Source organism: Carassius carassius, chromosome 1, assembly GCF_963082965.1.
Source record: "Carassius carassius chromosome 1, fCarCar2.1, whole genome shotgun sequence".
Lineage (NCBI taxonomy): Eukaryota > Metazoa > Chordata > Actinopteri > Cypriniformes > Cyprinidae > Carassius > Carassius carassius.
The window spans coordinates 32,977,437-33,049,525 of NC_081755.1; the positions used below are offsets into that span (position 1 = coordinate 32,977,437).

Genomic DNA, 72,089 nt, shown 5'->3' on the forward strand with positions numbered 1-72,089 from the left:
ATACATTGACATAAAGAAGGAATTAAATTACATATCTTTAAAATGCTCATATTCTGATACACAAGCTTAAACATGTTGTATAACACTTGGATGCTACTTTTCACCAGAATAAAGACTGGTAGATCTACAAAACAAGAGAATTTCACTTCATTGTTTTTTTCTTTTCTTGCAAGTTAGTTACTTGGCAGAATAAATATTGACCTACAAATGCAAGCATGTTGTGTTTTTAATTGCTTAAGAGCAGTATTGTCTGTGAAAGCATTAGAATTAGTAAGCATTCACTACTCACTCTTCAGGTATGCCAGGTGACAAGAGAGACATGTCGGAGCTCGGGGGTGAAATGGCGGGCCGTGGAGGTGAAATGACGTATAGTGGGGGAGAAATGGCGGGCCGTGGAGGTGAAATGACGTATAGTGGGGGAGAAATGGCGGGGCGTGGAGGTGAAATGGTGGGGCGTGGGGGTGAAATGGTGGGGCGTGGGGGTGAAATGACGTATAGTGGAGGAGAAATGGCGGGGCGTGGAGGTGAAATGGCGGGGCATGGGGGTGAAATGATGTACCGTGGAGGTGAAATGGCGGGGCGTGGAGGTGAAATGGTGGGGCGTGGGGGTGAAATGATGTACCGTGGAGGTGAAATGGCGGGGCGTGGAGGTGAAATGGCGGGGCGTGGAGGTGAAATGGCGGGGCGTGGGGGTGAAATGATGTACCGTGGAGGTGAAATGGCGGGGCGTGGAGGTGAAATGGTGGGGCGTGGGGGTGAAATGATGTACCGTGGAGGTGAAATGGCGGGGCGTGGAGGTGAAATGGCGGGGCGTGGGGGTGAAATGATGTACCGTGGAGGTGAAATGGCGGGGCGTGGAGGTGAAATGGTGGGGCGTGGGGGTGAAATGATGTACCGTGGAGGTGAAATGGTGGGGCGTGGGGGTGAAATGATGTACCGTGGAGGTGAAATGGCGGGGCGTGGAGGTGAAATGGCGGGGCGTGGAGGTGAAATGGCGGGGCGTGGGGGTGAAATGATGTACCGTGGAGGTGAAATGGCGGGGCGTGGAGGTGAAATGGTGGGGCGTGGGGGTGAAATGATGTACCGTGGAGGTGAAATGGCGGGGCGTGGAGGTGAAATGGCGGGGCGTGGGGGTGAAATGATGTACCGTGGAGGTGAAATGGCGGGGCGTGGAGGTGAAATGGTGGGGCGTGGGGGTGAAATGATGTACCGTGGAGGTGAAATGGCGGGTCGTGGGGTTGAAATGATGGACTGTGGGGTTGAAATGGTGGGGCGTGGGGTTGAAATGGCGGACTGTGGGGTTGAAATGGTGGGGCGTGGGGTTGAAATGGCGGGTCGTGGGGTTGAAATGATGGACTGTGGGGTTGAAATGGTGGGGCGTGGGGTTGAAATGGCGGACTGTGGGGTTGAAATGGTGGGGCGTGGGGTTGAAATGGCGGACTGTGGGGTTGAAATGGCGGACCGTGGAGGTGAAATGGTGGGGTGTGGGGTTGAAATGGCGGACTGTGGGGTTGAAATGGTGGGGCGTGGGGTTGAAATGGTGGGGCGTGGGGTTGAAATGGTGGGGCGTGGGGTTGAAATGGCGGACCGTGGGGGTGAAATGGCGGGTGAAAATCCAGTCGATGAGATGTCTGTATTTGTAAGCAATTCCTGAAATGATAACACATTCATCACATATATTGTACACTTATACATATATATACTTATACAATATTATATATATATATATAGTTGAGGGAGTGAAACCTGCCAATGAATGAAAAATATCTGTAGTTATTCAATAAAGAAAATAATAATGATAATGCACAGATAATTACTATTTGTAGTAATCACATAATAACACACATGTATCACATGTTCTTACCTGTACCTCATTCGAAGATAACCACAACACATAAAGAGTGGAAGGCCCATCTATGCCATGATCTTCTAGGGTACCTACTAGATTGCTATATAACGGAGTTGGTGAGAGTGGCAACTGCACTGAGAACACTTCACTTGCCATGTCATCAACACCAGCAAATGCAACCAGGTCCTGTCAGAAGCAAAATAAATTATCAGTAATTGAAACAACTTTCTTCAACAAATTAAAAAGTAGATAATAAAATAGCAATTAACCTGAAATGACTGAGAGACATTGAATCCCCTCTTCAGGATTCTCCCATCTGGGTATTTAAATTGTATCATAAGACCATCGGCCGGCTCAGGAATTGCTGATATATGCCTCCGGCGATCATCTATTGCCTTTTTAAAAAGTTAAACATTTTTAGTTACATACACAGAAAAAAATATTGTGGCCAAATTTTTGACGACATCATATTTGAATATACCTTTCTGCGTCGCCTTTCACACTCTTCCATCTGTCTCCTTCTTATCTCCTGTTACATTTGAAAATGTACAAACACAAAATAACATATTTTGAAGAACAGTTTCTTGTCGACATTGACTTCCATAGTATTTATTTTCCACTGTGGAAGTCAATAGCTACAACCAAGTGTCTGGTCACCAACATTCACAAAATATCTTATTTTGTGTTCAACAGATTTTTTTTTCATACAGGCACCAAACAACTAGTATTATTTGTATTATTATAGGCCTACTTACCCTTGCTCTGTCAATTTCCAGGGAGTTTTTGTACTCTATATCTTGTTGTTGCCTTAGGGCCCTCCATGCCCTTAAATCCTGCACAGATCCATATAAACACATGCTTATTTAAGAAAAAATAATATAAATGTTGATTTTGAGGTAGTAGTGCAGCATATAACACAATAAGAAATACTACTCAATTCTGTTTGTAAATAGAATGAATCCATGAATAATGAATGGAACTGATCTAGCGAACAACAGTTTGGTGTAACTCTGGTCTATTAACCTACTAATTGTAGTGAAACACTTTTTCATTTACATTTTTCCCCAATCACATTTTCAATCATAAAAAATTAGGTCACTCAAAAGCTTAAACACTCAAATTTCATCCTGTGAAAATCGCCAGAAGCTGTTCTTAGAAAAGAGTTTACAGTACACAAATATTACTTGCTGAACAAAAGTTTCCTTTTAATATCTTAAACAAATTGTTACATTGTCATCTTGCACTATAGCTTCATCCTCAGCTGGCTCCAAAACCTGAAAAAGATCAAAAAGCTGTTCTTAGAAAAAAACATATCCCTTGCTGTAAACTGCCACACATGTTAATCATGTATTGCTTTCAATATCTTAAAATTAAAAAATTGTTACATTGTCATCTTGCACTATAGCTTCATCCTCAGCTGGCTCCAAAACCTGAAAAAGATCAAAAAGCTGTTCTTAGAAAAAACCCATATCCCTTGCTGTAAACTGTCACACATGTTAATCATGGATTGCTTTACATTTTAACAATTGATAAATTTACATTGTCATCTTGCACTAAATCTTCATCTCCAGCTCGCTCCAGAACCTAAAAAAAATATATATATATTCTATCAAAACAAATTACTAGCTGAAGAAGTGTCATTTAATCACATAAATGATCTACTACAGTTTTTCTTCACTGCTTTTGAGCATTTCTCAGATCAGATAGGAAATTCTCAAAACTGATTGGTCAGATGCCACATCACGTTGACACTTGTGCAAAATGCACATAAAAGGAGCTGAGCTGAAAAAACATTTAGATAGAATCATACCCTTGGTCTAATGTACACAGCAGAACGTGAGTTCCTGAGTTCTTGGCAGGACTTTATGGTAGCGGGGCAAACTGTGGGGAGGATTAATGGGATAATCTGCCTGTGCCGATTTAATCGGCAGAGTGTGAATTCACACTGCTGCACTTCAGGAAATTCCTCCCTTATTTTTGCCACAAATTCCCTCTCAGAAATGGAATGTGGGACAACCAATAGTTTTTGTGTTGTTCCAGCTGTAAAGAGGGGTAAAAAAAGGTTTAGGCAGAGCATGAGAAAGAACAATTTGATTGGTTACAAGATCCACTTTTAACAGCTGTTTTCAGAAATAGCTTACTGCACATTTAAAGGCCCCATATTGTTCACCTTTCTAAAGTTTTATTTTAGGTTTTGATGTCCTTAAGAATATATATTTGCTGTATAAGCACCAAAAAGCATCTCAATATTTATTTTACAGCTCCTTTCTCAGGAGCTCTGCCAAGAACAAGTCGATTTTGGTCTGTCTACTTAATATTCATGAGCCTCTCTTCTGATTGGCCCGTTGTTTTCTGAGTGAGCCACCATTGGTAGGGGTGGAGACTGAAGGCGGAGACTGAGTAGTTCTGACATCACATTTATACAGAAGTCACAATGGCTCCTGAAATGGCACAGCTATTTTAAAACAGTCGTCTGTGGATCGACTGTTTTGAAACTTATATTTTAGTTTTACAGACCCTAGAGCTCTGTTATCATGAAGAAAGCCAAGGGATTTCAGTTTTGACAATATGGGACCTTTAAAATAATCTTGTCATGTACAAGTTATGTGAAATTTTACTTTACACTGTAAAAAATTTGTAACCCTCCCAAATCAAAAATTTCAATTGACCGATGACATCTAAATTTTTCAATTGGCCCAAGTGAAAATCTGTACATTTAATTTTAGAATTTACAGAATTTCACTTGGTCCAATTGAAAAATTTAGATGTTATCGGTCAATTGAAATTTTTGATTTGGGAGGGTTACAAATTTTTTACAGTGTAATAGTTACATATTTTAGCATAAAATATGCACTTACGCCTTGGCATATATATTGTGTCATTCCCATTTTGAATCAAACCCATTCTTATTCTTGCCAGGCGCACTCTCGGTGGTCGTTGTGTCGCAGATGTTCCCTGTCCCCTTTGGAACATCCTCAGTCTTATTCAACACAAAATACAGAACACATTACTTAAAAAATGAACAGGTATAACTTATCAAGAGCCCAACTAAAGCAGTCACTAATCACCATCATGGTAACTAAAACAATAAATCAACAACATCTAAACCTCTGTTAATTCTCAAACAGAACTGTAGCAGAACAGAAGTTAAGTCAGTCTGGTTAGTAATAAGTGAAGCTGGTAATGCTGTTTGTGAGTGTTGTTTAATCCTCCTTTGCTGAGATCTTGAGGGATTTTATGTTTTTTATGTTAATTTGATTTCATCAAGGCTGTGTCTGAAGTAAGATGTAGTTATTGTGTTTCTGCTCGTCGCTTCTCTCTTCTTTCTGTTCTTGTTATTTCTCTAAATTGACATTCCCAAAATTCCCTGCGTGAGACTTCACATTTAATGTTATTTCATTTAAATAATTATGTTTCTTCTTAGTTTTTGTTTTCAGTTATGTACATTTGGGGTTTATATTACATATAATTTGTTTAATTAATGTCTATGGCATTATTTGGAGTCATGCGTGTCACTATGATGTTGTTTTGCATTTGTAGACTGTACACCATCTTTACATTATCATGTACAATCAACTTATGGAAAACGAATGGTGGTGATCTTTGAATCATCACAATCTATTAAAGTTACTGCATTGTTATAGGCAGAGAAAGTTTGGGGTTTTTTTCTTGGAGTGTGCGGGTTTTAAGTATAGCAGAGGTTTTAAGGTGGAAATCATCAATATAGACTAGGCCTATTTATTAGCCTATTTAAATTATTGTTCATCCATAGGTAATTTTGATCAACGGCGAAGGTTTTACTGCAAATAATGTGGTAAAACCATGGTTAATTTTCATAAGGGTACAAATTACTAGTCACATTGGATAAAAGAATCTGATAAATGCAATGCAAATGTATCTGGGTCATTATACGAAAACGTGCCATTTCCCACTTTTAATGTTTGATTTTCAAAGTACTGTTTTGAAAATCTTTAAGCCCCTTTTTGGATGGAGTAGATCCTGCTTTTCTGATGTATCAAATACTTATGTCATGCAATAAAATGCAAATTAATTACTTAAAAAATCATACAATGTTATTTTCTGGATTTTTGTTTTAGATTCCGTCACTCACAGTTGAAGAGTACCTATGATAAAAATGACAGACTTCTACATGCTTTGTAAGTGGGAAAACCTGCAAAATCGGCAGTGTATCAAATACTTTTTCTCCCCACTGTATATTATGTAAATACTATTAGTAAGAGAAGTACGTCTGTGAAAATTCTCAGTCACCCAGGTCATAGTTATCCAAGAAGGGTTGGCTCAGGGGTGACAACCCCACAGAGGTTAAATACCTGGCACTCCCCATCAGTCATTTAGAACTGAAGAAACCCCTTGGATGAGAGGCAAAGCAAAGTCCAGTTGCCCTTGATTTAACCCTTCTTGGGTTTACAACATGGGTAAGACACACAAAAGCATACTTTCGTCAACCCTGTTACCCTGGAATGATAACAGGGTTGACGGTAACAGGGTTGACGAAAAATGTTATTGGCTGCCATTACTAGCCATGAGGTATAGGTAATGACACCACATTATGTGCCTTATTGAGAGGCTTAAATGTTGTAATATATGTACATTTTTAAATATGTACAAATAACTTTTTAACCTATGCTTTTCTGGTAACAGGGCTGACACAATGAGCGTGTCCCTGTCTTTCAGACATTACATAAACATAAAGAAAATTCATTAAAAGAAGATAACACTTACTTGTTTTCTACCATCAACATCATGAAAGGCAGATGATGTCACTTCCTGGAACTGATGCAACTTTTGGAACAGTCTATTATCTTTAAAGAGGTGTTTTCATAAAAAGTAACAGGGTTGACGAGAACCTAGGGACCCGACTAAATTGTGTTTTTTTTCTAAATTTGACACATGTTAAGAATAAAATCCATTCATGACTAATGAACTGACACTTAATGCTTTATACAAGTATATGGTTTTTTATGATATTTTGACTTTTTTGGCCTCAATAGCAAGTAGAAGTAGAAAAATCATACTGAGGGACAGGCCATTTTCAACATTTCTGCAAGATGCTTTGCACAAAAATGTGATTAAAATCCTTTAAAAACAAAAGAAACAGAAATTAATTTATTCTTATATTATGAGACATATTATGGAAACTAAATTATAAAATATTTTATTTGTTTTATGGTTTATTAAGATTTACAGAGCTTTTTTTTCTGAGGGACACAAAATGGCACGTTTTCGTATAATGACCCATCTATTTCATCTGTTAACTGAAAATTAATGTAATAAAAATAAATTTGCAACTGCCATTGAGATTGGTGTACATTGCTTTTTTTTTTTATCCATTATAGTGAATTTTGGTTAGCATGAGTAACTGATTATAAATCGTGGACCGACCGTGGTCCGCCAGAAAACACTTATTATAAACCAGCGGCACGATAGCGGACCACCGTCGGGAAAGCGTCGGTGATCCGCCGGTGGGCCGCCACTGGCCCGCTGGACTCATGTTAGCTGGGTAGGCTTTTTAGAACGTATGCATAATAATAATAACAACAATAATAATAATACCGTAATAAGAAAAAGAAGAATAAGAACCCATTCTACCATGCGAACCTACAAGTTAAGCAAGCATTACTAGGCTTACCTGTCGATTAGTCCTTCTCCTGCAGAATTTTCTCCGTCTTCTGCCAGTCTGTTTTGAATCAAAGAACTGAACCTATCTGCCAGAGAATTCAGCCTTCTGTGTCGCTCCATCAGCTCTCAAAGTCTCAATATCTTGATTGTCGAAAACGAAGACCTCAAATCACAAAATGGAGTTTAAATAATGCGCGGGCAGATTCCTAACCAATGGACGGCGGCGGCGTTTCTTAGTGCGAAATTTTGAATTCGAATTCTACCCATAATTCTTCTCAACGGGGCTATATGGCCTATTATTATTAATAATATTAATACTAATTGTTATTAATAATAATATTAATACTAATTGTTATTAATAATAATATTAATACTAATTGTTATTAATAATAATAATAATAATACAGGGCTTTTCTTGGGTCAAATTATAGTCTTCGGTGGTGGTCTTTTTTTAAGATGTGATTTTACCACTGGATTTCATAGCTTTTCATAGCTTTTCTATTTTGTTGACCTGATAATTATGTTGGTATATAATCATTAATATTAAAAAAGTAGATGGAAAAGAAGCAATGAAAAAGTTTATTTTGTAATTTAACTTTTTTTATTGTTCAACAGTCAAAACTTGGAGTCCTCACCATTATTCAGCAATCATCTTTGCAATTACACATTCAGCCAGTAGGCTAGCCACCATCAGTCAAACAAAACAAAAGCACATAAGAAATAGCCTAGTTAAGGGACCCGCACTTCACAATTAAATTTTCAGAGCCTAATGCAAATGCAAAAATTAAAAATTAAAACCAGACATACTTTTTCTTGTTTTTCCAGTATCAATGGATAGTTGCCTTTTCTCCCCCTTTTTAAATTAATTGTGCTAAATTGTGACTTCAGAAACAAACATTTGAATAAATGAAATATAACAGATTTTCTATTTTTTCGTATTAAATTTGCGCCGTGCACTAACTTTATCATTTCATTGATGCAACGGCTTTATTTACACTGCATGCACGTTGAGAAGTTTGAAAGACGGAACACAGGACGACATTTTTTACCCAAAGTAGCAGTTTTTATTGTTAATAACTGCACTGTTAAGTGTTAACCCTTGCGGTAGCCTAAATAAAGGCCATATTCTGACAATATCATTTTCCATTAAAACAGTGTTGCCAGTATTTTACTGTAAAAAAAAAAAATGGTAAGGTCTAACAGTCTGTGCTAACAAAACATTGAATAAGCTTGGTTGAGATAATCTAACATAGCCAACAACAACTAGGCTATGCGGAAAAATAATTCGTATTCGTAAAGCATAACAAAACAAACATAACATAGAACAAAGACGCTGCTTCTCTGTCTGGAACGCATCTCTCTCTCGTTTCTTCTCCTCATTGCCGTCAACCTATGAGAAAGAGAGCTGCGCGCTCATAGAGGCAGAGCGACACAGAAGGGAAACAGAAAGAAACATAACATAAGACATGGACTATAACCACCGACCGTAATAGCCTATATCATAACCTATAACAAGAATATCGTTGTATGGGTCTAAAGACAAAACCTCAATAGCTAATAGCCTATATGACATAACAAAAATGACATTTACAGTCTAATGATCAGATGCCGTTCATAATTCCGGTAGTTAGTGTAGTTAGATGTTCCAAACATATTTTCATACATAGCCTATTATCCTTTCCACTCAATTGCCAAAATGGGGACATGCAGAATGCTTCTTTTTTTTCTTTTTTTGTAGTTTTTATTATCCTAATGTTTTTAATTATATATTTAAAATTTGTAGTTAGCTTAATGGACATTAGGCTTAATAATAAAATGTATTTTAGAGTTATTTTTTCATGCAATTTTATTGCTGTTTTATTTTATTTTATTCCTGGGGACAGAAGAAAAGACATTCCCTTTCGGTGGAATGACTCATAGGCTATAGGCCTATAGGCCATCTGCGCATCTATACTTTACAGCTATTATATGGAGATAAATTTGCTGCCAACACTGATTAAGAATACACTATTAATAAACAATTAAAATGCTATGTAATTTTTTCAGACACATTTATTATCATTAGCCCACTTTTGCCGGTGCTTTGCGGCAATATGCATGCGCTTTGCACTCAGGATTGAATATAAACATGCGATTAGTCCGTGCTTAAATGAATGACCCTAGGAAAAATATTTAGTCTATGGCAACTCTAATCAATAGCCCATTAAATAGCTGACATGATTTAATTAGTAGCCTAATTAGTTCCCAGCTCTTACATTAAACTGAGTTAGCATAATTAGTTAATTAACTAATAAAATCACAAAATAAATTTTCATAAGATGCTAACATATAGCATTGCTTATTCCACCACACAAATGACTGTTTATAAGGTGACAATCCGTTATACGATTGTAGGCTGTATCTTGAAGATTTTTGTATTTTATTGTATCTTCGATCTGTTATAAACACGAAGATTGACATTTCGTTAATAAAATAAATAATAACACAATGTTGTAAAAAAATAAACAACTCTAAGTTCTGGCTATTGTCACAACGCGCTGAGTGGAAGACAGACTAGAACAGGATGATGAAGAAAGTTTCTTTAATACTCAAAATAATTTACAGAACAGAGAGATACTCACACACATGTAGCCAGGGCCGTTTCTAGGCATAGGCAAACTAGGCAGTTGCTTAGGGCGCAAACAGCCAGGGGCGCCAGTAAGAGCCCTAGTCACACCAAGAGATTTTTTTCTCGCCCAAGCAAGTGGAAGAATTTTTTTTTTACATTTCCAATAACAGACAGTATATTTGCACAAAATTCCTGTGTTTATGACAAAAAGACACCTGCCACTAAATATCTACAGTGGGTAGGTCGTTGGGCGCGAGGTGATTGAAAGTAGCTTTTTTTACACATTATAATGTATAATGTGCAAAGTGTGTGTTGATATATATACGATATATATCAATCAGATTCACAAGGCTTAATGTGTTATCAGAAGGGGTAACACAGTTTCACACGTTTTGGCCCTTTGGCCTTCCATACGTCTCGCTGCAGCTTGCGGTGGACATCCAACCCCGCCCACATCCAAGTGTGACGTCAGACGCCACGCCTATGCCATACGTAAAAATACGTCATCGGGTGATGCCAGGTGACAACTCATGTGTTGTGCGCATGTGCAAAAATGGCGGAAGTATGTTTTTTTTTTTTTTTTTATTAACATTTTGTCAAAGTACAATTTTAAGACGTAAACAAAATTGAATCAATTTTATCGGAAGTATATTGTTTCGGGGATCAAATTAAATAATGTTATCTTTCGTTTTACTAATACAGGTTAAATAACTTGTATTAAATAAATTTAAATAGTACAAATTAAACCTAGGCCACATCTCTAATGTATGGAAGTAAATTCATCCAAACAGCCGGTAAAACGCCTGCATTGGTTGATTATACTTAGGTAAATTAATATAATATTTATACCTTCCGCTGTTCGATTATGTAAATGACAAATTCACATATTTTATGATCGATTGTAACATACCTTAGACAATATGAAAGTTAAGTAGACAATTTTGTTTAAGGCATTTTTATTTATCTAATTCTCTAAAAATATGTTTCACTTATAAGGTAGGAATGTTAGTGATCATATCACTATTTTAAGGATAAATATGGGTGTTATGCAATAACTGGAATCCTCCCCTCTTTGCTTTTTTTTAAATGTGTTTATTTTTCAAATTTCTTTCATTTTAAATAAAAAAAAAATGTTGCTGAAATTGGCAAATTTATATACTTCATTTGGTTTTAAGTATTTTTGTTTTCCTTTTAATTATATACAAGAACAATTATGATCTACACACTAATATTTTTTATAGCATGGAAAAAAAAAATGTATCACCTCGCAAAAAAGAGCAACTACATTTGCATGATAGGATTGACGGTTCTCTATATAGACTAAGCTACACATACATAGGCTTAAGTCATTGGTTGCTTTGATAGATTATGTAAGTAACATGGCATTGACTTTTGGGCCTTTTTCCATCAACACAAATATATATAAAAATGTGTCCAAGTCCTACGGATGCATAAAGATCAATAAAAAGACATCCCTTGGGTATTGCTATATTTATTTCACAAAACAATAATATTCAACAATGTAGAGTAAATAAATTATTATAAATTAAATAACTCCCAGAAACATTTTATTGACTTTCAGCCCCTGTTCATCAACACATTTTAATAAGAACGTTTCCATATCCTCACGATTGTCAAAGACAAACACACAGGCATCCCTTGCTTTCTCAGTCTCTCTTTTCAGGTAGTCTTTGATTATATTAGACTGTTTTTCTTCGTCCATCTGGAGAAATTCAGGCTCTGTCACCTCTCCATGGAACAGCTCACAGTGGCTCTGAACCCAGCACCATGCTACACCAATGTCCCTTATGAACTTCCTCTTCAGTTCCTCTTCGATCTTCTGTTGAAAGTAAAAAATAAACTGTGTTTGTGGGGTAAATCTAAAATTACTATAATTATTTTCACAAAAAAAAAAAATGTTTTTACCTCATCACTGTCATCTTGACCCATCACAGTTTCCGTACTAGCTGGCTGTTTGGTGATGGTGGACTCTGACAACCTAAAGACAGACTCAAAGGTTAGGTAAATGGACCATTTGTAGAGCATCTTTTTAGTATTTCCAACCACTCAAAGCATTCAACACATTTCTAAACATTCAACATTGTGGCCTCTCCAAAGTTTTGCTACTGCAGTGCCTAACATTCTAGGAGGAAACATTTAGTGTGTCTGGGTAGTTTGAATGCAGAAGAATCAATTTCATTTCATTAACCAGTTGTGTGTACCTTGGATGGGACATGTTTTGCAAGAGCAAACTACACCACCACCTTCGGAGCTGAGGGATGTCATCCTAACAGATAAAACCCAAAATAAAAAACTGAGAATGCATTTGAAAAAACTTCTGGAAAAAATAAATAAATAAAAAAGGAAAACCTTCCAAAAGAAAATTTGAGGTCATCACCTGGCTAAAGTCAAATGTCCAGTCCAGGGCCATATAGAGTGCATACTGAAACAGACAACAAATACCATTGAGAAAATTCAAATATTGAAATTAACTGACACCAATTTACTGTAACGTACAGATAACACTAGATCGTATTCATCTAAATACTGCATGTAAACTAAACTAAACTTCTGCCATCCCCATAACTGCTCAGAATCTGTAATTCACTGCTTACCATCAGCATGAACAGACCACAATCCAGTCCCTCTCTCTGGGTTGGAATATTCTATCAAATATTTAAATGTATAATTATTTTTTTTTTTTATACATAAAACTACAGAACAAGGACTGAAAAAAAAAACTGATGATTGCATTCTCGTACCTTGGTTATAATGATCTTCCACGGGCCATTCATTTTAAGATGAAGTAACCTGTAGAAAAAAAAATTAACAAAAGTGTAGAGTGTACACAGCAAGTTACAAAACACACATAGATAAATAACAACAATATTCTCATCACTTTAGTGGTTCCCAAGAAACTACAGTTCATCTTGTTGTTCTTTGAGATTCACATACATATTTAGATTATACAACATACATATACATGCATATATGATTTAAAAACACAAAAACCAATCATTATCTAAAGACATGCTCTCACCATACCTCCATGGTCCACTGCATGACTTATGTGGTTCTCTAGAAGGTGAAGTGTAAAAGATAACTTCTCTTCAGTGGTGAAACTGCAGCAGGGACATTCAAACCCCCCCCATCACGGCAGAACTGTTCTGGATCAGGTTTGGACTGCAGAGGTGTAGGATCCTGTAAAACATGATAAATATTATGTGTATATAGAAGGATACAAAGATTTGCCACGAACAGAGACATAGTAAGACATAGTGAATTGTGTGGTTGCTCAAACAAGTTATTGTGCAAGAGTTGTCAGTGTATATCATTAAATATATTCCATGTGTTTTGCATGGGGCCAGGGGAGTACATGTATGTGAGAGAGGTGAAGTGTGAGTGTGTGTGTGTGTGTGTGAGAGAGATCAGTATTATGTGTCAGGGATATAAAAAAAAAAACATGAAGGATGAATCAATGCACATACATTTTATCAGGATACAGTTAGGAGCATTATAGACATTATGAAAGTAAACACAGCAGTGTTGGTAGCCTTATAACGTGCCTGTGTGCTATCGTTTCACTTCATGTCTAACAAAATATTCATTGATAATTTAATGTGTACATTTTACCATTTTAACTATTAACGTTAAGCAGAGACATACAGTGAGTGTGACAAACACTTTTGGGCTAAAAACCGAATTTTTCATTACTTACAGCCATGGCAGATAACTTCTTCCTCTTCTGGGCAACTGGCAAATACAGATAACAACAACTTCTTCTTCTTTCTGGCGATCGCAAAACAATATTTCCTTCTTTTACCGATTAAAAACATCACAAACTTCTTCAGTTCAGTCTTCTCGACGCTTCTTCCTGTTTGAAATTTAATGAGAACGTGACGTAGACGGATATAGGCGCGGTTTATGATGGCACATCCGGGTGGGCAGGGTTGGATATGTGACGTCTTTGGATGTGGGCGGGGTATCTGACGTCACGCTTGGATGTGGGCGGGGTTGGATGTCCACCGCAGGCTGCAGCGAGCCCTACTTGGAGGAGACACGTCCCTTCCAACAGAGCATTCAAGCCAGAGGGCTAAAATCGGGACATAAAAATGCCTTTTATTTCTAAATTTTAAATGTAAAAATCATGCTAACAATATAAGTACACATCAGGAAACATAAAAAAGCTTTTAAAAAGGAAAATAATCCATGGCATGGGACCTTTAAGAGAAGAGACGGTTTCTAGAAAGAGAAGTTCATCAGTCGAGTTGGAGCGTTGACTTTGTCGAGTCATCCAGTTTAGCGGTGAGTTTAAGGTCTAATGTCCTCATATATCCTCATTAGTCATCATTTTAGAGAGATGTAAAAAGACTTCACGGATATCTTATTCAGCCCGCTGGGATGAGAGGAAACGCCACTTCCGTGCTGATGTGTAGCGCACGTGGGTCAGTGCGCGAGATGCTTACACACAGAACATACAGACCGACCTTACGTCTGACAGAAAGACAAAACAACTTGTTTAATAGCTAAACGAATTAAAATTATATTATAAAATCTAACCCAATAAAACATCAACATGTTCAATCCTACTAGTGACAACCCTGTTTATAGATTCATTTAATCATGCTATGGCTCAGCAATTTGCTATACGCAGATCAGTAGAAATTAGTCATGGCATTGTCCAGCTCAGTTTAATTCTCATTACAATAGCATCAGTAGATCATTTATAATAATGATATGAACTGTTGCACTGAATATACTGTTTGTTTGTTTATTTCTAGGAGAGCGTCAACCCTTAATTTACATGAGGGGAAAATAACTAGTGTTCAGCCTACAGTGTACCCCTCTTTGCAACAGAGGAAGCATTATAGAAAAGAGGAGAAGAAAGACAGTAAAAAAGCCCTCAACAGATATTGGTTAGACTTTATTTCTGGAAATGCAGTAAAGGTCACTCACATTCTAGTTAGCCAGGAAATGTATTATTGCTTGCTTATGTGTGAACACATAATATTCAGCAGTATTATTGATCTGACTCCACTGACACTAATGGATGAGGATTGAACTGAGCCAGCTAGATGACACCACTGTTTTACTAGATGAGTCAACACTGATTTCAACTGAACCATGACACGTTTACTGTTTAGAGCTGCTTCACAGCAGAAGTGAATTCTGTTTGCATCATTATCATTATCATCATTTTTCTTTTTATCACTGTAAAGTTATTAAAAATGTACCTGACAATATTTAATACTGGATATACACAAAAAGAAATAGTTTTTTTCTTTTTCACAGCACTGTTCACCAGCATTCATTTTCAGCAGTGTGACATTAAAATGTGGAAATTAGTTTTCTTTTTTTTTCTTCCCTTTTTTTAGTGTGTGATTGCCGTTTACAGGAAAATGCACTGGTAACAACAACAAAGAAAAACCAAAAATATAATTCAACAGAAGATGATGGCTGTGGTGAAACAAGTGCTCAAATAATGGTGAGCAGTAATCTACTTTATTTATTTGATCTTTTAATAACTATTATCTTTATAGTTTCGAATACATAACAATGAATACAATGTATTTCAGGAACTAAGACCTGTTGGAGTGCTGGAGAAATCAAGTGTACCAAGTCCCCACCCCCCACAAGAGATCTTCAGACATGAAGAGATTGAGAAATTAAACAAAATCAAAGAAGATTTTCAATATTAGTGCCAATTCGGTATGAAAACCGATAGAGTGAAAGCTGAGGGAGTGGAAAGGTAATGCAATCTAGTTATATCAACAAACAATACTTATCAGTTCTTAAAAGTTTGCTTGTGGCCTTTTTGATTCTCTCTGATTGACTGGAAGGTGTGCAGTAAAAACAAGGAGTGTATAGGTAATTACAATCAGTTCACTCACCATTCTAAATTAATGTGTGGCTTTTACTGTAGCACACATGTACAGTCACTGCTAGATCTAATGATCTGTAACCAAACAAACTATTGAAAATGAACTTTGTTCTGCACTTCCAGTCAAATTGTACTCCACAAACATTAAAAGCATAGTTCACCCCAAAATTTAAATTCTGTCATCAATTACTCACCCTCATGCGTTCCAAACCCATTATACCTTTGTTCATCTTCAAAACACAAATTAAGATATTTTTTATGAAATCTGAGAATTTTCGGACCCCTCTATAGGCATCAATGCAATTTACGCACTTAAGTTCCAGAACAGTAGGAAAGACATTGTGAACGTAATCCATGTGATGCCGGTGGTTCAACCTCAGTTTTGTCTTCTGTTGCATGAACACAACACTCATGCGTTGTGATGCTTTCGTGAATGCACATTACAGATCAATATTTTTGTAAATAAGTGGTAAAGTACTGTTTTCTTTTTTTTTTGGACGCTCATTTATTTTGGACGCTCATGGTTTTGGAACTCATGTTGCTTCATGAAATTAAGTCAAAACAACTGGAGTCACATTAATTACTTTAACAATGTCCTTCCTACCATTCTGGAACTTAAATGTGTAAGTTGCATTGCTGTCTATGCAGGGTCAATAAGCTCTCTGATTTCATAAAAAATATCTTGTGTACCAAAGAGGAATGAAGGTCTTATGTGTGCAAAACCACACAAAGGCAACTAGGTAATCACAGAATATTCATTTTTGGTTAAGCTATCTCTTTAAGGACAGTTTTAACCTAAAGGGATAGTTCACCCAAAAATCTAAATTCTGTCATTAATAACTCACCCTCATGTCGTTCCAAACCCGTGAGACCTCCGTTTATCTTCGGAACACAGTTTAAGATATTTTAGATTTAGTCCGAGAGCTCTCAGTCTAGGGTTGTGCCGATAGACGATAGTATCGTGTATCGACGATCGTCAGAGATATCGACATAAGCAGATTTCTCTGTCGATAATCAAGACGATATTATGCTCATTTTCCTATTAATGTATTAGATTATAATAATAATAACTATTATTTTTATTTTTATTAGGCTGCTTATTATAATTCGGCTTTTAAACTGCCCAGCTATTTCACTTAATTTCACTGCCCGCATTTCACACACACTCCTCGCACGCGCAGTAGGATTAGAGCATGTAGTCGGTGAAGTTGTAACGCTTTGACTCGGATAATTCGTTAAATCCATGAAATGAAAGAGATAGAAAACGACGAGTTGGTGTCCCACACATTTAATGGCTGGTATACAGCAACGCGCTCTTCTCATACATGAGAGATTAACTCTTTCTTGGTGTCACAAATAAAGTAAAGACAAAATAATTAACAAGGCGGCAGAGCGAATTTATCATCCATAGTGCATGGTTCTCACGTAGTCCTTTTCTTAAAGACTGATCACTTAACTTATAAAACACACTATGTGGTGATGACGTAGAAGGACTACGTGAGAACCACTATGGATAATAAGTTCAATCTGCCGCCTTGTTATTATTTTCATGCACACCGCACTATAATGTGATGCATGCAAAATACATAGTTTTGGCCGTTACAAAGTCTCCATCCACAAACAGACGTACATCGTCTGCAGATATAAGGTATTTCATTGCACTTTAACAAGTAATCTAAACGGCCTATATACTGTATGTGCAATATATTAAACGAGCCCTCACTAACTGAGTTTAATGCCACAGTTATGTTAGAATGCATCTCCTTCTTGTTTCTGTGGCGGTGCGTCAGACTCGTCATGAGGCGCGCGGTCCGGAGCGCTGTATGACTGATGCATCAGTTCAATTCAACTTTACTACAAATATATCAACTTACCCGTTTTAAATACTTTATATTTAAATGTTCGTTTATGCCCAGTATTAGTGTTTAACTGTTGGACTTTAAATGAAATCTGCTATTGATTTTCACCGTTGACTGATTTTGCAGAACATTTAGACTGATAACTTCCCTGCGCAGATGCGGACGTGCGATATGACAGTTGCATCCGACTATGTATGAACTAGCTGTTTTAAATACAGTATTTTTATATTTAACGTTTGTTAAATCAGTCAATATGTTTGAAAGTAATATTTTTTTGATTATTGGTGACTCCATAGGCTCTCTCTCGCGCACCTGCGCGGTTTAAAACACCCAATAGTTATGCTATGACAAGAACAAAGAGTCTCTCTCTTGCTCCACCCATGCTCGATAATATTGTGTATCGTCGATCTCACGGGCTGACGATATGACGATTTGAAAAATGACCATATCGCCCAACACTATCTCAGTCCCTCCATTGAAGCGGTGTGTACGGTATACGGTCCATGGTTAGAAAGGTAAGAAAAACATCATCAAAGTAGTCCATAGGGTCAGTTAGAATTTTCTGAAGCATTGAAAATACATTTTGGTCCAAAAATAGCAAAAACTACGACTTTATTCAGTATTGTCTTCTCTTCCGTGTCTGTTGTGAGTGAGTTCAAAACAAAGCAATTTGTGATATCCGGTTCGCAAACGAATCATTCGATGTAACCATATCTTTTTGAACCAGTTCACCAAATCGAACTGAATCGTTTGAAATGGTTTGTGTCTCCAATACGCATTTATCCACAAATGACTTAAGCTGTTAACTTTTTTAATGTGGCTAATACTCCCTCTGAGTTCAAACAAACCAATATCCCGGAGTAATTCATTTACTCAAACAGTACACTGACTGAACTGCTGTGAACTGCATTGTTTGCTGCACTGCAATTGTCACATCTCACGTGTGTTTGGTTGTGAAACGTAGTTTGCGTGCCAGACAGTGTTGTCGGAGATTCTTCCTATTGTAAAGTCATGCAGTGTGAAACCTTCTGTCGCAGATCCATCATGTAGTGTGAACACAGCAGCGACTGAATGCTGGCCAAGATAGTCATGCAGTGTGAAAAGAACAGTGACCCGACTACTTCGAAAATCGTGCAGTCTGAACTCGGCTTAAGACACACCTGTGCAGTAATCATGCTGTCTAATCATTATCTTGATATGCCACACCTGTGACCAAGCCTACACTGAGGTAAGCTACACAGAAGGCTTCTATCCAACAGTCAACATGGCATATTTCTTTTTTTCTTATAGAGTAATCAAATATAACTTAATAATCTGATAATAATCTGATTCTGATAATAATCAGAATCAGAATTAGAAAAAGCTTTATTGCCAAGTGTGTTTACAGGAGCTTCCAGTGCAAGGAAAAGGTATAGACATAGTGCAGACATACATGAAATGTAAGGTAATACATAAAAATATAACACTAATAATAAAGAGAATATACAATAAATAAAAAATATACATGCCAATAAAAATATAGAGGAAAAAAAAGATTTATGACTGCAAATTTGCTATTTATAGATGAACAGTTTTGAGAAGTAATGTACAGATGTGCAGTCCTGAGATGTAATGTGTTGTTCAGGTGGAATATGGCCTGGGGGAAAAAACTGTTCTTGTGCCTGGCTGTTTTGCTGGTCAGTGCTCTGTAGCAACAACCAGAGGGCAACAGTTCAAAGATAGAGTGGGCTCAGTGTGAGGGGTCCTGAGTGATTTTCTTTTAGCTCTTTTTTTCACTCTGGAGGTGAACATTTTTCAAGGTTAAGCAGGGGGCACCAGTAATCCTCTCAGCCGTCCTGACTTTCCATTGTAGTCTCTTGATGTCTGATTTGGTAGCTGAACCAAACCAGACAGTTATAGATAAACACAGGACAGACTCAATGATGGCCGAGCAGAACTGGGTGGCAGGTTGAACTTCCTCAGCTGGTGAAGGAAATACAACCTCTGCTATGATTTTTTTTTCTTTTGCAAAAGAGATGATGTGATTGTCTCACTTCAGGTGCTGAGTGATGGTAGTGCCCAGGAACCTGAATTACTCCACTGTTGTTACAATGCTGTTTATGATGGTCAGTGGGGGAATTCCATGGGGATTTCTCCTAAAGTCCACTATCATCTTCACTGTTTTGGCTCTAGGCTGTTGTGATTCCACCACACAGCCAGTTGCTCAAACATATGCAGACTCATCACAGTCCTGGATGGGGCCAACGACTGTAGTGACATCTGCAAACATCAGGAGCTTTACAGAGGGGTCCTTTAAAGTGCAGTCATTTGTGTACAGGGACAAGAGCAGTGGGGAGAGAACACATCCCTGAGGGGCACCAGTGCTGATAGTCAGGGTCCTAGATGTGAGTTTTCCCAGCCTCACTAGCTGTTGCCTGTCTTTAAAGAAGCTGGTAGTCCACTGACAGATTTGGGAGGCCATGCAGAACTGGGTCAGTTTGTCCGAGAGAAGATCAAACAAGATGGTATTGAAGGCCGAGCTGAAGTGCACCAATAAGATCATTGCGTAATTCCCAGGTCTGTCAAGGTGTTGCAAGATGTATCAATGGTGCAGTGATGTTCTTCAGGTAGGTCAAGACCAGTCTTTCAAATAACGTAGTATTAGTCAAAACAGCTTTCATAAATGTTATCATCAGATTTGACCACACTTTTATTTTCTATAACATTCATATTGACATAGTCCTCTTCAGAATGATCAGAGTCCACATTAATATAGTCCTCTTCAGAATGATCAGAGTCCACATTAATATAGTCCTTTTCAGATTCATTATGATCCATGTTTTCACCAAGTTCTACATTTTCATAATCAGCCTCATCATCTTCTTCATTTTTGTTATCATGGGAGGCACCTGCATATGTATTACCTGCACCTACAGACATTGCACAGAGAGGGAGAATTACAGGAAAATTATAAAGAAAAAAGTGACTTGGGATGAAAAGGTTAAAAATAAAATAGAAGACATCATATGACTTCTTTTATAAAACTCAAGTATGTTACCTTTTGTGAAAGAGCACTTTAAATGAGTTTCCTTGTTCTTTTTCTTTTGTCTCCTCTTCAGCAGGAGGATGATTATAAGGACAGCCAATAAGAGCAGCACAGCTGACACTGCAGCACCAATGACAGGAAGCAGGGAGGCTGAGAGAGACACGTGTTTGAGTTAAACTTTCATTATCAACAATCCAGTTTGTTTTTAGACTCTTATACATCATTACCTGTGATAGTGATGAGCAGCAGCTCAGAGTCAGATGAACGGAAGGAGCGTGATGAGACACTGACTTCATAAACACAACTGTAGTTTCCCTCGTGGGAATAATCTGCTTCAGGAAAGAAGAAGGAGGCAGAGTGACTGACAGCTGACTCAGTCTTGGTGAAGTTTGACCCTCTGAACAGGTGAAAAGATCCTCCAGGAAACTGAGAGTCAGTGTTACAGATGATAGTGAAACTGTCACCCCTGGTGATCACTGGCCCCTGAGGCCCCACGTGAAACAATCCATCAGGATCACTGAGGGAAATACTGGGCTGCTGCAAGTTCACTAGAAAACAAGAAAAATACATTTATATTGTTTTTCTTTAAATAAATAAAAATGGCTTCAATAACTGCATCTTGTTGGGATGAAAATTTAATCCACAGCCATTTTTCAAAATGTTTTATATGCAAAAAAGTCATCATTTACAAAATTAGATCACTTATATGTTATTATTGCATGTAATCTACGATGTAGACAACGAGACAAGACTGAACACACTCACCCCCACAGTTATAAAAGTGGTACTCAAAGGTTACTTGTAGTTTTGGCAACCACTTTAGTATATATCTTCTCAAGGGACAATACAATATAAATGAAACTTGTATATATTTTAGAGTAATCAATGTGCTGCTTGTAAAGCAGTATAGATTTACTATACTCTGAAAATAACTCAACATACAGCCATTATTGTCAATATAGCTGGCAACAAAGTAAGTACACCCTAAGTAACAACAAAGCCACGTGTCCTATTCATCATGTTCATGTTTTTGTCTGCTTGACAGGACCATACAAATTTGTGTATCTTGTATTACAACAGTTAAGATTTGGTGCTTTGAGTACAATTCTCTCATACGGACCACTGGATGCCCAACATGGCACCTCATGGCAAAGAACCTTCCAAGGATTTGAGAACTAGAATTGTTGCTCTCCACAAAGATGACCTAGAATATAAAAAGATCAGTAACAGCCTGAAACTGAGTTGCAGTGCAGATTTCAGGGTCAAACAGAGTTTTTCCAAGATGGGCTCCACGTGGAACAATGGTCGTTTAAAGCAGTCTAGTCCTCATGCTGTCCATCAGGTGCAGAAGCTGGCTTCATAAAAACAGACGCATGAGTTCTGCCAGCATGTCTTTAGAGGTTGCAGAAGTGGAAGGTCAGCTTGTCGGTGCTCTGACCTTAGGCCACACACTGCAACAAGTTGGTTTGCATGGCCGTCATCCCAGAAGGAACCCTCTTCTGAAGCTGGCTCACAAGAAAGCCTGCAAACAGTTTGCTGAAGACAACCTTTCCATGAGCATGAATAACTAGAACCATGTCCTGTGATCTGATGAGACTAAGATTAACTTGTTTGGCTCAGATGGTGTCCAGCATGTGTGGTGACACTCTGGTGAGGAGTACCAAGTAAATTGTGTCTTGCCTAAAGTCAAACATGGTGGTGATAGCATCATGCTCTTGGGCAGCATGAGTGCGGTTGGTGCTGGGGAGCGACGCTTCATTGAGGGAATCATGGATTCCAGCTTGTACTGTGACATTCTTAAGCAGAACATGATGCCCTTCTTTCAGAAACAACAAGATAATGACCACAACCACAGCCAAGATGACAACTGCCTTGCAAAGGAAGCTGAAGATGAAGGTGATGGTGTGGCCAAGTAAGTATCTCCAGACCTGAACCCTATTGAGAAGGAGGTGGAAAAGCACCATGATTCTAACATCCAGCAGCTCAGTGATATCACTATGGAGGAGTGGAAGAGGATCCAAGCAACAACCTGTGTAGCTCCGGTGAATTCAGTGCCAAGGAGGATTAAGGCAGTGCTAGATAACAATGGTGCTCACACAACTGGACACCGATTTGAGATGTTCACTTAGTGTGTACTCACTTTTGTTGCCGGCTATATTGACAATAATGACTGTATTTTAAGTTATTTTCAGAGGATAGTAAATCTATACTGCTATACAAGCAGCACATTGACTACTCTAAAATATATTCAAGTTTCATTTCTATAGTATTGTCCCTTGAGAAGATATATACTAAAATGGTTGCTGAAATGTGAGGGGTGTACTCACTTTTGTGAGATACTGTATATTATAATAATTATCACTAGGGGTAATACGCTAAAGAGAGATGTTGTTTTGTTGTTTTTATTCACATGGTACTATTTTCATTACAAGAAAGTGCTAAATTATCAAAACATGTTTTACTAAGGATCTGGAAATTTGGTTTATCCTTGATACAGTCGCTAGCAGCAACTTGTGTATATACACACTGGCACTGAAAGATTCAAGTTTATAAGTACCTATAACAGTGATGAGCAGCAGTTCAGAGGCAGATGAACGGAAGGAGCGTGAAGAGACACTGACTTCATAAACACAACTGTAGTTTCCCTCGTGGGAATAATCTGCTTCAGGAAAGAAGAAGGAGGCAGAGTGACTGACAGCTGACTCAGTCCTGGTGATGTTTGATCCTCTGAACAGGTGAAAAGATCCTCCAGGAAACTGAGAGTCAGTGTTACAGATGATAGTGAAACTGTGACCCCTGATGATCACTGGCCCCTGAGGCCCCACGTGAAACAATCCATCAGGATCACTGAGGAAAATACTGGGCTGCTGCAAGTTCACTAGAAAACAAGAAGAATACATTTACATGATTATAGAAACTCAAACTATAAGGTAAAACTACTAGAACTACTAACAAATAAAACAGCTTCCGAAACCCATCCTCGAAGGATATAATACACAGTCATTTTATAAAATGGCTCAAATTATAAAAAAAGCATCATTACAGACTGAGTTCACTTATACATAGTGTTGGGTTCGAGTCCAAGTCGAGTCTGAGTCTTCAACCAATCGAGTCTGAGATGAGTCCAAAATAGGCAGAGTCAGACTCAAGTCCGTGTCTCAAACAGCAGAGTTCGAGTTCAACAAAACTCAATTATTTATGTATGATTTAAGAATGTCATATACAATTGAGATGTCTTGAGAGTGAGTAAACCACATTTTTTGGGGTGAACTATCCCTCTAACATTGTTTTAACCTTTACAACTAGAAAAATGCAATGTCCATTTAAATGCAACAAAAGCAAACCTCTATTGCATCTTTTCATTTTGATTTTTGATTAATGGTGTCATATGATGTTGCTAAAAAGAACAATATTTTGTGTTTTTGGTATAATGCAATGTGTTTATGCGGTTAAAGATTCAAAATACACATTCATTTCTACACATTTTACATTATTGTTGCTCCTCTATGCCCCACCTTTCTAAAATGCATTCGATTTTTTCCCCTCTAGCGTATGACAGAAATATTATGCCCTTTACCATACTTTGATGCTGTGTCCTGGTGCATCGAGTCAAAACCACTAAAACCCATCAAAAACGAGGCATTTGTTGCATCCAGTGGGGACATAATACTGATTGTAATGACTGAAACTGCCTTTTTACGTGTCGCATATCGCAAGTAAACAAAACATTTCTGCATTTGTGATCAGAGAAACAACAAACCACAAGCTCTACTCTACACTGCTCAAAACTTGTGTTTGAATCGTCAGTGACTTTAAATATGAAAACGTACATACAGGCTGTGAGCCAGAAGCATCAGACTGTTCTTGCAAAGTTGTTATTGCCCCACTTTATAGTGACAGACACTGGCATTGTAGGTTACTCTCACAGTAAACAGTCCTCATCATCCATAAATCTTCCTACATCGTGACGTAGACATGAGGGGGCGTGTTAGAACGAGCCATTTTAGGAAGGTGTGGATGGGTCTTTAATTTTATAAAGAATTTAGAGACTTTAGTCTTGCAACTTTGCAGATCTTCTTTATGCACCAAGAGCTTTTAACACTCCTGAGAGAAAGGAAAAATTTTAATCGCATCATGACCCCTTTAATAATTTATGTCCTGCTTTGCTAAGCAAATTTAAAGTCATATAACAGAAGTTTTATGAAGATTTATGTATTGTGACATATTTCAGAGTCAAACAGGTTTTAGAATGTGAAAAATAAAAGGGCGGGTCTTGACTTTATTCATTGTTACAGTAAATATATAAATTCAAGAGTGGGGGTAATGAGGTATCTTGCTGAATGAGACATTAAAAGAAAAACCTTTTATCTCAATAATAACAAGCTTTATATCATTTATATGATTTTTTAAAATTAAATATGAGTTTTGAATAATCAAAATTAGTTTGTGTCTGCTTATTCTATTCATCAGTGTTTGAACCATTAAATAAGAAAAAAAATGCAATTTAATTTCTTGGTTAAAATAAAAAACGAATGGACGCCAGTGTACACAGACCCCTTAGACAGGGCATTTACTTGGATGAAAATTTATCTGTGAGGGATAAACCTAGTCTGTACAATGGCACACACTGTGTATAAAAGCCCTACGTATACTTTGCATAAGTCACAGGCAACTCACACCTGTTTTTTATGCATTTATAGTTTCATTAATTACAATAAATTACATCATATAAGGACTAAGTGATGACAGGCCATTGAATTATTTGAAATAATGCACACCCAGGGTGATTTTGGACCCATAAAAACTATTGCCACAAAAATGTTAGAAAAATGATTTTTCTTTGAAGCTAGAAAGTGCCACTAATACAAAAGCAAAAAATTATAAACTAAGGGAATAAAACATTCTCACACTTACCGAAGGCCATTAAACACTCCAAGTATTTCTTGCAAGCCAAATGATAAATAAATATATAACTCCAAAATACAAATTAAATAAAAGATAGTACCCAAGTAAAGACTTCTAGAAATAAGTAAAAGTAAGAAGTAATTAACGTAAAAATAATCTTCGCTGTATACATTAAATATAGATGATTCTTAATAAAGTTATTACCGGTAAGTGATTCAGTCAAGAGCAGTGAGTGATTTTCTCCTTTTCTTTTGTTTGATTAACATTTATGACACAGTTGGCGGCTGCAGGTTTATGCTGTTGCTTTAAGATCTGATGCATAGATCAAATATTTTACCACATCTGTATTTCTCCCAACTGTTCAAGTTCACTTAAGACAAAACCGACTGCATTTACATGAACAGTCTCCAAGACGGGCATTTTGACATAAGTAAGTTTTCATGTAAGTGAGTAGCAATAACAGAACTTAAGTGAAAGAACTCAGCATTCGCACACTGACTGAGAGGCGCACGCTTTCTGTGTGGGCATAGAAACCCGTCGACTTTCAAGTACTGGACAAGACTGCATCGAGTCAGTGACATTTCCATCAACTATCCCTGGACACGGTTGGACTCTGACATATTTCCAAGTCCGAAAGTCTCAAGTATGAGTCAAGTTCGAGTAAAAATGCATCGGAGCCTGTGACAAGTCCAAGTCCTTTAAAAACTGTACTCAAAACCGGATTCAAGTCCAAGTAGGTACTCCAACTCTACTTACTAATGCATGCAATCTACTGTATGAGACTTAGCTGACTGCACTCACCCACAGTGATGATAAAAGTGTTGCTCAAAGGTGATTTGATGTTGTTTTGGTAGGAGTAACGACAGCTGTAGCTGCCCTGATGAGAGACGTGTACATTAACAAGGTTGAAAGTCACACTAGAATCATGTGTCTGGGAGGATACAGATGCTCCGTTTCTGAAGAGCTGGAATTCAGCTTTAGCCTTGCATCTTGGTTTAGGTGTTGTGCAATTAAACTGGATATTTTCTCCAGGAGAAACAGCTGCATGTGTGGAGGTCAGGGAAAGAGTCGGCATCTGCAGCTCACCTGCAAAATAAATGTGTGTTTATTTTAAACAATTTGTTAAGACATAATGTAATGTAAACACCACATTCATTTAGCTTAATAATGCAATTTTTGTTGGCTATTTCCCCAAAAATAATATGTGAAGATGTTAAAGATTTGGCTTACCTGAACAAACAACACCAGCATCTTCACCATGATTACAGTTATGTGTTCCTAGTCCTCTGTGTGGACATTGTGTGAGGTTTCTTTCACTTCCTGAACATCCAACATCATCCAGCCAGATCGATCCATTGCCTTGACCAAAGGCAGCTCCATGAGGAGCACTGATGGCTGATCCACACTGTGTCTGTCTGCACACCACAGCAGCATCATTCATGTCCCAGTTATCATCACAAACGGTTCCCAACTGGCCATTATACTGGATCTCCACTCTCCCACAGCATGAATCAGACCCACCGACCAACCTTATGTCTGGTACTTGGAATTAAAAATAAAAGTACAATGTGTTTAAAAAGTTACTTTTGGCATGTTGTAAGTATTTCATATGTGTTTGACATTGTTGGGAGCAAACCACCAAACATGCATAGCCTATTTTATTTTCACAAGTTTTCTTAAAGTTTATGTTGTTTTAATTGCTGTAGTATCCTATTGCTTTTTTTATTGCAAGCAAGTAGCACAATGTTGCATAAAATACCAAGGTGAACAGCAAAAATTTAATTTTAAAAAATATGTATGTACTTTTACCTAAGCAGATGACGCCTGCATCTTCACTATGACCACAGTTATGTGTTCCAAAAGAAGGATAATGTGAATAATTATAATAATAATGAATAATGTGTGAATATCTTAAAGATTTGGCTTACCTGTACAAACAACACCAGCATCTTCACCATGATTACAGTTATGTGTTCCTAGTCCTCCGTGTGAACATTGTACGAGCGATGATTCACTTCCTGAACATCGCACATCATCCAACCAGATCTGACTACCCTGGCTACCCTGGCCAAAATAAGCACTGCCATGTGCACTAACAGCTCTTCCACATCCCAGCTGTCTGCACACCACAGCAGCATTATTCATGTTCCAGACATCATCACACACTGTCCCCCATTGGCCATTATACAGGATCTCAACTCTTCCAGAGCAGTCATTATTAACATTCACCAGTCTGATACTAACACCTCCTAAAAAATAAAATAACTCCATTATGATACAACTCACATCTTACAACATACTAAACTTGCAAATTACCCAACACAGTGACTGGTTATGTCATGATGCTGCTAGAATAATATCTGTTGTAAAAATGAGTGACTAACAGTCTGTTACTCACCAGTTACTGAAGTCAGAGCACTGGCTGTTGAGATAAAAAAAAAATATATAGTGTCATTTAAACATATTGTACACTTACAATTATATATGAATTAGCAAATAAAAAACATCCTATTATTTAGTCAGCATTGTCTCAAACCGATCTCTTGTTTTAAAGGGGACATATGATGTGATTTCAGTTTTTCCTTTCTCGCTGGAGTGTTACAAGCTCTTGGTGCATTAAGAAGATTTGTAAAGTTGCAAAGACTAAAGTCTCAAATTAAAAAGGTTTATTCTTTATAAAAGTTAAGAGTCTGCCTAAAACGGCTCATTCTATCATGCCCACTCATCTCTACGTCACGATGTGGAAAAATTGCATAACTCCGCCCCAAATGTTCAAGCAAAGAAAGGCAGCGTGACATTTCTTCTAGCTGTTGCAGCCACCGCTGCCATGTCGTGGAGATGCTTGTGTTTTGTTGTGAAAGCAAAACTAATTTGGCCTTCCAAAAGAGGACACGACTAGAAATCAGTGGTTAAGTATTTACAACCCAAATATTAAGATATACAATGTATCTGTGGCACAAAGGCTGTTTCTATAAAGTGTGCCAATTCCAGCTTTGTCAAAGTCAACCTCAGGCAAGTTATGCCTAATTTTTATCAACATGTATCCTGTCCAACCAGAGGACCTTATGCACTGGATCATTGCTACAATCAGTTTAAAATTGCCTACAAAGCTTGCTATCTACCGGCTTTCTGGAAATTGGACCATGTCGTCATTTTCCTCACACCGGAATATAAACAAAGGCTCGTTCAAGAGCCCCCGGTGCAGAGGGTGGTGACTCGATGGTTCCGCCCACTCAGAAGCCATGCTTTGATTTCTGGCCGTGTTTTGCTGTCCTGCGCTGATCAGCTCGCTGGCTTGTTTACATCTATTTTTAATGAGTCTCTTGCTACATCAGTGGATCCCACCTCCTTCAAAAAATCTGTCATCATCCCTGTGCCTAAGAGCAATAAACCCTATTGTCTGAATGACTATTGTCCAGTTGCCCTCACATCAATAGTCATGAAGGTCTTCGAGGGACTGGTTAAAAACGTCATCTGCTCCTCCATACAGGATACTTTGGACCCTCTTCAGTTTGCCTATAGCCCAAACAGATCCACTGATGATGCCATCTCTCACATCCTGTACTCTTCACTCACACACATTAACAGCAATAACAGGAACTATGTAAGGCTGCTATTTATCGACAATAGCTCACTTTCAATACTATAGTCCCCATAAAGCTAGCTTCCAAACTCATGGACCTTGGCCTGAATTCTTCACTCTGCAAATGGATTCTTGATTTCCTCACCGGCAGACCTCAAGTGGTGAAACTAGGGCAGTACATCTCCAACTCCATCACCCTGAACGTAGGAGCCCCACAGGGCTGTGTCCTGAGTCCCCTGCTCTACTCTCTCTACACACATGACTGCGTGTCTTCGCACAGCTCCACATCTATTATCAAATTTGCTGATGATACTGTGGTTCTGGGCCTCATTCACAACAATAATGAGACCGCATACTTGGATGAGGTAGAGAAATTAACATCATGGTGCCAGGACAACTGTCTCTCTCTGAATGTGAGCAAAACTAAAGAACTGATTGTGGACTTCAGGAAGAGAAAGCAGCAGCCCTATACACCTCTTATGATCAGTGGGACCCCTGTGGAGAGGGTGAGCAGCTTCAAGTACCTTGGTGTAAACATCTCTGAGGACCTGACTTGGACTACTCACATTCAAACTCAGGTTAATAAAGCCAGACAAAGACTGTACTGAGGAAATTCAGAGTCTCACCAGCAATCCTGAAAACTTTCTATTCTGGGGCTATAGAAAGTGTATTGACTCAGTGTATCTCAGTGTGGTATGGGAACAGCTCCAGTCAAGACTGCAAATCCCGGCAGAGAGTTGTGCGCTTAGCTGAGCGCTTCTCAGGGTCTCCTCTCCCCTCTCTGCAGGACATCTACCTCAAACGCTGCAAAAGCAGAGCTGTTAAAATCATCAAGGACTCCATCCACCCCAGTAATCATCTTTTCACTTTGCTGCCATCTGGTAAGTGCTTCCGCAGCCTGATGGCAAAAACCGAGAGACTCAGGAGGAGTTTCTTCGCCTAGGCCATCAGGCTCCTAAACTCAAAACCAGCCTCTTAACATCTTCATGTCTCCACTTAATATTCACCTTATCAGTAAGATATTCATCATTCACTACCTCATATAGACATACGGACAGTGTCAACCTGTTTGCACATTTGCCTCTTGTATATTCCTGTGTATCTTAATATTTAAGACTACAGTATATTGCACACATGCACATTGCCTCTTGTACATCCCTGTGTATCTTAATGTGTAAGACTATAGTTTACTTTCATGCACATTATTTTCCATTCTATATTTAATTCTACAGTATACCTCTTTTCTATATTTTATTCTTAGATTTTTATTGTTTACATTTATTTCAATCTTTTATAGCTATATTTATGTATTTTTCATCTGTCCATGGAGCGGATCTGACTCACATTTCACTGCTGGTTATATATGCTCTATATAATTGTGTATGTGACAAATAAAAATCTTGAATCTTTAGTACACCCTAAGAACAGGTAGTTTTTAACCTGTCTAATTAATATTCAAGAGCCTCTCTTCTAATTGGCCTGTTGTATTCTGAGTGACGCATGGCCAGGCCAACCACAGGTAACTAGGGTCAGTCGACGTCACAGCGCTAGCTGGAGGCAGCAAAACAAAGGGGAAACTAGAGGATGACCAGCGCAGATTCAGCTATGCAAGGAGCTTAAAATATCATCTTGTAGTGATGCTGGGAGCCAGAATCAACGTAATACAGCCTCAAATTAGAAATTTAATTGCATATCTGCTGCCACTGCCAGACAAACAAACTGATGACAGCTATGGTTAAATGTGATAAAACAAGCGGACTGCACAGAAACGATAATCAAAAATGCTTGTGTTTGCAGAAAGGTTCAATAAAGTATTGTCTTTTGTTGTTATGGACGAGTCTAGATTTCTTGCCATATGTTTCTTGCATCTCATGATGTCATTTACAAAAAAATGTCTGTGCATGTGTTTAAAACATCAAACCGATGATTTATATATAATAATTTATAATTATATAAACATTGTTGTGATTTATTGTGACTGGCACATTAATATAGCTGTAAAAATAGTTGCCTGCTGAAATGTAAATGTTTATACGTCTTCAACATGACTTTCTAGATAGAAATTATGAGTTTGTATTTACTGTACACGTAAGATGTGATTCTCCTCATAGTAACAATCCTGTCAGATTGTCCATCCTTTGAGTGAGAGTGTAACATTACAGGTCGGCCGATCTGGTTTTCGTGGTTAAAGTTAATCTTTTCGACATGCTTCAGTGCTGTTGTTGCTCAGTGCTCAGCAATGGCACAGACGCGATGCTGTCTGGGGGTTTGACAGAAGGAGAGTGGGACGGTGGTCGGTGCTCGGGGTGGTGATTGAAAGAGGGGACTGTGTGTGTAGTTCTGATGTCAACTTTTTACAGAAGTCACAATGGTTCATGAAAAATCACAGCTACTTTAACCAGGCTGTGTGCATTTTACTGTGGACTGACTGTTTTGAAATTCATATGGTAGTTAAATAGCCCCTATACCTCAGTTATCATGAAAAAAGCCAGGACATTTCAACTTTGACAATATGGGACCTTTACGTTTTTCCTATATTTGACAAAAACGTTGCTCCCTAGAAACCATGTCAGTTTTGGTTGAAATTATTTTAAGTTCGAGTATTAGCATAATAAATACATTGAATTAATACCAACATATGAAATTAAATGAAGGACAGAAAAATCATGAATGTTGGACAATATATAACATATAAAAGCTAACTGTTTTTGATGCCTGTTAAAGGACTGTAAACAATAGAATTTATGTAAACACACACACACACACACACACACACACACACACACACACACACACACACACACACACACACACACACACACACACATACAGCCACTTTCTCCAGAATGATTCCATTATGACAGACAGAACAATGCATCATGTAGATCATTTGTAGTGTGTTCAAGGGGATTAAAACGTAACTTAGAATATATATTTCAGACCTAATGTTAGTGGAGTAATAGAAATTAGCTAACATACTGTATAGTAAAAGTAAATGTGTAAAGTTGCATAAACTCATTACAACTTAGTGTAATATCCATATAAATCATTATTAATGGTTTCTACGGCTAGGACCTGCAGTTCCTAAAATGATTTAAGTTTATTACTAGACTAAAAACAGGTAAAGTTAGCAGGTGCATAAGATAGCACTGTGTCCAACAATACTTTTACACTTTTATGAATAATTACCTTTCAGGTATTTGGGAAAACGATGATAGGCAAGATTTTTACTGTCACACTGACAGATTTTCAGTGGACTGCCCAAATCTGCAATGATCTGTCATTAGTCCCGCCCCTCTGCATGACTTATGGTAACCCTCCTTCACAGCACAATCAAATAAATGACACTCCCTGATATTTTGTGATGTCATGATCTATTGAAACATTTATTTCAGATTATTATACACAATCCCTTATGAAAATTAGCATTGGTATTAACTATTTTTTTTTGGTATTTTTTTATTACCAATTGTAGCCTATAACCACAGTTTTACTACAAATAGCCTACCTTGGTTAAACTATGGTTAGTGTAGCAAAACACAATGTTGTTTTTACCATGGTTTAACTATAGTAACAAATAACTATGTTTTTTGGTATTTTATATACATATTTTCATGTTTTCATTTCATTTTACAGCATGTATTTGTGGAAATGATTAGGTAGCCGCAGCACACACCACAAAGAACAACGCTGCACGTTGTTTCAAGGCATTTCAGTGGAGCTTAATGTTACCTGTTTGTTCAATGTTAAAAATATTTTTAATATATCAATAAGAAAGTATGACAGGCTTTTACTCAAGTATTTATCACTTTATTAAAATTAAGCAAAATAAAGTGACAAATGTTTACTTTCACAAGCTGTCTCATTCTCGTTTAGGCTTGTAGTAAGCTGTCTTTTGCTCAATTACGTAACAAAAATGTTGGGAAACGACACCTCTGGCCATTCCGTTGGGTTGTTCAGTCACAGATACCATACGGACAGTCCGACCCAATTGCTCAGTTTTTTTTTTTTTTTTTACATATGCTCTGTCCCGTGGCAGAAATTATTTTTATCTAGGCCATTCTGAGTCAACACCATGCTTTTCCAATGAGGGGGATCGGACTGTTTTCCTCCACGCTGATTCCGCCCACACATTATTATTCGTTTACTTTTATTTATTATTAAATTACATTATACTACGGGGCCGTTGAATGCTTGAATCTGATTGGGTGTCAAACGTTCTGAGGTGTGCAATTATTTTCTGGGAAACTCACAGCGAACGTAGTTTCAGGCAGCTAACTTGACGCAAGCAGAGGTGGGTGGTGTTATGTCTTCATGTAGACAAGAAGTACAAGACTGTGTATTTATCTTAGTAAAATGTAATAACTACTATGAACAAGCAGGTTAACATGCATGCACATGCTCAGAAGTCTTTCTTACTCATCTCACTTACTTACTATAAATCTAACTCAAGAGGCTTAGTGCCATCTAGTGGTGCATTAATGTAAGGACATCACAGGTAGAGTACCCAAAAACTGTACTCAAGTAAAAGTACTTATAGAAATATTTACTCAAGTAAATGTAACAAAGTAAATGTAACTCGTTACTACCCACCTCTGACCGCAAGCATTACAATTCCATATCACTTCGAATAGTTAACTGTAATAACAGTCAAGCAGTTTGCACAAAAAGCTGTTGTCAGCGCTGCCCTGACGATTTTATCAGTTAGCCTATATAGTGTAGCAACTTAAAGGCTACACATGACATTTCTCACTAGCGATGTAATAACAGCGCTGTTTAGAGACGCTGCAGCAGAAGAGTGTTTAGAGAGTCACTGAGGTACGTTAGCCTAATTCACACAAGCTTGCTCTCTCTCTCTCTTTCTAATAACTTCATTAATAACTGCATTAAAATGCTATCAACGGCTCAAGCCTCTTGTCACCAGCTTTAAAACGATGTCTTGGTACTAGCAAAATAGGGGTTGGAGGAGACGCGGAAGAAATAGTCCTACTCACAATAGCGATTTAAGTACAAAAACCGGACAAATCCCTTTAAAAAAATAATCAGATCGATGTCTTGAGGTGTGGTAACAGTAGTATAAGCGGAATAATTTACTTTATTTTTACAAAAATAATGCACACCCGAGGTGTAACGGCCTCATCACCACCTCGGGTGTGCATTATTTTTCTAATAATTCAACGACCCGTCGTCAGTTATCCCTTACTTAAATTATTGCCCCGCATGATGTGCTGTACTTATTGAAAATGTATTTAATTATTATTATTTTAAACAGGTCTATTAATTTATACAATGAATTATAGGCCTATTATTAAAATTATTAACACTGCAGTCATAAATTAAAATTAAGAGCAGCTTTATTTCGTGCACCAGTTTTCAAAATCAACCCGTTTAATGCAAAATACATTTCTTCTCATGTGTTTCACTGTACGGGCCACTAGAGAATTATTAAAGGGGTAATATGATGCTTTTTTAAAGATCATTATTTAGTGTATTTGGTGTAACAGAATATGTTGACATGCTTTAATGTTCAAAAAACACATTATTTTTCAAATACTGTACATAATTGTAGGTCGGTCCTCTGAGCATTGCCTCTCTCAAATGTGTCATTTTCTACAAAGTCCCTCAGTCTGCTGTGATTAGCCAACTGACCAAGTGCATTAGTGACGAATGTGCAGAGAGAACAAAACCAAACACTGGTGATGAATTAGAAGTACAAACCAAGGATTTGCAAAGAAAAATGTTGGAAGATTTCAGTTTAAATCAAGAGCAGACCGGTTCCCTTATCGAGTCGGTCTCTCGACATTACGTATGGGGAAATCCATTTCCTCGAAATTATGAAGTCTGATTGAATAACTCTTTTGCTTGCAAATAGCCAATGGCGCCCCGCCCTCACCTAATTGGCTGACAGCCATCAATATAGGTGACGGCGGGCGCCAAAATCCTCAGAATCTTTTTTCTTCACTTGAGTCTGGTTTCGCCGAGGAATCACGCATACAGAGTGGAAAATTGTGGAAAATTATCCCCTCTCTTGCGTTCCGGTGATTTTTACTCTTAAAATGTCACTTTGCCGCATGTGTGGTGGGCCCATTGATTTCCTGGATGCACACAAGCAGTGTGTGCTGTGCCTGGGTCGGGCTCACGCTGAGGCGTCATTCGAAGGATCGGGATGTCGTGCCTGTGAGGAGTTTCCCATCAAGATCCTTCGTGCAAGGCTGGCCGTTACCCGTAATGGTGGCCCTGTATCTCCTGCCTCTCCCCCGTCCGCCGCCGGGGACTGCAGAGAGCTCCGTCGACGGATTCTGTTGAGGTACTGGCGTCGGCCCAACGCCCATGCCATCCTCACGTGGAAGATTCCCCTCTCATACTCTGAGGCCAGTTACCGCCCTCCACTAGAAGCACGGGAAATGGTCTCGTTTGGATATGACGAGGACGACGCCATGTCTACTAATGCCTCAGACCCGGGAGCGTGGTCTGAGGCCCCATCTGAAACCGCCCCCGCCTCGCTTGATACGGAGCTTATGGCGATCCTCACGGAGGCGGTGGCAGATATGGAATTGGAGTGTACAGCCCCCTAGGAGCTGCTGTCTAAGAGATGGATGGACGGTTCCTTCCTTGGCACGGGCCGTCAGGTTGAAGCCCCTCAGAGACCCGCGCCTTTTTTCTCTGAAGTCCACGAGGAAAACCGCCTCTTTGCCTTCTAGGCCATGTCGAGCTATTGCTCACATCGCCTAGAAGGCGTACACATTGGCAGGACATGCAGCATCTGCCCTCCACACGATGGCAATCCTACAGGTCTTCCAAACTCGTCTCCTGGGGTCCCTGGACGAGGGAAGTCCGGACCCAGAGTCGCTCAGGAACTGCGCACGGCGGCGGATCTCGCTCTCGCGGCGTCGAAGAAGGTCGCGCAGGGAATCGGCCGCAAAATGAGCAGCCTTGTGGTCCTGCATCGCCATCTGTGGCTGATGCTGTCCGGCATGCGCGATGCCAAAAAGAGGCAGTTCCTGGATGCGCCGGTGAGCCCCACCGGTCTTTTCGGTGTCGCGGTGGAATCTCTTTTGGAGAAATACGCCGAGACCATCAAGCAGTCTAAGATGATGCCTCATCTCCTGCCGGAATGGTCTCAAGCCCCCCCCTGCAGCGAGGTCCAGCGCAGCGGCCGGATATACCAGGCGCGCGTTCCCGCGTGCGGTAGAGCGTCGTGAGCCAGAGCCACCGTTCTGCCAGAGGCAGCCCAGGAAGCCCCATTTTGGTACTAAACCGGCCTCTAGCAGCCAAGGGCGCCCGGCGGGCAAGAAGGAGCAGCGTTCCTGATGCTCATGCCAGGGGGAATAGAGCGCGGGACGTGTTCGTTGGACCCGCGGCGAAGAGGGTGTGTTCCCGCCCAGAGTTCGTCAACAATGTAAATGTTGTGAGAATGAAACCTCTGTGTTCTGTTTCAATAAATATGCATACCATGCCTCAGCAAAAGTGCTTTCTTCCTCCCTCTACTATTACCCGCTACATAAGCAAAGCCTCTCCCCCGAGAGACGCTTCGCAAAGCGGAAGCTCGGGGAAACCCGAGAAGGTGACTATTTATGTTCCCGTGCAAGAAGCTGTGGACGAGTCACCTGCCATTCATATAGCGGTTAATACTTCCCCGGTATCTGGTGCGCAGCCCCCGCTGCAGCATGCATTAATACCCCCTGTATTGAGTCATTTGAGCGCGTGGGCGACGCTCCTGGCTGCATCTTATTGGGTGATCAACACGATAAAACGCGGCTATACGCTCCAGTTTGCTCGCAGACCACCCCGCTTCGGTGGTGTGATTATGACAGAAGTAGCAGAACATAGCACCCCGCTGCTACGGGCAGAAATCTCTTCTCTTCTGGCCAAATAAGCAGTAGAGATAGTGACCGGGGAACGGAGAAATTCCGGGTTCTACATCCGTTATTTTCTAGTTCCGAAAAAGGACGGAGGTATGCACCCCATCTTAGACCTGAGATTACTGAACAAAGCGCTCCCGAAACGCACGTTCAAGATGATAACTGTGAAGCAGATCCTCGCGCAAATTCAGCCCGACGATTACTTCATTGCAGTGGATCTAAAGGATGCATACTTCCACATCCAGATAGCCCCACATCACAGGCGCTACCTGCGTTTTGCATTCAAGGTTGTGGCAAACCAGTTCAAAGTGTTGCCGTTTGGGCTCGGTTTGGCTCCCAGCGTATTCACAATGTGCATGAATACAGCGCTCGCTCCCCTGAAGCTCAGTGGAATGTGCATACTGAACTCATCTCGATGACTGGTTAGTCATCGCACGGTCGAGAAGTGCTCTCGAGGAACACAAAAACAGACTCCTCGCCCATCTGACAGGTTTGGGGCTGTCTGTGAACATTCAGAAGAGCACATTGCTGCCGCGCCAATATATCACATTCCTGGGTATGATACTGGACTAAGCTGTCAGAGCCAAGAATCCAGTCGATTCACAATACACTAGCTCTCTTCGTTCAAGGCAGAGCTATCCCCTTAAGAACGTTTCAGAGGTTGCTCGGTCTGATGGCAGCTGCAGCCTCCATCTGCAGACTGGGCTTGTTGCACATGTGACCGCTTCAACACTGGTTACAGGGCCGAGTGAAGCCGTGGGCGTGGAAAGCAGGAACGGAACGCCTTATCATAACACGTTCTTATCATAACACATGTCTCGAGACTCTGGCGCCTTGGTTCGGCACGACCATATTCGAGCAGGGTGATCCTATGGGCAGAGTGGTCAGACGTGTAGTGGTCACCACGGATGCTTCACTATCAGGCTGGGGAGCCCTATGCGATGGCAGACCAGCATTTGGTATGTGGACAGGGGACCAGACGCGTTGGCATATAAACTGCTTGGAGATGGAAGCGGTTCATCTAGCGCTGCAGAGTTTCCTTCCGTTTGTGAAACACCGTCATGTTCTCATCAGAACGGACAACACGGCGGTGGTGGCGTACATCAATCGCCAGGGAGGTTTGCGTTCACGATCCCTGCAGGGATTAGTGAGACAGCTGCTTTTATGGACGGACAGGGTACTTCTGTCGATTCGAGCAGTGCACGTACCGGGCAGTTTGAATTGCGGCGCGGACATGCTGTCCAGGGATGGCATTGTACACGGAGAATGGAGGCTCCATTCGCAAAAGCTAAATATGATCTGGAATCTGTTTGGCAAAGTGGAGATTGACCTCTTTGCGTCACAAGAGAACACCCACTGCCCTTGGTACTTCTCGCTGACAGCATCCCCCATGGGGGGAGACGCACTGTCGAGCCGCTGGCCCAAGGGACGGAAGTATGGTTTTCCCCCAGTCAAGTTAATGCCGCTGGTGCTGCAAAAGATCAGGGAGGAGGGACGTGCGTTGATCCTGGTAGCACCCAAATGGCCCAACCAGCAGTGGTTCCCGGAACTGGTGAACATGTCGGGGCTTTCCCCGTGGCGGATCCCACCGACAAGGGACCTCTTATCCCAGGCGAGGGGCACCATATGGCACCCCAACCCAGAGTTTTTGGACCTGCATGTGTGGCAGATCAGCGTGGAGTATATCAGCGAGTGCTGCAGACAATAGCATAGGCTAGAGCCCCTTCGACGAGGCGTTTATACACTCTGAAGTGGAAAGTATTTGCAAACTGGTGTGTTGAAAAAAATGAGGACCCCAGGAGTTGCGGTATCTCCATTATTCTGACCTTCCTACAGGAACGTCTGGATGCTGGCAGTTCCCCATCTATAGTGAAAGTCTACGTGGTTGCTATTGCCGTTTTTCGTGACTTGCTAGACGGCCATTCAGTGGGGAGGCACCCCCTGATAACGAGCTTTCTTCGGGGAGCTAGGCGGCTTAATCCACCCCGCCTTCGTCAAATGTCGGTCTCGGACCTGTCGTTAGTGCTTAGTGCGCTGTCCGACCCACCTTTTGAACCAGCCGAGTTTAGCGACCTTAAAGTGCTCTCATTTAAGACGGTGCTACTGCTCGCGCTAGTTTGCGGGAAACGAGTGGGAGACTTGTCAGTGTACAGCGCGTGAATGCAGTTTGGACCGGACGATTGTATGGTCAGACTTTTACCCAAACGCGGCTATTCGCCTAAAGTATTCTCAACGCCGTTCAGAGCTCAGATAGTTACAATTCAAGCATTTTGCCCCCAGGAGGACAGTAATTCAGTGTCAGAAGTGCGCTTTGTGCCCCGTGCATGCCCTGCGTGCATATGTGAACAAAGCTAGCCAGTCTCGAACTTCAGAGCAGCTTTTCGTCTGATACTCGGGTGCCAAGAAGGGCAGCGCGCTGTCGAAGCAGAGGCTATCACACTGGATAGTGGAGGCTGTGCGACTACCTTATGCTTCCCGGGGAACTGCCTGCCCAATCGGGGTGCACGCCCACTCCACAAGGAGTTTGGCATCGTCATGGGGCGAAAGGCATGTCTATTCAGGACATTTGTTTCACAGAGGGCTGGTCGTCTTGCAACACGTTTGCGAGATTCTATAATTTGGCCATTCCCTCGTTCGCATCACATGTGCTGTCGGTGCTGGAGGAGGGAGTTGAGCATTCATTGGACTAGGCTATGGGGATGCCTCGTCTGGCGCGTGCCCTAGCCATGGGTTAGACCAGGTCATATAGACAGCGTCAGTTATTTTAGTAATAGCTGCGGTTGAGGTATTCATTCACTATCTAATGTGGCCCCTTTGTAATACTCGCATTATAAGCCGGCAGTGTATTCCCAAGCACCAACATATTGCTGCATTTTCCCCATATCACACCAGTGTTGCTTATCTGGGTGCACGGGACTACGATGGTGTAGGAGCTGATTTGGCTCTGTGCCAAGAGGTGTTTCAACCAGGTCCGGTACCCGACCTATAGCTAACGCGCTGTAAGAATTAGTGCTTATGCTCTTCTGTGGCTCGATGCGAGCTGGGCCGGACAGTATTTCCCACACGGCGGGGGTTTTATTGTTCCCCATAAGTAATGTCAAGAGACCGACTCGATAAGGGAACGTCTCCGGTTACTCACGTAACCTTAGTTCCCTGAGAGGAGGGAACGAGACATTACGTAACCTGTCGTGTGGAAAACCTTCCAGCCTCATAACTCTCGTTCAGTCTAAGATTCTGAGGTTTTTGGCGCCCGCCGTCACCTATATTGATGGCTGTCAGCCAATCAGGTGAGGGCGGGGCGCCATTGGCTATTTGCAAACAAAAGAGTTATTCAATCAGACTTTATAATTTCGAGGAAATGGATTTCCCCATACGTAATGTCTCGTTCTCTCCTCTCAGGGAACTAAGGTTACGTGAGTAAGCGGAGACGTTTTCCATTGCTAAAGTAAGGAAACTTTACTTCCTCTGCTCCTACAAAAAAATTTGTGAAACTAGCATATCTCAGAATTGCGCACTACACATATGTGCTGCGTAATCCGCCAGAACATCTTCCATGTATGACAGATAATGGAAGTGAGAGAAAAGTATTTATTATGTTAGAAATATAGATATTTTTATTACAAAAATGTATGGATTCACTACAGGAGGCTATGGAATTTGGTTCAATAATAATGAACGTAATTTTATAAAACTTAAAAAAAAAATTAACTCAGTCGCACAAATTTAACAGGCTCTTCAATATGATTCATTATTTGTTAATGTTTTTCAAAGATTCGTTTTCGCTAATCGTGGATTCTGAATGCATTGCCACAGATTTCGCTTTTGCTTCGCAGTTTTTAGTTTGATGCTTTTACACAAACCTCTCGTGGGGGCGGGGTTAACAGTAATCTACTCTGATTGGATAGTGAGCTTTTGATGGACAGGTGCTCTCTGACCTGGAGGTACAGACATCACTCAGTGGCGAGTGCCGCGCATAATGAAAGCTATCGCGGTGATTAAATCTGGTCTCTACCGCAAAAATTATTTTTCACAGACAAAATGAAAGAAATTAATTTTAAGCTCATACACAGGTTCTACCCTGTAAATAAGTTTATACAAAGATTTAAATCTGACATTGATCTTACATGCTCTTTTTGTTCGAGTTCTGAAGAAACTGTACACTTATTTTGGTCATGTCACTACACTCAGAAACTTTGGGATGATATTGGTGTGTTTGCCAGGCTTTGTCAGTACATATGAAAAACATTATATTTGGGTATTATGACTCCACAAACGAAAATATCAGTTTTGTTATTAATTAAAAAAATTTCCTAAACAAAGTTCACATTCATAAATGCAAATTCTCCAACTGTAAACCTGTCTTCTCTGTTTTTCTAAAAGAAATGGAAAACTATTTGAATGTAATCTCAGTATCTACTAATAAGAAAGCTATAAGGACTGTTAGAATTTTCTCTGCCTTTGATCATGTGTAATTTTGTTTAGATTTTGGCCCTCTTTTCTTTAGTTCTATTTTATTCTTTATTGTTTTTTGTGGCTGATATTATGTGATGTATGTTTATACTTTTCTATGTTTTTGTTCTCTGCATTAATAAAAAAAGAAAAAAAAAATTCTCTCGCTGTGATTTGTATGCAACACGTCGTGCCTTGTATTACTAAATATGTAAATAATATTTGATCTTCGATCGACTCAGTCTGTAAAGATGAGCTCTCAGGAGACATGGAGCGGCATTATCTTCCCCTTCTGCTTGTCCTTCAAGGCAGCTTGAAGTAAGCTTGTGTAAATGAAGTAACCAATAACATCGATTCAAGTTTTTCATGTTACAGTGTGCTATAGTTTGTTGCGGTTATTATTGTCATTCAGTAACACAAGCTTACTTCAAGCTGCCTTGAAGGACAAGAGCTCATCTTTACAGACTGAGACAATCGAAGGCCAAATATTATTTACATATTTAGTAATACAAATCACCGCGAGAGCTTTCCAATATGCGTGCCACTGAGTGACGTCTTTACTTTGCGGTCAGAGAGCACCTGTCCATCAAAAGCTCACTATCCAATCAGAGTAGATCACTGTTAAGCCCGCCCCCACGAGAGGTTTGTGTCAAAACGCCAAACGAAAAACTGCAAAGCAAAGGCGAAATCTGTGGCAATTAGGGGTGTAACGGTACGCAAAAATCACAGTTCGGTACGTACCTCGGTTTTAAAGTCACGGTTCGGTTCATTTTCGGTACAGTAAGGTAAAGAAATGCAAACATTAAACTGCAGGTTGTTTATTACTATAAACGTTTTTTAACAATTTGTTTACAATTTGTATTTTTTTTAAATACTTTTTAATAAAATATATGTAAAATAAAAAAAGAATCTCAAGAAATCTCAAACCAATATCATATAATAAAATATAATGAAAAGTATAAATAAATAACTATGATTACAGTGCAGCATTACCAATCCCAGCTTGTAGGCCTGCTCATATTTAAATAATATATATAACTTTTCCAAAGTGTGAAGTGCAGCATGAACAGTTTCAGTTTTTAGACCTGCTCAGATTTCGTTATTGCGTTGGACCGATCGGAATTAAGAGCAAAGGTCTGTTTAAATGCCGACGTGAACTGCGTTTGAATTACAATCGTTTTTTTCCTAGTTGTGATGTTCACACTCTCGTGATGCCTTTTGAAAACCTTAGGCCGGTGACACACTGGCATATTGCACCTGTCAAACATAGTCTATTTTGCCGTCAATACTGTTGACGGTGTCCTTTATCAGTAGGCTTTATATTTATGCTCAACATGAAGAATAGATATTGTTGTAGTGAAGACAAGATCCTGGTCTTTCGGCGCCTCGGCGGTCTCCCTCTATGTCACCTATAGCAGCAGCAGTGCGCCAGCGCCACGTCAGGCACGATTCTGGTGTGTAAAGACACAGAGAACGCGAAGCAGGTGTCACGCAAGTGACAAACAGCAGAAACGCCACGCTCACGCCACGCAGCCAGTGTGTCACCGGCCTTAGAATCAGCTGCAGGGCGCTGCATTTGCGCTGAACGCGAAGACTTCCGCCACTTAACATGTTCGTTTGGAAACACGAAAATGTATATGTTCCGCAAACAAAATATTGCATTCGGTCATTCGGTACACACGTGCACCGTACCGAAAGCCCTGTACCGAAACGGTCCGGTACGAATACACGTACCGTTACACCCCTAGTGGCAATGCATTCAGAATCCACAATTAGCGTAAACGAATCTTTGAAAAACATTAACAAAGAATGAAGCATATTTAAAGAGCCGGTTAAATTTGTGCAACTGTGTAAATTTTTTTCATTTTCATTGTGTTTTTCATCTTTTGTAATGGCATATTTTTGATAGTTTCTGAAAAAGTTACGTTCAATTTTATAAAGTTTCGTTCGTTTTTACTGAAGCAAATGTAATTCCATAGAGCCCTTTATTAAAATTTAAAAAGGTTAATTACATCATAGTGTTGATTAATGATATTCACGTAGCCTAACCATACAAAATAAGTGAATATTACAAAAGGCAAGCAAATGTGTAATTTAAGTATTAAAAAAATGTAAAATAATAATTAAAAACACAAGGCAACCAATTGCATTCAGTTAAACTCTTTATAATAGTTATTCCTTGAATGGTCTTTACTGACACTCATTCAAACTCCTACAAGGAGAGGAAGATTGCAGAAAGACTAAAAACTAAAAAATATGACAACTAGCCTCTGGTTATGGTTGCTATTAAAATAATTTTGTCGTTATCTAACTGCAATTATAGTATAACTGTCTATTATCTAACGATAAACATTAACTATAATGCGCTTCAGAAAATACCACTACTGGCCAGATTATGAGAGGTCAACTAATGCATTAAAATGTCAAAAGAAATTAGTAAATTCTTCAATTTACCAGTGAGTGTGCTTCAGAAGCAATGAATGGACTTCAATGCTGGAACTATTGGTTGTTTGAAACTATTGGCTCCTCCATGACACGCTTTACTTCCAAATTCCTCAGTTCATATGGAAGCCTATGAGAGTGTTGCAACTCTGTTTCTCAACGGCTGTGGTGCAGATAACAGTCATTGCCTTGGTTACACATGTGTTTACATACAGTGTTTACATACAAGTAGCCAGACAACTAACAAGTGAGTAATCCTGGGTGGCGACATCACTACGCATTCTGCCTGCACAGAGCTCAATTGGAAACATAACTGGAACCGTACTTTACCGCTCTTAAAACCACTCGGCCCAACAGTGGAAAAGCTGCTTCTCACCCCATAAATAATTTGCATTTGGATAGAACAAATGTTTAAATTTACACTTTTTAAGTGATAATAATGATGTGATCCTCACTGTTTTTCTCTGGTTCTGGTTCAGTTCTGGTTTGGTTCAGGTGTAGCTAATCCTGCTCCTGGAGGAGTCCCATCCTGTGGTTTAGATCCAACTCTAATCAAACCAGCTAATCTAGATGTTCATGAATTATATGGATTGCATGGAAGTAACAGACATGTGTGTGTTGGAGAAGAGCTGGAACTGAAGTCTTCAGGAAGGGAGCAGGGTTTAACACTGCTGCTATAATTTACATTAAAAAGCACTTAATTGCTGCAACTACAAAATTATTGTAGTAAAATGCACGTTTCTTCATTGATGGAAAATGTGGTCAATCTAATGTCCGACACAAAATGTTCTTTAAAAATAAAAATAAATGAATAAAATAAATATCTTGTTACAAAGGAAAATGAAAAAAAAAAACTCAAATGAATTCTGCAACAGAAGTGAAACTGTATATATCCTTGGAAATGAAGTTCAGTGTGAAATGCTGAATTTGCGGTATTGCTTCTGAGAATAGCTTTTTTTTTTTTTTTTAAGAACATGCTAGCACGGATAAAGCTGTGAGATAGATTTGAGGAAGTGTCTTTTTGTTGAAGCAAAGATGAAACAGCTTGTCTACAGAGTGCAAAGTGTTAAGCTGTTTGTTTAAACTTAAAATTAATTTAGGTTCTGTGGCACTTTTAGCTATAAACTGGTGTGCAGTCATGATAGAAGGCAGGTGACAGTGCACAATTACAGTGAAAACTGCTTAGTGGGCTAATTTATCATAATAATTAAATAGCTTTATAGTCCAGCGTACTTCTATGATGCTGTAGTATCAAGATTGACACTGTTCTGAATTGTCTGTTTCCACACTGTCATCGTCCGGTTCAGAATCATCCTGATCCACATTAACATAATCCTGATCAGAGTTTATATCTTTATGACCACCATCATCCATATCTACAAGCTCTTAGTCATCCTCAGCGTTCTCTTCATTCTGGTTATTATGGAGCACTTCTTGCATAATTACTCCATATTGGGATTTAAAGTACATTGAAATTTTTTTAATAAAATGTTTCATCATGACTATATGCAGGGAACCAAAATATTTTTACATTATATAAATCATTCTCACATTATAAACAGGTGTATATTTGGATTTCCCTTTATTTTCTCCTCTTCAATAAGAGAATTAAATAGATAATGTTATTTATTTCACTATGCCTTTATCAGTCTGTAACACGTGCTAGTTGTATTTATTTAATTAATATTAAAATGTAACCTTAAGTAATCTTAACAAGCTTACACACATACTTGACACAGGAAAGAATTAAGATGTATAATGACTACTCATTTGTTGATTGTGTGAGGAATTATATAAATTTGTTTTTGTTAGAACTATTTATTTCATTTTAGTTGAACAGATCATTTTCATAAAGAAAATATAATTGAAAATAACAATTGCTTAGAGCAGTCAACTTGTTGGTGAATTAATTTTCAAAATCAGCCAAAAATACAGATAAATCAATTTGTACTTCATCAGTATCAGTATTTATGAGGAGAACTAATACCAAAACTAACATTGCTAATACAGGAAAAGATAAGTTACTTTCTGGTATTAGCGAATACTTTTAAGTTCAGTTTCAGAAAAAAAGGAAAAGCTCAAGATTGCACAATCAATCATTCGGTTCATAATCTTTAACTAAACTGTTTTAAGGATGAAATATTAATATAATATCAACATTGCGATATGCGGTTCTTATATTGTAATCTTTAATTTCCATCTGTCATGAACAATAAAAAGTGCAAGAATTAAAAATTGAATTTACCCAATATCAAAGTGAGAAGAGAAGGTCTTGGCATCGTGATGCTTGCTTTGTTTTAAAATGAGGTTACTTCCTCATTTTTGAGAAAAGCTGATGATGCTTTGCTAAACTGAAACCTAAACTATGTGTATGTTAGGAATTGAACAAAACTGATCTGTCCATCAGTCTATTCTTTGCCCTAAACATAATCTTGATCAGTTACATCCTCATGATGACCATAATCCATATCTATAAGTTCATAGCCATCCTCAATGTTCTCTTCATTCTGGTTATGGAGCACATCTTGCATATTAAAGTAGTTTTTTTTTTTCAATTGCTTAAATTTTCAAAACTGGCCCCTTTTTCACTTTACACACAAGTCCAAGAATTGCAATCCCAAAATGCAATAGGCCTCACGTCTCTTGTAAAATGAAATAATATCACAAACACATCTTTAAAGAAAATGTTTGCCTTACATTGCAAACAGCTTTGCCATAATATCATATTTTGGGATATAACATATATTCGAAACCTAAAGCTCTTCTTTCGTGCGCTCCTATGTACATTTCTGTAAAAGACTGAAAGAAATTGTCAGAGAGATGTTGAATTCACAGTAAACTCAAAAGCAAGATTGAAACCATACTTTTTTTTTTTACTGTAAGCATTTGTGGTTGTGAATACAGTATTCCACAGTACGAAAGAAAAGTAATACATTGATCATGTGTAGTTGGACAGAAACCAAACATAATTTTGAAAAAGGTGATTATTCCAACGGAATGGTGTGTGTGTGTGTGTGTGTGTGTGTGTGTATGTGTATTTGTATTTGTATGTGTGTGTGTGTATGTGTGTGAGTGAGTGTGTTTGTTGGTGGGCAAGATGGTTGGGAATATCTACGCTATGTTCTCTCTTGCCAGACACCATGGAAAGAACCAAGGACCTCCTTGTATGGTGTAGTTGATCACATGATCAATGACAGTATCTTTAATCTCATCAGAGACCACTCTTCTTGTTCTCTTCCCCATCAAACTCCTCCTATTCCTCTCTTTGCTCCCCTTCCAAATCATACTCTTGCTCCTCTTTGAACTCCTCCTCCTCTTGTCCTCTGGCTCTTTTTGAGGCTGAAAATCAGTGTTTTTGCAGATTTGGTGTGAGGTTCTGGGGTTTGAGTTTCAATTTTCTGAAATTGTGCAGATTTTTTGTGTAAGCAGTTGAAAAATACTGTAACTGCATCTTGGGATACAAAGTAGCTACATTGAAAAATACAGGTTCTACAGTGTTTCAGCATGAAAATTTGCAAGCACAATACAATTGTATGTATTACATTATGTAAATCCTTCTGACATTAGGAATACATTTGGATTTTCTTTATTTTTTGTCCTCTTCAGTAAGAACATTTTGTAACGCTTTAAATTACAATCAGCTGCGTGCAGCGTGAATAAACAGAATTTATAGCTTAACCTTTTTTGTAATTAAAGGGGTCATATGATTCTCGGCAGCCAACCTCAATGGGGAGGCAGCTGGTCTTCCATCCCCTGTTATGGCATTCGCCTGGCAACTCCTCCTGCTTGGCCCTCTTCCCTTAAAACGCCTCTTCCATCCGGTCTTCCCAGGGCACAATTAATTCTAGTAGAACCACTTGCCTTGATGATTCAGAAAATAGGACCATAACATGCCTAAGCATGGTCGTGGCGATGGTTTATGGGAATTTGACCTACCTTCCCAGATCAAGCTTTAACTGTCAGTCTTTAGATGTTTCCATGAGTCCACACACTGTGTCCCTGCGCCCTGATGGTTTCTCTCCAGTCTTAATAAAAATGATTGCACTGTGCTGTCTGCTGATGCTTGCAGAGAGAGATCTTTCAACTACATGAGAGAGATAGTTCCAGGTCACTCTCATGTAGTTATAAAAACTGTTGCCAGATGAAATTTAAATACATGTATACAGCTTCATGACTAGATAGACATTGTGAGTTTCTTTTTTTCTGTGTGAATCACTCAACCGGACGTAATCCTGTCAGAGTGAGTGTGTACTGTTTGGCCAATCTTGTTTCATCCATTAAAGTTAACCTTTTCAAATAACATCATGGTGCCGGAAAAGTTATGCTGTAAATTCTGTTTACATAAACTGTACGTTGTGGGTTGTAATCTAAAGTTTTATTTATAGATCGTTCTTGTAATTAACTATTCTCTCTCAGTCTCAACACATGTAAGAAGTAATGGCTCAGTGTTATTTTATGTTCATAGGGTTTCATTGGTGCTTCTATTTTGAAATAAAATTGCTTATATGCTGTTCTTTCTAAATCAAAAAAGAAAGGTTTATGACTTTTTAGAAATGGTCCTCAGTGTGTGACTTCTAAAAGAACTGAAACAAATATTTGTTACCCATGCCCGGTTCAGGCAATGACAAGGATGCAGAGCATCAGGTTCATAAGTGTTGGCAGTGTTATGGTGTGCAGATTAGAGAAGTGAAAGATGTACTGTAGTCACATTTACTAAAAAAAAAAAACACAATGATTTATGTGCTTAACAACATTGCAGTGGTGGTGATAACACCCTTTAGTGTCAGAGAGGAAGAAGAAGGTGTCATTGAGCAGGAGGAAGTCATGTGGCCACGCTCTGAGAATGTTATTAAGATTACAAATATTCAAACAAACAAAGAAACTTCAGCTTTGTAACTCACCACTGAAAAAATAAAGATCACAAATAAAATCCCAGCATGACCAGAAACATACAAAACAGAAGTATTTATTCAAAATTACTCTTATCATCCAGAGACCTGACACAATATGAACATTTTTGTGCATTTGACTCTACGACTGTTACTGGGTTTGTTGCAGGGTTATGGCTCAAAATCAATGAACATTTAAGAAGTGATTCAAAGCCGAAATCAACAGTACTGAGTGACTGGAAAAGGCTTGTGATTTTCACAAGTAGATAGAAATCAATAGACTCGAGCTCTGTGCATGTCGTATGCATAGTTTTAGTGAAATGGTTCACACTCCACCCTCGGAGGAACATGTTAAAGAGGAAGTCATTTCGTCCCACCGCACTATTCAAAGGTTCATGGACACGGGTTTAGCAGACCTGGATCTAGATCAGATGGAGATTTCTTTTTTATTTTACCTAAATGTATTTGTGTTTGTATTGGTTAATTTGATCTGATGTTCTCATTGATTGTCTAAACAATAGCAGGCAGTGCTCCAACATATAATGCAGCTGTGCTTCCAACAATCTGAGTTCGATCCATTTTAAACCCTTATGCCTAAAATGTATAAAACAAACAAGTTAAAAATTATTTGTTGAGCTAATCATTTTGAAATTAAAGGGATAGTTCACCCAAAAATCAAAATTATGTCATTAATAACTCACCCTCATGTCGTTCCAAACCAGTAAGACCTCCGTTTATCTTTGGAACACAGTTTAAGATATTTTAGATTTAGTCCGAGAGCTCTCAGTCCCTCCATTGAAACTGTGTGTACGGTATACTGTCCATGTCCAGAAAGGTAAGAAAAACATCTTCAAAGTAGTCCATGTGACATCAGAGAGTCAGTTAAAAAAATTTGAAGCATCGAAAATACATTTTGGTCCAAAAATAGCAAAAACTACGACTTTATTCAGCATTGTCTTCTCTTCCGGGTCTGTTGTGAGAGAGTTCAAAACAAAGCAGTTTGTGATATCCAGTTTATTCTATTCCCACAGCTGAAGAAGTGTGCAGCAATTTGTCGGGGAAGTCTATTTTCACCATTCTTGATGAGAAAGACGGTTACTGGCAAATCAATTTAGATGAACCATCCTTAAAGCTCTTTTACTCTTTTGTACTTTTAACACACCCTGGGGAAGATATAGAATCTTAAGATTAATGTTTGGCATCAAGTCTGCAAGTGAGGTGTTTCAACAGAAAAACTGCGAGACCTTTGGCGACATACAGGGAGTCCACATCATTGCAGATGACATGATAATAGCAGCCACGTCACAACAGGAACATGATGACATCCTTGCTAAAGTGATGGAGAGAGCAAAAGCAGCCAACGTGAGATTCAATGGTGATAAGACCCAGTTTAAGATAAGTACTGTGAAATACATGGGGCACATCATCTCACCTGAGGGCCTGCGACCAGATGAGGCAAAGGTGAAGGCGATCACGGACATGCCTCCTCCAGAGGATAAACAAAGTCTTCAACGTCTCCTGGGTATGACCAAGTACTTAGCGCAGTACATCCCAAATGAAGCTTCAATCACAGCACCCCTGAAACAGTTGCTGAGGAAGGATGCTGTATGGCAATGGAACCCACACAATGATGCTGCATTAGAGAGACTGAAGTCAGCTCTCACACACGCACCTGTCTTGAGGTTTTACGACCACAAGAAGCCACTAACGATACAGGCAGATTCGTCAAAAGACGGCTTAAGAGCGTGTCTCTTGCAAGAAGGCCACCCTGTGTGTTATGCATCACGGGCACTCACTGACACTAAGAAAAGATATGCTCAAATTGAGAAAGAGTTGCTCGCCATACTCTTTGCAGCAAGGAAGTTTCATCAGTACATATACGGCAAGCCAGTGATGGTACAATTAGATCATAAACCCCTGGAGAACATCATGAAGAAACAACTGTGCAAAGCCCCTGCAAGTTTGCAACGAATGCTACTACAACTGCAAAAACAGCATACACACCAGGGAAGCACATGTATATAGCTGATACGCTATCACGTGCGACTGCGAGCAAAGAGGTTGATGAGGCTGGAGATCTCTATGATGAGAAAGTTGTGCATGGCTTGGAAGCCACTGATGCACTGAGTCCACAAACTTTGCAGCAATTGAAAGAAGCCACTGCAGCTGACCAAGTCCTGCAGGATCTGTGTGAAAAGGTAAAGTCAGGCTGGCCACAGAAACGATGCAGTGTAAACATCAATTTACACAGTTACTGGCCTCTGCGACAAGATCAGCATACAGAATGACATTGTGATGGTAGGAGACAAGATAGTTATACCTCATACTGTAATAATAAAACCTTCATAAACATCCGGAAGAAGGAGGCGGGAACCGGCGGACAATCAAACGAAACTTTAATAATTCAAAATAAACACAAAACATAAAATAAAGCCCAGGCCTGGTCCTCTCTCGTCCTTCACTGTCGTCGCTCCAGTTTTATATCCTTCCATCTCCTCTGTGGGACTCGAGACCGGTGGTGGGTCGCAGGTGTCGCTGATTTCCCAATCACTCCACCGGCAACAGCAAAAAGAGACACTCATCATGTACAATGTTCCAGAGCTACCATGGATGAAAGTTGGTGTGGACATTTTTGAATTGAGAGGCCAGTCTTATCTATTGCTGGTGGACTATTTGTCAAAATATCCTGAGGTCCTCAACCTGTCAGACAAGTCAGTCCACACAGTAATACTGAAAATGAAATCTGTTTTTGCCAGACACGGTATCCCAAAAGAAATAGTGAGTGACCATGTTCCATTTGCAAGTTACGAAATGAAGTACTTTGCTGCATCATGGGATTTCAAGTTTACACATTTCAGCCCAGGATACCCTCAATCAAATGGACTTGCGGAAAGGGCAATAAAGGCTGTCAAACATAAAAAAAGAAAGCATTACAAACAGGCACAGACCCACATCTAGTGCTGCTGTTGCTGAGAAACACTCCAGTGACAGGCCTGAATGAATCCCCTGCACAAATATTAATGGGAAGAGTCCTATGGAGCACAATCCCAAGTTCTAGTGCCGTGCGCCAACAGTTGACTCCACAATCTGTACACAAGAGGCTGGTGGATTTGCAGTCACGCATGAGGTACCAATACAACCATAATGCCAAGACACTACCTGAGCTACCTCCTGGAACTACAGTACACATGCAGACCAGACATGGTTGGAAGCCCGCTGTGGTGGTGCATAAGAGAGAAGAGCCTCGGTCATACACGGTGCAGACACCAGCTGGAAAGGCATTCAGGAGAAACAGGAGCCACTTGAGGAAGATACATTAAAGTCTGTTCAACAATGTTGATCCTGATGGACAAGTGGAGGAAGTACCTACTCCGACACCCGGACAACCTGACCAAACATCTGAGATTGCGCCGGAAAGGGTGGATGAGTATCCAGCATGCCACACTAGAAGTGGTAGAACAGTAATCCTGCCAAAGAGATATAATGATTATGTCATGGACTTAAAAAAAAAACACTGAGAGATTAGAGGAAGTAAAACAGCTGTCTGTGACATAATGGCAAAATAATAGTGGTAAAGTAATTGAACAAGTTAATAATGTTCTAAATGTAAGGTTTAGTTAGTCATGCTAAAGTTCAGCTAAAGTTACTGTTATATAGGCTTTTATACGTAAATGAGGAGATCTGAGTTAAGTTAATTTGAATGTAAAAATCATATCTTTTTTTGATTTGGAAAAAGGGGATGTGGTGGATTTGAGTGAGACACTCTGTGTAGATTAAATGGATTTGTGTGTTTGACGTGTGATGGATTGATTGCTCAGGCCTGAGAGACGCATGTGAGTTGATGTAGAAGTAAGACAGTAAAGAGAACACTGGTTCACGGCATAAGGTCTCATAGTATGATTATTGGACATACGCCAAAGACATAAAACTTCCTGACAAACATATAGAACAAACACAAAACAACCACAGGCTACAGTACACTTGAATTATTATTTTTTTTCTTATGGAATAATTCAATATAACTTTACAATTAGAATAAGAATTAGAAAGAGCTTTATTGGCAAGTGTGTTTACAGGAGCTTCCAGTGCAAGGAAAAAAATAGTGACATAGTGCAAGGCACACATGAAATGTAAGGTAATAACATGAAATATGATAAAGGCAGGCAACAGCATGCACATCAAAAACTTAACTGTTGTTAAAGTGCTGTTTATGATGGTCAGTGGGGGAAGTGCAGGGGGGTTTCTCCTAAAGTCCACAATCATCTCCATTGTTTTAGCTAGGATGTTGTGATTCCACCACACAGCCAGGTGCTCAAAAATATGCAGACTTGTCACAGTCCTGGATGGGGCCAATGACTATATTGTCATCTGCAAACTTCAGGAGCTTTACAGAGGGGTCCTTTAAAGTGCAGTCATTCGTGTATAGGGACAAGAGCAGTGGGGAGAGAACACATCCCTGAGGGGCACCAGTGCTGATCGTCAGGGTCCTAGATGTGAGTTTTCCCAGCCTCACTAGCTGTTGCCTGTCTTTAAAGAAGCTGGCAGTCCACTGACAGATTTGGGAGGGCATGGAGAGTTGGGTCAGTTTGTCCGAGAGAAGATCAAACAAGATGGTATTGAAGGCCGAGCTGAAGTCCACCCATAAGATCATTGCGTAATTCCCAGGTCCAAGGTGTTGCAAGATGTATCAAGGGTGCAGTGATGTTCTTCAGGTAGGTCAAGACCAGTCTTTCAAATATTGTATTATTAGTTAAAACAGCTTTCATAAATGTTATAAACTTTAATTTTCTATAACATTCATATTGACATAGTCCTCTTCAGAATGATCAGAGTCCACATTAATATAGTCCTGTTCAGATTCATTATGATCCATGTTTTCACCAAGTTCTAAATTTTCATAATCAGCCTCATCATCTTCTTAATTTTTGTTATCATGGGAGGCACCTGCATATGTATTACCTGCACCTACAGACATTGCACAGAGAGGGAGAATTACAGGAAAATTATAAAGAAAAAAGTGACTTGGGATGAAAAGGTTAAAAATAAAATAGAAGACATCATATGACTTATTTTATAAAACTCAAGTATGTTACCTCTTGTGAAAGAGCACTTTAAATGAGTTTCCTTGTTCTTTTTCTTTTGTCTCCTCTTCAGCAGGAGGATGATTATAAGGACAGCCAATAAGAGCAGCACAGCTGACACTCCAGCACCAATGACAGGAAGCAGGGAGGCTGAGAGAGACACGTGTTTGAGTTAAACTTTCATTACCAGCAGTTCAACTTGTTTTTAGACTCTTATACATCATTACCTGTGATAGTGATGAGCAGCAGCTCAGAGTCAGATGAACGGAAGGACCGTGATGAGACACTGACTTCATAAACACAACTGTAGTTTCCCTCGTGGGAAAAATCTGCCTCAGGAAAGAAGAAGGAGGCAGAGTGATTGACAGCTGACTCAGTCCTGATGATGTTTGATCCTCTGAACAGGTGAAAAGATCCTCCAGGAAACTGAGAGTCAGTGTTACAGATGATAGTGAAACTGTGACCCCTGGTGATCACTGGCCCCTGAGGCCCCACGTGAAACCATCCATCAGGATCACTGAGGGAAATACTGGGCTGCTGCAAGTTCACTAGAAAACAAGAAGAATACATTTATATGGTTAATTTTCTTCAAATAAATAAAAATGGCTTCAATAACTGCGTCTTGTTGGGATCAAAATTTAATCCACAGGCATTTTTCAAAATGTTTCAAATGCAAAAAAAAAGTAACTTATATGTTATCATTAACATTATTAATCATGCATGTAATCTACGATGTAGACAACGAGACAAGACCGAACACTCTCACCTCTACAGTGATAACAGTGTTACTCAAAGGTGACTTGATGTAGTTTTGGTAGGAGTTTTACAAGTTTTCTTTTACTACAGTATCTCACAAAAGTTGCCAGTTATATTGACAATAATGACTGTATTTTAAGTTATTTCCAGAGGATAGTAAATCTATACTGTTATACAAGCAGGACATTGACTATTGCAAAATATATTCAAGTTTCATTTCTATAGTATTGTCCCTTGAGAAGATATATACTAAAATGGTTGCTAAAATGTGTTACTTTTGTGAGATACTGTATATTATAACTATTATCACTAGGGGTCAAATGCTGAAGAGAGAGGTTGTTATGTTGTTTTTATTCACATGGTACTATTTTCATTACGAGAAAGTGCTAAATTATCAGGACACGTTTTACTAAGGATCTGGAAATTTGGTTGATCCTTGATACAGTCGCTAGCAGCAACTTGTGTATATACACACTGGCGGTAAAAGATTTGAGTTTATAAGTACCTATAACAGTGATGAGCAGCAGTTCAGAAGCAGATGAACGGAAGGAGCGTGATGAGACACTGACTTCATAAACACAACTGTAGTTTCCCTCGTGTGAATAATCTGCTTCAGGAAAGAAGAAGGAGGCAGAGTGACTGACAGCTGACTCAGTCCTGGTGATGTTTGATCCTCTGAACAGGTGAAAAGATCCTCCAGGAAACTGAGAGTCAGTGTTACAGATGATAGTGAAACTGTGACCCCTGATGATCACTGGCCCCTGAGGCCCCACGTGAAACAATCCATCAGGATCACTGAGGAAAATACTGGGCTGCTGCAAGTTCACTAGAAAACAAGAAGAATACATTTACATGATTATAGAAACTCAAACTATCAGGTAAAACTACTTTAAACTAATAAAATAGCATCAAAAACCTGTCCTTGAAGGATTTAATACACAGTCATTTTATGAAATGGCTCAAATTATTAAAAAAGCATCATTACAGAATGAGTTCACTTATACATAGTGTTGGGTCGAGTCAAAGTCAAGTCTGAGTCTTTAAGCAATTGAGACTGAGATGAATCCAAAATGGGCAGAGTCGGACTCAAGTCCATGTCCCAAACAACCGAGTCCTAGTCCAACAAAACTCAATTATTTATTAGTATCTTAAAGGGATAGTTTACCCAAAAATGAAAATGACCCCATGACTCACCCTCATTCTAGGTGTATAGCCTATGTTATTCTTCTTTCAAGCGAATACAATCAGAGTTTTATTAAATAAGTTCAGCCTAATATATGCTTTATAATGGGAGTGGATGGTAGGCCAAAATCTGAAGGAAAGAATTAGCAAAAATCTATTATAAAAGAAGTCCACATGGCTCCGTGGGGTTAATAAAAGCCTTCTGAAGCGGCACAATGCGTGTGTAATAACAACTTTATAAACCTTAACCTCTAGCTTCCGTTAACTGTCATATAGCGTTCACAAGAGAGTGGCGTATAAAGCATGGATTACAAAGCCTGAATTTATTTAATACAACTCCAACTGTATTTTTCTGAAAGAAGAATCTCAAATACACCTAGGATGGCTTGAGGGTGAGTAAACCACTGGGTCCTTTTCATTTTTGGTGAACTATCCCTTTAACATTGTTTTAACATTTACAACTAGAAACATGCAGTTTAAGGTAAAAAAAACAACAACTATTTTCCACATAATTTACATCTTTCTGAAACGCATCAATTGTTACAAATTTCATTGTGATGCTCTGACTGATCAGCTATCCAGTTGTGTTCCTGTGTGATTGGCCAAATACCTCAAGCATGTGACAGAACAACAAGCTCTACTCTACACAGCTCAAAACATGCGTTTGAATCATCAGTGGCAAATTCTTTCAATTTGAAAACATACATACAGGCTGTGAGTCAGAAACACCAGACTGTTCTTGCCAAGCTGTTATTGCACCAGTAGCGGCTCAAAATAGAGGAGGCACACTAATTGTATTGGTCTGGGGATTCCTCCCGATTGTTGTTATTATTATTTGCTAAACCACTTTAAAATGGCTTTTTGGTGGCTTTAGTCAAAAACGTAAATTAAACGATACACATACAGAAAGATAATTTAAATTCACTTACCTGTCCTATCACTTGAAACAAACATCTATACCTTCTTAAAAGTCTGTGTTAAAAGAGAGCTGCCTGTTGTGCTATTTAATTAGGCCTACTGCTGTTGCCTATAGTTTAGCTCCCTTTATTTTTGTATGTATGAATGACAGCTTGGAAAATCTGTTGGCGATCAAATATTCAGTATCACTACTCATAAATACTTGGTAAATTATCAGCCCAGCTGGTATAGGAGACGTTCAAACTAATAGCACGAAATTTACATCTCTATTATAATTGGTTGATATAGCAAAAGGGAGGCTAGCCTCCTCTATGATGTTCCTTTCCTCAACACTCCTCAGCGATGAAAGTGAACACTCAAAGCTGATTGGCAAATTATTTGTATTTTTAATTTCTTTAACAACGGCCTCCCCCCCTTCCCTTTTCTATCACTTAGCAGTTGTAATTACATCAGCAGATTCGACACATTTGGGAATAAAAAAAAAGCGTAACTTTCACGTAATGGTATTACAATTGTTAATTTACAAACAAAAATATATACATTCTGAGACATGAACATTCTAGTCATGTCCTCTTTTGGAAGGCTAAACAAAGTAGTTTTGTTTTCACAATGAAACACAGCCTCTCCACGACATGGTGGCAACAACAATACTTCAGCGAGAATCAAAGTCACGTCATTTGGTCCGCGTTATCCAAATCTTTCCACATCGTGACGTAGACATGTGGGGCCGTGTTAGAACGAACCATTTTAGGAGGGTGTGGGCAAGTCTTTACTTTTATAAAGAATTTAGAGATTTTAGTCTTTGTTACTTTGCAGATCTTCTTTATGCACCGAAAGATTTTAACTTTCCAAAGAGAAAGGAACATTTTTAATCGCATCATATGACCCTTTTAAAAATTCCTGTCCTGCTTTGCTTAGCAAACTTAAAGTCATGTAACAGAAGTTATGGCTGAATTGATTTATGTTCTGTGACATATTTCAGAGTCAAACAGGTTTTAGAATGTGATAAATGAAAGGGTGGGACTTGACTTTATTCATTGTTACAGTAAATATATAAATTCAAGAGTGGGGGTAAAGGAGGTATCTTGGTGAATGAGACATTAAAAGCAAAAAATGCACCTTTTATCTAAAAAAAAAACAAGCTTTATATCATTTCTATTATTTTTTTAATGAAATGAGTTTTGAATAAATCAAAATTAGTTTGTGTCTGCTTATTCTTTTTATCAGTGTTTGAACCATTAAACATTAAGTAGGGAAAATAATTATTAGAAAATAATGCACACCCAAGGTGATTTTGGACCCATAAAAACTATTGCTGCAAAAAGTTTTGAACATTTATTGTTCTTTGAAGCTAGAAACTGCCAAAAATACAAAGGCAAGAAATAATGAACTAATGTAATAAAACATTCTCAAGCTTACTGAAGGCAAGTAAATACTCCAAGTATTACTTACCAGCCAAATGATAAATAAATAAATAAATAAATAATAGGTAGTAGCCTAGTAAAGGCTTCTAGAAATAGCCTACAGATATTTCATTAAGTAATTAATGTAAAAATAATCTTCACTGTTTACATTATATATAGATTATTCTTTTTAAAGTTAATAAGTGATTCAGTCAAGAGCAGTGAGTGATTTTCTCCTTTTCTTTTGTTTGATTAACATTTATGACACAGTTGGCGGCTGCAGGTTTATACTGTTGCTTTAAGATCTGATGCATAGATCAAATATTTTACCACATCTGTATTTCTCCCAACTGTTCAAGTTCACTTGAGACAAAACCGACTGCACTTACATGAACAGTCTCCAAGAAGGGCATTTTGACATAACTTTTCATGTAAGTATGTAGCAAAAACAGAAATTAAGGTAAATAATTCTGCATTCGCACACTGACTGAGAGGCGCGCGCTTTCGGTGTGCACATGGAAACCCATCAACTTTCAAGTACTGGACAAGACTTAAACTTTAGTCAGTGACATTTCCGTCAACTGTCCCTGGACTCGGTTGGACATATTTCCGAGTCCAAAAGGCTTGAGTCAAATTCGAGTAAAAATGCATCGGAGCCCGTGACAAGTCCAAGTCCTTTAAAAACTGTACTCGAGACCGCACTCGAGTCCGAGTAAGTACCCCAACTCATACGTTACTAATCCATGCAATCTATGAGACTAATGTGACTGCACTCACCCACAGTGATGATAAAAGTGTTGCTCAAAGGTGATTTGATGTTGTTTTGGTAGGAGTAACGACAGCTGTAGCTGCCCTGATGAGAGACGTGTACATTAACAAGGTTGAAAGTCACACTAGAATCATGTGTCTGGGAGGATACAGATGCTCCGTTTCTGAAGAGCTGGAATTCAGCATTAGCCTTGCATCTTGGTTTAGGCGTTGTGCAACTGAACTGGATATTTTCTCCAGGAGAAACAGCTGCATGTGTGGAGGTCAGGGAAAGAGTCGGTCTCTGCAGCTCACCTGCAAAATTAATGTGTTTATTTTAAACAATTTGTTAAGACATAATGTAATGTAAACACCACATTCATTTAGCTTAATAATGCAATTTTTGTTGGCTATTCTCCCTTAAATAATATGTGAAAATGTTAAAGATTTGGCTTACCTGAACAAACAACACCAGCATCTTCACCATGATTACAGTTATGTGTTCCTAGTCCTCTGTGTGGACATTGTGTGAGGTTTCTTTCACTTCCTGAACATCCAACATCATCCAGCCAGATCGATCCATTGCCTTGACCAAAGGCAGCTCCATGAGGAGCACTGATGGCTGATCCACACTGTGTCTGTCTGCACACCACAGCAGCATCATTCATGTCCCAGTCATCATCACAAACGGTTCCCAACTGGCCATTATACTGGATCTCCACTCTCCCACAGCATGAATCAGACCCACCGACCAACCTTATGTCTGGTACTTGGAATTAAAAATAAAAGTACAATGTAATCAAAAATTTAGTTTTGGCATGTTGTAAGTATTTCATATGTGTTTGACATTGTTGGGAGCAAACCACCAAACATGCATAGCCTATTTTCTGTTTCAAGTTTTCTTAAAGTTTATGTTGTTTTAATTGCTGTAGTATCCTGTTGTTTTTTTATTGTAAGCAAGTACATTTTCAAAACACTTACCTCAAATTTTTAGACAACTAAATATGCTTGTAAAAATGTAACAATAAAATGTTGCATAAAACATCAAGGTATCAGCAAAAACGTAATTTGAAAAAATATGTATGTACTTTTACCTAAGCAGATGACGCCTGCATCTTCACTATGACCACAGTTATGTGTTCCAAAAGAAGGATAATGTGAATAATTATAATAATAATGAATAATGTGTGAATATCTTAAAGATTTGGCTTACCTGTACAAACAACACCAGCATCTTCACCATGATTACAGTTATGTGTTCCTAGTCCTCCGTGTGAACATTGTACGAGCGATGATTCACTTCCTGAACATCGCACATCATCCAACCAGATCTGACTACCCTGGCTACCCTGGCCAAAATAAGCACTGCCATGTGCACTAACAGCTCTTCCACATCCCAGCTGTCTGCACACCACAGCAGCATTATTCATGTTCCAGACATCATCACACACTGTCCCCCATTGGCCATTATACAGGATCTCAACTCTTCCAGAGCAGTCATTATTAACATTCACCAGTCTGATACTAACACCTCCTAAAAAATAAAATAACTCCATTATGATACAACTCACATCTTACAACATACTAAACTTGCAAATTACCCAACACAGTGACTGGTTATGTCATGATGCTGCTAGAATAATATCTGTTGTAAAAATGAGTGACTAACAGTCTGTTACTCACCAGTTACTGAAGTCAGAGCACTGGCTGTTGAGATGAAAAAGAAAAAAACAACCACAGAAAAAAACCAGTGACATTTAGACATATTGTACACTTAGATATGAATTACCAAATAAAACAATTTAAAAAAAATAAGTTTTAGACAGTACTAGTTGATAATTGCCTCCTATTAATTAGTCAGCATTGTCTCAAACCGATCTCTTGTTTTAAGGGGGACATATGATGTGATTTCAGTTTTTCCTTTCTCGCTGGAGTGTTACAAGCTCTTGGTGCATTAAGAAGATTTGTAAAGTTGCAAAGACTAAAGTCTCAATTAAAAAGGTTTATTCCTTATTAAAGTTAAGAGTCAACCATTCCTGCCTAAAACGGCTCATTCTATCATGCCCACTCATCTCTACGTCACGATGTGGAAAGATTTGCATAACTCCGCCCCAAATGTTCACGCAAAGAAAGGCGGCGTGACTTTTCTTCTCGCTGTTGCAGCCACCGCTGCCATGTCGTGGAGATGCTGTGTGTTTTGTTGTGAAAGCAAAACTAATTTGGCCTTCCAAAAGAGGATACCACTAGAAATCAGTGGTTAAGTTGTAGTTAAATGGACTGCATTTATAAAGCGCTTTCAACAGACCCCATTGTCATCCAAAGCGCTTTACAAATTGCCTCACATTCACCCATCCACTCACTCATTCATTCACACACAGCCATGCAAGGCGCCATCCAGCTCATCGGGAGCAGCTGGGGTTTGATGTCTTGCTCAAGGACACCTTGACACTTCGTCAGGTGGAGCCGGGGATTGAACCACCAACCTTCCAGTTTGTAGACAACCTACATGAACCACTGAGCCACTGCTGCCCCAACACTGTTGTAACACAGTTACAACACTGTTCTGGAACAGTTCAACCCAAATATTAAGATATGTGCAACGCATGTTATGGAGGATGAAGACTGAACCAGTAGCCGGTTTCCTGAACCAGTAGCCTGCATTGTGTCCGTGGCTGTTTTTGTAAAGTGGGCCAATTCCAGCTTTGCAAGAACAATCTGGCGCATCTGACTCACAGCCTGTAAGTAGGGATGGCTGATGTGAAACTGCCCTTTCCATACAGTGTCGAGATTCTTAAGCACAGATGTACAAAATGCTCAGCCGTCTCTAAGTCCTGGATGATTCTGACCAATCAGAGAGTTAAGCGTGGCTGCAACGGCACCACGTGAGGTGGAGCTACGCCTGTTTCACAAATACTCTGTCTGCAGTGCGTATGCAGTCCGTGTGAGTTACATATGTGATAAAGGGTACAGACTGACCCTTGCCCACGTCTTTTGATATTTTATTTTAAAAATTCACAAAAATGTATCCTTTCATTGGATATTATGAATTTAAAATGGGGGAAATATCATTATGTAATAAATGTTTTTCTCTAATACACATTGACCACAATTAATGGCACCCTTTTATTCAATACTTATTGAAACCTCCATTTGCCAGTTTAACAGCTCTACATTTTCTCTTATAATGCCTGATGAGGTTAGAGTACACCTGACAAGAGATCAGAGACCATTCCTTCATCCAGAATCACTCCAGAATCCTTTAGATTCCCAGCTTCTCCTCTTCAGTTCACTCCTCTCATTTTCTATTAGGGTTCAGGTCAGAGGACTGGAATGGCTATAGCAGAAGATTGGTTTTGTGCTCAGTGACCCATTTCTGTGTTGTTTTTGAGGTTTGTGTTTGAATTATTGTACGGTTGAAAGATCCAAACATGGCCTATTGTAAGATTTCTAACAAAGTCAGTCACTTACTGATTTTTTATCTGTACGTATTTGATAGAATCAAAGATACCACGTGTCTAAACAAGATGTCCAGGACCTCCAGCAGAAATATAGGCCCACAACATCAAAAATAAAGCTGTATATTTCATTGTACACAACGGGTACTTTTTATCTTTGTGTTCACCAAACCCATCTTGAGTGTTTGCTGCTAAAAAGCAATTTTTTTTGTTTAATTTCACCATAGAAGCCAGTCATATTTGAAGTTCCAGTCATGTCTGATAACTGAATATGCTGGAGTTTGTTTTTGGACGAGCTAGGATAATTTTTCTTGTAACCATCCCAAACAACATGTGGTGATGTAGGTTCTGTTTGACAATTTCTTTTAAAGGTTTTCTGAACCCGAGACTCAACTACTTTCTGCAATTCTCCAGCTGTGGTCCTTGGAGTCTTTAGCCACTCAAACTGACATTCGCACCATGCATTAGGACGATATAGACGCACGTCCTCTTCCAGGCAGATCCGTAACATTTTCTGTTGATTGGAAATTCTTAATTATTGCCCTGATGGTGGAAATGGGAATTTTCACTGCTCTAGCTCTTTTCTTAAAGCCACTTCACTAATTTGTGAAGCTCAACTATCTTTTGCTGGACATCAGAAATATATTCTTTGTTTTTTTTTAAATGGATGATTAAGGGAATTTGGGCTTTGCTCATGTTTATAATCATGCTGGAACGCTCAGAATTGTGAATATGAATGGGAATTCACTTCAGAGATAGTTTATTCATAAGAATTTCTAGGGGTGCCAATATTTTTTGAGAAAAAACGTTATTTCATAATGATATTTCCCCCCATTTTAAATTCTTATTATCCAATGAAAGGATACGTTTTTGTGATTTTTTTTTTTTTACATAAAAGATCAAAATGATTAACAATGCAGATTAATCATTTACCAAGGGTGCTGATATTTTTGGCCACAACTGTAACTTACAGAATAGCCATGTCAGCGGTGTGGAAGTATTTTAACCTTAAAGAGGAAAAAAGTCCAATGGGAAATGTTTCGAGGGGTGGCAGTGCTGTGCAGTGCGTGCACAAGGGTCCGATGCTAAAGTGTCCTTGTGGTCTGGTCTGCCCTATGTCTTCGATTTCTTCAGAGGGAAGGGGTCTGCGATATGAATATTTTTCTGCAAATGAACATAACTGATGGACAACTTTGCCCGGGAAAAGACAACATTACCCCAGAATTTTCCAAGTAGCCACTTCGATGGGCTAATGCAAAACTGAGAAGGTGGGGCATCGAAAGTGATGATCATGAACCCTTGTTTAATTCACGCTGCCTGGGGGAAGGCTGAACAGATTATTTCGGTGAAATGGCTGAACGTAATGAAAAACTTGCAACTTTTGATATCCACATTCAAGGATTTATGATTGCTGTAGCATTTCTCTTGTAAAGAATTGTCCAAAAATTAAAGATTAAGTGTACATTTGAATTAAATGTTGTTTAGCCCAACGAGGACTAGATTGCATAGTGACATGTAGAAGCAATCGTCGGGACGTTGGTGCCCTTTGAAGGCTTTTGATATTATGTGCATACAGCATTGTTTAAAATACATTGTTAAGTTTTGTTCAATAGAATATTATAGTTAATTGCTTTTCATGCTTCATTTAAACCAATCACCACGGCCTCAATGTTATTATATATGTATTTTGGGTCTATTTTTCATACTATCAATATAAATCATAGTTATCCGATTCATCAACAGAATTATCCACAAATGCTCTGTTACACAATTAATTGTTAGTGATAGCCTTAGATGAGGGGTCCATGTCCACACTTGCCAGGATTTGTACCCGGATGTTGTGAACCATTGGAGGTGACTCCAAGGCAACAGCATTTGAAGGAACGGGCAGTGATATTGCTATAAAAATAATATTGTGATTTTAAATGAAGTAGAGAACTGTGAGAGAGAGGTGCAGAGACCGCGATTGCTTAATATCAACCTCTGGGGCTTGAGGTGGAAAACTGAGAGAAGTCTGTTACTCACTGAAGAAAAGGAGGAAATGTTTGGGCTTGTGCTACAAGCGGAAGCAGCCTGATGCCTGCTTTGGCTGCAGGCCACGGGAAAGGGTGGTTAGTGACATTTTGATAGGAAATTCTGTAAAAAAAAAAATCATCTCCTAGATTAATGCAATTGAATGGGACGTCCAAAAATGTATATGACAGACAGTAACTCATACAACCTCTGTAAATTAATCAGTGTATTCTTAAGTGAAAAGATTAAAACAATTAAAAGAAATTACAAATACCATTATTTTAAACTTTACAGTCGTGTTCACTTTATGTGGTTTGTGAAGTGGTCCTGTCCCCTTGCATTATTCAGACCTGATATATTACATTTTTGGGAGAAATGGGACTTTGCTACCTCAATATGCTTCCTCAGATTTGATAGTAAACTTTTGAAGCCAGACATTTACCTCATGAAAGTCATAAAATGAAGTAGAAATGTTTGCACTTGATGCTTGAAAACAATGATCATTGGTTCTCACATCAAGCATGCACATTTGAACTTCAGTTTACCATGCTTATTGTGCATACGATCAAATAAAATGCACTTTTTAAAATGAAATAAAATTGTAAGGAGTAAAAATTACATTTTTTTCCCTCAGAAATGTAATCAAGTAAATGTACAAGTTAATTTTGTTACATTTACATTTATTCATTTAGCTGACGCTTTTATCCAAAGCGACTTACAATTGCTATATATGTCAGAGGTCGCACGCCTCTGGAGCAACTAGGGGTTAAGTGTCTTGCTCAGGGACACACTGGCGGTTCACAGTGGATTCGAACCCGGGTCTCCCACACCACAGGCATGCGTCTTATCCACTGCGCTAACACCACCCGTCTTTTGTTAATGTTGCATTGATTGCATTAATCTCATTTAAGCATATTTTTAAATACAATGATCAAGGTAGTATATATAGTCCATAGGGACGTTGAGTTATTTTATTTGACTTGTGCACGCAACTGCTTTAGGTTAAAAAACAACATTTAAGGGGAAACTGTGTACCAGGGACGGGCAGTATTGAGAGTGACCAGACATCTATCATGTAATGTGCATGAGATGTGCATGTGTCATGGAGTGATGTGCACTGAGCAACATGATTGGCTCAAAGGTACTAATCTGTCCTTCAATGTATCTTTTTACATACTATAAAAGGTGGGCTTTGAGTCTGTGTGTTATCTCTTTGCACACAGACTCAAGCTGTGTGTAAACCAGATAATTCTCTGCACAGAATTAAAGCAATACAAAGACAAAACTCTGTTTGGTTCTTCATCCATCTTCACAATTATGTTATTACGTTTGTTGTAGCCAATTTTGATATGTGTTATGTTATGTTGATATGTTGGTGGTAAGTTGCATGGGGGTGACGTTCTTCCACCTGCACACTAGGGGGCATAGGCAGGGCATTACGGTAGTTGTGGAGGCTATATGAGTAAGACACAGGTGAACCAGTGGGTGGGAATTACGATCAAGCCATATAGTTTTTCAACCGTGCATGCGTGCAGGTGTGGATGTTCATGATGGATTTTGTCATGTTCAGCTATTAGCATCATGTTTAATGTTGCTTGCATATGTATGAGCTCAATTTACATCAGTAATGCAAGCAGCATTAAGTAAGTAATTCTACTCTGCATAAAATAAAGTGCTAATCGAGTGCCATGGCAGACCTGATTTTTTTGCACCATTACGCATTGGAGACAAATTAGCTCACGTGTTGTTTTTTTTGTGGTACGATCGCCACTACAACTTAAGTCAGAATTTTTGCGACAAAGTAACCAGTTTAAATTGTACTTGAAGTACAAATACCCCAAATTAATACTTAAGTAATCAAGTAAAATTACTCAAGCATTTTACACCACTGGTACTATGCAAAAACACCATTTCAGAAAGTTTCAGTGAGTAATTATAAACAATAATTTAAAAATAATATATATATATATATATATATATACATATATATATATATATATATATATATATATATATATATTTAAATAATCACTGTATATAGGCCTATCTGCATTAGTATTTTAGAAGTTACAGAAATAGAAAAAGTTGTTTAGAGCAGTCAACTTGGATAATGTCTTTTTCTTTTTTTATCAGTCATGTCAACACAGATATATATGGTGGATTTGTGACTAATGTGGGACACCTAAGCTTCAGTGCATTTATCTCTTATTTTACATAATTAAACTGAAATTGATTGGTGTTGAATTCAAGCAGGGGTGTCAAGTTATTGAAATCACTTGACTTTCTGGAAATTATGTCAGAAATGTGGCCAAGAAAATCAACAAATCTGTTATAAATAAAACAATGTTCTAAATGTTTATCAAATTATATCGGATGAATTTAGACATCAGATTTTGCAAATATCTTAACTTAACTCAAATTGTTTGAGTAAACCGATTGCCTTGACTGTAATACCTGACAAGTAAACTTAACTCAAACGGTTTGAGTAAACAGATATCTTTAAGTTATGTTAACTCAAACTGTTTGAGGAAACCGATTGCCTTAAACCATTTAAGTTGAAAAAACTAACAGTTATAAGTACTCTGAACTTAATTCAGTTGAGTTCACTGAAAGAAGATGTGCATTGCAATTAAGTAATTAAGTGATTAATTGAGTGATAATTGAGCTTTAGTGATGAACACCTGCTGTTAACAAACAGAATCACTGAAGAAAAGAGAGAAAGGAAATACAGCTGGCTTCAGACACAGCCTCACTCAAACCTGACAAGTTATGTTAACTCAAACCGTTTGAGTAAACAGATATCTTTAAGTTATGTTAACTCAAACCGTTTGAGGAAACCGATTGCCTTAAACCATTTAAGTTTTAAAACTAACAGTTATGAGTACTCTGAACTTAATTCAGTTGAGTTCACTGAAAGAAGATATACATTGCAATTAAGTGATTAAGTGATTAACTGAGTGATAATTGTTAATTAGTGATGAACACCTGCTGTTAACAAACAGAATCACAGAAGAAAAGAGAAACGCAAGAACTACAACTGACTTCAGACACAGCCTTAGATGAAATCAACTGAAATAAAATACATGAAATCTCTCAAGATCTGATTAAACAACCCCACAAACAGCATCACCAGCTGCACTTATTAATAACCAGACTGACTTTATTTCTGTCAGACGTCTACAGAAGATCTTATTGAGAATGAACTAAGGTTTAGATGTTGATTTATTGTTTCATTTGAAGTAACCATGTTAGAGATCAGTGTTTGCTTTAGTTGGGCTCTTGACCCTTGACTTCTGTCTTAGTCTTTTCTCTGGCTGTTATAACGGTGTGTTTCTAAAACACATTTGTTGTAATCCAAAAACCCAGAAGAAATGCCATCAGGTGTTAACCTGTACCTAGATGTAGGTTGTTATACTTTATATTGGTGATGATAATTATTCATTATTATTGATCCGTACTGAGTCTAATCTCTGATGAAATAGGTGTGGTGTCATTAGTAGAAGTGGACCTAGTAAAAATGACACTAAGAGCCAGTGGTTCTGTGATATTCAATTAATATAAAAATGACTTCATAAACATTTTGTACACATACATTTTTCTTCTATGCCAGTAGTTGGTCAAACACAGACATCAATAATCAGAATATGAACCTCTACAATGGTGACAAAAAAACATGCTGCAATGCATGCTGGGTACTATTGTAGTACAAAACTCATCCATGGCTCCCAGCATGCTCTGCAGCATTTTTTTTTTATGGTCACCATTGTTGAGGTTCATATGCTGATTATTGATGTCTGTGTGTGACTAATTGACACCATAGAAGTCCAAACTGTTTGGAAAGTCTTTGTATTATCTGATTATCACAGAACCACTGGCTCTTAGCATCCATTTACTATAATCAATCAAATTACACAACACCTATTTCATTGGAGATTAGACTCAGTACAGTTCAATAATTGATGATTATCATCACCAATATAAAGTATAACAACCTACACCTAGGTACAGGTTAGCACCTGATGACATTTCTTCTGGGCTTTTGAATTACAACAAATGTGTTTTAGAAACACACGGTTATAACAGCCAGAGAAAAGACTAAAAGAGAAGTCAAGGGTCAAGAGCCCAACTAAAGCAAACACTGATCTCTAACATGGTTACTTCAAATGAAACAATAAATCAACATCTAAACCTTAGTTCATTCTCAATAAGATCTTTTGTAGACGTCTGACAGAAATAAAGTCAGTCTGGTTATTAATAAGTGCAGCTGGTGATGCTGTTTGTGGGGTTGTTTAATCAGATCTTGAGAGATTTCATGTATTTTATTTCAGTTGATTTCATCTAAGGCTGTGTCTGAAGTCAGTTGTAGTAGTTCTTGTGTTTCTGTTTTCTTCTGTGATTCTGTTTGTTAACAGCAGCTGTTCATCACTGATGCTCAATCAGCACTTAGTTAATCACTTAATTACTTGAATGCAAAGTTTTAAAACTTACATGGTTTAAATCAAGGCAATCGGTTTACTCAAACGGTTTGAGTTAAGTTAACTTTTCGGGTTTTACAGTGTATATATATATATATATACAAAATTGAAAATAATCTTTTATCTCACAACTGTTGTAATTATGGCTTAGGTACATCCTTAAATTCAAATGATCAGTGCCGGCTCGTTTTCTTTCTGTTTATTTTCTTGAATTTAAATGTGTGCAGCCTTTGTCGGATGTAGCCTTTCGTTAGAGAGACACCCATAGCTTAGTTGAACTGAAAAATACTGTGAATGAGGAGTCGATTCCCCTTGATGGAATCGATTCCAATCTTTGGAATCGACTCTCGATTCCCAACGCCTCGGAATCGAGGAATCGATTCTTTTTGGAATCGATTCCCAGCCCTAATTATACTACTGTATGTTATTCAATTGATAAAATGTGCATTAAGAAGGTAAAAGGCCATACATGTAATTTTGTCAAATTTTGTAAATTATTGAAGCGGTAATATTTTCAAATTAGTCTTATTTTTTTTTTCTTGTTTCAAGTGTCACAGTAATGATCACTCTACAGGTTATTTAGTGCTTTAACACATCCTAAAGTTAGCATTTTCAGATTTCTTCAGTATAAAATTAAATCGAGTTTAAATGTCAGGAGTTCCTGTTGGGACGAAAGTAACAGTTGTTAATTTTAAAGTTCCAGTGCATGCTATATTGTGAATTTCTGTGTCTTGCATTATTTATTAAAATGTTTGTCATATTATACCAAAAGAATATGTCTGAGTGAGGGTCAGAAAGACAGACAGAGGTTTGGTTTTATCCAGATGTTTTTGTGGGTCGTTTCTGGAAATAGAGGAACATCACTCTCCGGCCAGCTGCTACGTCGCATTTATTTAGGTTTTAGCAATATCTTAGCCTTTACACCTCCACCTATGAATTTGTAGTGTTTCCAGATGTTTTAATGCAAATTTTCAATTTCTCAATAAAAACAACTGGATGGAAACATAAATAGGCCTACTGTTACATTATGTTTAGAGTTTTTTTATTATGCTAATGTAATAAAATTTTTATATTGTAAATTCTGATGAAAAAATTGTTTTATAAAATTACATTGAAATTGACATTAAAAAAATACCGTCAGGTTTTGAGACATCTGATGAAACTTACATTTAAAATGAAAATATGAAAATGTAATTTAATATTTTATTTTTTTTGCAAAGATAAAGGACTAAATATGTTTGCAGTTACAAATTAACAAGGTCACAATCAGGTATACTTAAGAAAAATAAGAGTAACAGAAAAAAATCTAACTTATAGTGTTGTATTACTTTCGTCCCAACCGATTGGGTCGAAAGTATCTGTGCAACTTATGTACAAAGTGAAATCACACTAAAGTCTTTCTACATTTCTACAAAATACCACCTGGTATTGATAGACCACACGTTTGAGTTACTGGCCACAGCAGAAATATATCTCTGTCTACAACATTATCTTTTAAAATGATGTTTTTCTGAAAAATTTTACTTTCGCCCCTGCTCTCCCCCTACCAAATTTGATTTATTTTCAAAAATTGTTCATTAAATTATTTTGCTATCTTCATTAAGTTCAATCTGAATGTAAAATCTGAAGTTTACTTTGTAAAAAAAAAGAAAAGAAAATGACTATTTATAAGCCAAAACATAGTGTCCCAGATTTGAGCATGAGCATAACATTTTGATATATAATTTTGGCTTCATATGGAAATATGATACACAAGTCAAAATGGCTAAAAGTGTCCCACATTACCCTAATCCACCCTACAGATAAATTAATTATTATCATTTTAAAGTCAATTTTCATAGTTTCAGTTTAGCTTCAGGAAATAAAAGCATAAAAGCTCAGTGAAAACCTAAGAAATGACTGCAGAAGGATCACTATTTTAACGATTAAAATATTACTGTGATAATAACATGGTGACATACAATATCATTATATTTTAAACTTTAATCTCCGCCTTTTATGAAAAAATAGAAAGAGCAAGTGAACTGAAAATAGAATTTACCCAATATCAGAGTGAGAAGAGAAGGTCTTGGCATTGCGATGCTTGCGTTCTTTCAAACTGCGCAATAATTCAGAGGTTTTTTTTCTTTCTGATTAATGAGAAAAACAGGCGATGTTTTGGTTTAAACGGAAATGTTTAGCCGCTTTTCCGACATCGGGCAGATCCGCTCTCGTTGCGTAACCGTTAGGCTATGCCGTGCCGACCCATCCCAGGCGGGAATATGGTTTCGTTTCGTCTGAGAATGTCTTCCAGTAGTAATCAAAGGTATCAGGATGAAGTAAACCGTTCATTTCATTTCCCAAATTCCCAGTTAGTTTAGTATACAAAGGTTCAAATCACTGAGCAGGAGGGGGATCTGCGCCCTGGCCAGTTGACAATGTTCTGTATGGAATCAGATTTGTGCCAAATAAAACGAACGTAACTTTTGCGAAAACGAACAAAAAATATACGTTGATAAATGAGAAAAACACTCTGAAAATAAAAACAATAAACTAAATAGCAAAAAAGTAACAGCGTCTTCAAATAAACTGCATTCTTTGTTTAATTTCACTTTCAGCTTCACGTTTGCTGAAGGCAGTTTTGAATGCGCTGCCAGTGTTTTCGTTTTCACTTTCCAAGTTTTTGTTTGCGCTTAGCAGATTTACGTTCGCCATTCTGACACAAACCAATCCAAGAAAAATCCAAGGCCATTTTTCACTCCCTGTCTGTCCCTGCATATATATGTATGTTTGTGTGTGTGTGTGTGTGTCTTTAATTACAATTGCCCTCAGTCTCCCCTTCAGTTCTGATCAGGGCTACAGTTGTCGTTTTCCTCTTGTTAAGCCACTCCTGAACAGACAATATCAGAGGCATCTTACCTGGGCTAAGTAAGGAGAAATTCCAAAATTAAATTTCACTTACATTCAACTTTCAAAAGTGCATTTATCTTTGCCATGTTACATGTTCATTTAGTTGACCAGTGCTATGTGCTCTATTAACAAAAACATAAATGGCATTAACACTAACAATGACAAGCTACGCTATATT

At 38.5% G+C, this 72,089-nt stretch overlaps 2 protein-coding genes across 2 annotated transcripts; both read right to left on the reverse strand.

The window, feature by feature from the left end:
- Nucleotides 1-19,624: 19,624 nt before the first annotated feature.
- LOC132146302 (immunoglobulin superfamily member 1-like) lies at nt 19,625-27,645 on the reverse strand. Its single transcript, XM_059557004.1, has 7 exons — nt 27,577-27,645; nt 26,998-27,309; nt 26,569-26,853; nt 23,420-23,740; nt 21,090-21,410; nt 20,875-21,012; nt 19,625-20,746 (listed from the first exon to the last, which is right to left on the reverse strand). Exons 2-7 carry the CDS (start codon nt 27,206-27,208, stop codon nt 20,478-20,480), a joined length of 1,545 nt encoding a protein of 514 aa, XP_059412987.1. The 5' UTR covers nt 27,209-27,309; nt 27,577-27,645; the 3' UTR covers nt 19,625-20,477.
- Nucleotides 27,646-54,310: 26,665 nt separating this feature from the next.
- On the reverse strand, nt 54,311-60,277 carry LOC132137694 (immunoglobulin superfamily member 1-like; the record flags this gene model as incomplete). Its single annotated transcript, XM_059547657.1, has 5 exons — nt 60,168-60,277; nt 59,537-59,848; nt 59,110-59,394; nt 55,335-55,655; nt 54,311-54,621 (listed from the first exon to the last, which is right to left on the reverse strand). Coding segments are annotated over exons 2-5 (1,128 nt in total), but the record flags the coding sequence as incomplete, so codon positions are not given.
- Between the last annotated feature and the right edge of the window lie 11,812 nt (nt 60,278-72,089).

Excerpts from the sequence above, each read along its gene's own strand:
- LOC132146302 (XM_059557004.1), bottom strand. The coding sequence starts at position 27,208 with ATGAATGATGCTGCTGTGGTGTGCAGACAGACACAGTGTGGATCAGCC. Across the intron at positions 26,854-26,997 it reads TGCTGGTGTTGTTTGTTCAG|GTGAGCTGCAGATGCCGACT; the intron begins GTAAGCCAAATC and ends TTTATTTTGCAG. Across the intron at positions 21,013-21,089 it reads GCTGCTCATCACTATCACAG|CCTCCCTGCTTCCTGTCATT; the intron begins GTAATGATGTAT and ends TGTCTCTCTCAG.